Source organism: Equus przewalskii, unplaced genomic scaffold (genome assembly GCF_037783145.1).
Source record: "Equus przewalskii isolate Varuska unplaced genomic scaffold, EquPr2 contig_452, whole genome shotgun sequence".
In the NCBI taxonomy this organism is placed as follows: Eukaryota; Metazoa; Chordata; class Mammalia; order Perissodactyla; family Equidae; genus Equus; species Equus przewalskii.
The window spans coordinates 422,449-494,537 of record NW_027227607.1 but is presented as its reverse complement, the minus strand read 5'-3'; the positions used below and the strand labels follow the sequence as shown (position 1 = coordinate 494,537).

Here is a 72,089-nt window from a genome sequence, read left to right as displayed (position 1 = left end):
GCTGTGTCCATCAATTGCTGTGCTGACAGAGCAGTCTTGCGACTATTGTAAAAGGGACATTTCAATCCTATGTGAAACATCCTGTTTGGGGGTATATAACCACTCTGTTCACCCCTCTTCTTTGGTGCCCTTTCTTCCTTCTGGAAGAAAGGCCTTGTGCCATGGTCCTCACATTTTAGCTCAGAATAAACTCACCCAAATTTTCATTTGTAGATTGTATGGATTATTTTCATTGACACCCAAATACAGTCAGAGTGCACAGATGTCCTAGAAGAAGAAGTATTCTTAATTGTCTGATGCTACCTGCAGGAAACTGTTCAAATTCATTACCTACTGATTTCTTACTTGTCTTATTTTATTTTCCATGGTTCCTCTGAAGAAAACTTTTCAGCAAATCATGCATGGTTAACATCACCTAGACATGTTCTACTTATTTTCTCATCTTTAAGCAGTACTGGTTTGCTTTGTAGAAGAAGTAGACATTTGTGGGTGTGGGGTAAATTTTATGAAGACAAAGGCCCTTCTGTATTACAAAAACTAAGGTTACTTTCTTCAAATTATGATTTTTCTCTCAGACACTGTGGAAGCCCCTGAACAGACAAACCAGGCTCGTTAATGAACTCTATAAACAAAGATTGAGAATAAATATTATCTGGGCCAGCCCAGTGGCACAGCAGTTGAGTTCCTGTGTTCCGCATTGGTAGCCCGGGGTTTACCAGTTCAGATCCCAGGTGTGGACCTATGCACCACTTGTCAGGACATGCTGTGGCAGGCACCCCACATATAAGGTAGAGGAAGATGGGAGTGGGCGTTAGCTCAAGGCCAGTCTTCTTCAGCAAAATGAGGAGGATTGGCGGCAGATGTTAGCTCAGGGCTAATCTTCCTCAAAAAAAAAGTATTTAAAAAAAGAACAAATATTATCGGTACAAATTTTTTAAAAATTAGAAGTCCCTCTTTCTTATTGTAACATTTAATAATTTAACCTTTCTCAATTTCAAGGCTCCTCCATACACTTCATGGGGAGCACCACTTCAAGCATGAACCTAATGTTTCCAGCCCCAATTTCCTGCTTTACTGTTGACTAAGACTTGTTTCCATATCAATTTGGTATTGTTTCTGCAACAAAGTTGTTAACAGGTGAGAGACTTTGCTCATCACTCTATCAGGAGAATATTTCTTCCCACTTTGGGCCTCAACATTTTTCCTTACTCAGGAGGTTATAGTCGCTCTCTATTCTTTCACTACATGTGTTTTTGGAGAAGATAGACACTTCCAGATCTCTGACCTCTACTGGCTCTGACAAAGCACCCCAAAAACCCACTGCCAGGGAGGCAAAATTAGACACTAATAGTCAGAACAAGATATTTGTGTTTTCTGACTCTAGATAATGTGCTCCTGCCATCCTCACTGGTTTCAATGCCAGCACTGAACAGATAGCAGGTGACAATGGGAAACTTATGACTAACTGATTGTGTAAAACACTGAGTTTTGGCCAGGAGACTCAAGTCACATGTTTTTCAGAGGAAAAGAATACCGAAAAGCCCACCCTACACATAGTGAGAATTTCTGGACTTGACACAAGCCTCCCATGGCCAGAAAAGAGAAGACACATTTTCTTTTTTTTTTATTTTCCATGGAAAACACTCCATCAGGGGGAGAAATTCTGACAAAAGTCTCATTGCTGAATTTGAGAAATACTCTTATTACCAACTGAAGCAATATGTGCATATGAATGAAGTAGTGAAACAAGATACAGTCAGCCCTCTGCATCCTTGTTTCCGAATTCCAGGATTCAACTGCCAATGGAAAGGGTTACCATAGTTGCATCTGCACTGAACAGGTACATACTTTTTTCTTGTCATTATCCCCAACAACACACTATAACAACTATTTACATAGCATTTACACTGTATTAGGTAGTAGAAGTAATTTACTGATGATTTAAATCATATGGGAAAGTATGCATATATTCTATCCAAATACTACTTTAAATAAGGGCCTTGAGCATCTGCAGATTTTAGTATCCACAGAGGTCCTGGAACCAATTCCCAGTGATACCGATGGGGTTCAGGGCAGGCAACCCCAAGATGCGCCACACTGTTGTGTGTATTATTTTAAGCTGAAGAAAATAAAGGCTCAGAAGACTCAGGAAGAACATTTGACCTTTCCCCACTAACTGCCTAAAAGAAATTTAAAATAAAGACCTGTCCCCAGGACAGGCCATCACTATAGATAATTCTGGGTATCTGCTAGACTGGGAGGATCCTCGCTAAGCCCACTCTTATCAAAGTTCTATTTACCAAACATTGGCTTTTTCATTTCCATGTGAGTTGCCTTCCTGCCATTTGAAGCCCCAAATCACTACCCTCAAAATCCTCCTTGTCTTTAGCTAAAGATACTTAAACAGGCATCCTTGGCTGGTTGGATGAGCTATTCACTTTCTGCTGAGTTTCTCCTATGAATATATGCTATTAATCTTTGATTTTCTCCAGGTAACCTGCCTTTTTAATTGTTTGACCAGCCATAAGAACCTTAAGGAAAAGGTGGGGTGGAATTCTTCCACTTCCCCAATAATACCCAGGACTATATACTATATGTAGTGCATGCAACTGCCTGATGCTTTTTATGCCATTTCACTGCTATTTATACACCAGTTTCTGCTTTCAACAGTTTCCTGTGACAGTCATCTGTGCTTCTGATTTTATTTCTGATGGATATCTACTTTATGCTCTACACATAAACAGCTCCATGATCATTTCCTGATAATCTACTGTATGTTTATTTTTTCTTATTCCTCCTTCTTTCATTTTTTTCTTTTCTTCATCTTTGCACATTCAAAAATATTTAAGGATTTGTTATGTGTAGAATATGTAACTTTTTCATTTCTTTTACTTTCTACCTCATTTATGTCTATTTATTTAAACTGCAGCTAATTTTGACAGCATATATCTGTGTTCTGCTTTTGTGTGTTGTTTTTTATTAATGTTATGATAGATTACAACCTTGTGAGATTTAAGTTGTACATTTTTGTTAGTCATGTTGTGGGTACACCACTTCCCCGTCTGTGCCTTCCCCCCACCTCCCCTTTTCCCTGGTGACCACCAATCAGATCTCCTTCTCAATATGCTAATTTCCACCTATGAGTGGAGTCATATAGAGTTCGTCTTTCTCTGACTGACTTATTTCGCTTAACATAATGTCCTCGAGGTCCATCCACGTTGTTGTGAATGGGCCGATTTTGTCTTTTTTATGGCTGAGTAGTATTCCATTGTGTATATATACCACATCTTCTTTATCCAATCATCAGTTTCTGCACATGTAGGCTGGTTCCACGTCTTGGCTATTGTAAATAATGCTGCGATGAACATAGGGGTGCAACGGACTCTTGAGATTTCTGATATCAGGTTCTTAGGATAGATACCCAGTAATGGGATGGCTGGGTCATAGGGTATTTCTATTTTTAACTTTTTGAGAAATCTCCATACTGTTTTCCATAGTGGCTGTACCAGTTTGCATTCCCACCAACAGTGTATGAGGGTTCCTTTTTCTCCACAACCTCTCCAACATTTGTTGCTCTTGGTTTTGGATGTTTTTGCCAATCTAACGGGTGTAAGGTGATATCTTAGTGTAGTTTTGATTTGCATTTTCCTGATGATTAGCAATGATGAACATCCTTTCATGTGTCTATTGGCCATATTCATATCTTCTTTTGAGAAATGTCTGTTCATGTCCTCTGCCCATGTTTTGATCGGGTTGTTTTTTTGTTGTTAAGCAGTGTGAGTTCTTTGTATATTATGGAGATTAACCCTTTGTCGGATAAGTGGCTGTAAATAATTTTTCCCAATTAGTGAGCTGTTTTTTTGTTTCAATCCTGTTTTCCCTTGCCTTGAAGAATCTCTTTAGTCTGATGAAGTCTCATTTGTTTATTCTTTCTATTGTTTCCCTCAACTGAGGAGTTACAGTGTCCGAAAAGATTCTTTTGAAACTGATGTCAAAGAGTGTACTGCCTATATTCTCTTCCAAAAGACTTATTGTCTCAGGCCTAATCTTTAGGTCTTTGATCCATTTTGAGTTTATTTTGTTGTGTGGTGAAAAAGAATGGTCAATTTTCAATCTTTTGCATGTGGCTGTCCTGTTTTCCCAGCACCATTTGTTGAAGAGACTTTCTTTTCTCCATTGTAGGCCCTCTGCTCCTTTGTCGAAGATTAGCTGTCCATAGATGTGTGGTTTTATCTCTGGGCTTTCAATTCTGTTCCATTGATCTGTGGACCTGTTTTTGTACCAGTACCATGCTGTTTTGATCACTGTAGCTTTGTAGTATGTTTTGAAATCGGGGAATGTGATTCCGCTGGCTTTGTTTTTCTTGCTCAGGATTGCTTTAGCAATTCGCGGTCTTTTGTTGCCCCATATGAATTTTAGGATTGTTTGTTCAATTTCTGTGAAGAATGTTCTTGGGATTCTGATTGGGATAGCATTGAATCTGTATATTGCTTTAGGTAGTATGGACATTTTAACTATGTTTATTCTTCCAATCCATGTGCAAGGAATGTCTTTCCATCTCTTTATGTCATCGTCAATTTCTTTCAAGAAAGTCTTGTAGTTTTCACTGTATAGATCCCTCACTTCCTTGGTTAAGTTTATCCCAAGGTATTTTATTCTTTTCGTTGTGATTGTGAATGGGATTGAGTTTTTGAGTTGTTTTTCTGTTAGTTCATTGTTAGTGTATAGAAATGCTACTGATTTATGCACGTTAATTTTATACCCTGCTACTTTGCTGTAGTTGTTGATTATTTCTAATAGCTTTTCTGTGGATTCTTTGGGGTTTTCTATATATAAGATCATGTCGTCTGCAAACAACAAGAGTTTTACTTCTTCTTTACCTATTTGGATTCCTTTTATTTCTTTTTCCTGCCGAATTGCTCTGGCCAGTACCTCCAGTACTATGTTGAATAGGAGTGGTGAAAGTGGGCACCCTTGTCTTGTTCCTCTCCTCAGAGGGATGGCTTTCTGTTTTTGTCCATTGAGTATGATGTTGGCTGTGGGTCTATCATATATGGCCTTTATTATGTTGAGGTACTTTCCTTCTATACCCATTTTGCTGAGGGTTTTTATCATAAATGGGTGTTGGATCTTGTCGAATGCTTTCTCTGCATCTATTGAGATGATCATGTGGTTTTTGTTTTTCATTTTGTTGATGTAGTGTATCACGTTGATTGACTTGTGGATGTTGAACCAACCCTGTGTCCCTGGTATAAATCCCACTTGATCATGGTGTATAATCTTTTTGATGTATTGCTGTATTCGGTTTGCCAAAATTTTGTTGAGGATTTTTGCATCTATGTTCATCAGTGATATCGGCCTGTAGTTCTCCTTCTTTGTGTTGTCCTTGTCAGGTTTGGGGATCAGAGTGATGTTGGCTTCATAGAATGTGTTAGGGAGTTCTCCATCTTTCTCAATTTTCTGGAACAGTTTGAGGAGAATAGGTATTAAGTCTTCTTTGAATGTTTGGTAGAATTCTCCAGAGAAGCCGTCTGGTCCTGGACTCTTATTTTTGGGGAGGTTTTTGATTACCGTTTCTATTTCCTTACTTGTGATTGGCCTATTCAGATTCTCCATTTCTTCTTGATTCAGTTTGGGGAGATTGTAGGAGTCTAGGAATTTGTCCATTTCTTCCAGGTTGTTCAATTTGTTGGCATATAGTTTTTCATAGTATTCTCTTATGATCTCTTGTATTTCTTTGGTATCTGTTGTGATTTCTCCTCTGTCATTCCTGATTTTATTAATTTGCGATTTCTCTCTTCTTTTCTTGGTGAGTCTGGCTAGGGGTTTGTCAATTTTGTTAATTCTTTCGAAGAACCAACTCTTTGTTTCATTGATCCTTTCTATTGTCTTTTTTGTTTCAATATCGTTTATTTCTGCTCTTATTTTTATTATTTCCCTCCTTCTACTGACTCTGGGCTTTGTTTGTTCTTCTTTTTCTAGTTCTGTTAGGTGTTGTTTGAGGTTGCTTATGTGAGCTTTTTCTTGTTTAGTGAGGTGAGCCTGTATTGCGATGAATTTCCCTCTTAGGACTGCTTTTGCTGCATCCCAAATGGTTTGGTATGTCGTGTTCTCATTTTCATTAGTCTCCAGATAAAATTTGATTTCTTCTTTAATTTCTTCAATGATCCATTGTTTGTTGAGAAGAGTGTTGTTTAGTCTCCACATTTTTGCACCTTTCTCTGCTTTTTTCTTGTAGTTGATTTCTAGTTTAATAGCATTGTGATCAGAAAAGATGCTTGATATTATTTCAACTCTCTTGTATTTATTGATGTTTGCTTTGGTTCCCAAAATATGGTCAATCCTTGAGAATGTTCCATGTGCACTTGAGAAGAATGTGTAACCTTCTGTTTTTGGATGAAGTGTTCTATATATATTAAGTCCATCTGGTCTAATTTTCCTTGTTGATTTTCTGTCTGTATGTTCTGTCCATTGGTGTTAATGGTGTGTTGAGGTCCCCTACTATTATTGTATTGTTGTTGATGTCTTCTTTTAGTTCTATTAAGTGTTGCTTTACAAATTTTGGTGCTTCTGTGTTGGGTGCATATATATTTATAAGTGTTATGTCTTCTTGGTGGAGAGTCCCTTTTATCATTATATACTGTCCCTCTTTATCTTTATTTATCTGTTTTGCTTTGAAATCTACCTTGTCTGATATTAGTATAGCGACACCTGCTTTCTTTTGTTCATTATTAGCTTGGAGTATTGTTCTCCATCCCTTCACTCTGAGTCTGTGATTGTCTTTGGGGCTGAGGTGTGTTTCCTGGAGGCAGCATATTGTTGGATTTTGTTCTTTGATCCATCCTGCCACTCTGTGTCTTTTGATTGGGGAGTTCAATCCATTTACATTTAGAGTGACTATTGAGATGTGGGGGCCTACCACTATCATTTTGTGTCTTGTTTTCCGGTTTTCTTCAGTTTCCTTTGTTTCTCGTCCCATGGTTTAATCTGTTCTGATGTAGAGCTGCTACTCTCTGTTGTTGTCCTTCTACTTATCTCCTCTGCTCTTGGTTTTGTAGCCCCTTTCCTTTTTTGGATTTTTCAGGAATGAGGGTTTTCCTGAGGATTTCCTGAAGAGGAGGTTTTGTGGCAATGAACTCCCTTAATTTTTGTTTATCTGGGAAAGTTTTTATTTCTCCATCGTATTTGAAGGATATTTTCGCTGGGTAGAGAATTCTCGGCTGTAGTTTTTTGTCCTTCAGATTTTTGAATATATCATTCCACTCTCTTCTAGCCTGTAAAGTTTCTGCTGAGAAATATGCTGATAGCCTGATGGGGGTTCCTTTGTAGGTTAGTTTCTTTTGCCTGGCTGTCCTTAGTATTTTCTCCTTGTCGTTGACTTTTGCTAGCTTCACTACTATATGCCGTGGAGTTGGTCTTCTTGCATTGATAAAGTTTGGAGATCTATTGGCTTCTGTCACCTGAAGATCCATCTCTCTCACCAGATTTGGGAAGTTCTCAGCCATTATTTCTTTGAATAGGCTTTCTGCCCCTTTCTCCTTCTCTTCTCCCTCTGGTATACCTATAATCCTTACGTTGCATCTCCTAATTGTGTCTGATAATTCTCGGAGAGTTTCTTCATTTCTTTTTAGTCTTGCTTCTCTCTCCTCCTCTGCCTGCAGCAATTCTATATTGCCATCTTCCAAATTGCTAATTCTTTCCTCCATATTATCGGCCCTACTGTTCAGAGCATCTAGATTTTTCTTAATCTCCTCTATTTTGTTCTTCATTTCCAATATTTCTGTTTGGTTCTTCTTTATCGTATCAAACTCTTTTGTGACATAGCTCCTGAACTTGTTGAGTTGTCGGTCAGAATTCTCTCTTAACTCATTGAGAATTTTAATGATGGCTGTTTTGAAGTCATCATCATTTAGGTTATATATCTCCTTTTCTTTGGGATTGTTTTCTGTGTATTTGTTACTTTCTTTCTGTTCTGGAGATTTAATGTATTTTTTCATATTGCTTGATGTTGTTGATTTGTGCCTCCGCATGGAGATAGAGTTTAGTTTCTCCTTTCACTTATTTCAGCTGCTGTGGTGGGGTAGCAGCTGTTTATACTGCACCAACCAGGAACCCTGTCCGCAGTTGCTAACTGGGCCTGGGCCCCTCCTCGTAGCCACAGTGGCCCTTTGGATTCCCTCCTCTGCCGTGGGGGCCATCACAGGGGGGCTTCAGGCTGCTGGTGCCTACTGTTGCAGCCCACCTAGATGTGCCCTCTCCTTAGGGTCTGCAACGGTGTTATGGGCTTTTCCAGCGGCCAGGGGTGGGATCACTTATATTTGTCGCTCCGTTGCTGTCGGCACCACAAAATCTCACTTGTCCTCTATGGGTTGCAGGAGAGCTATTGGCATCTTCTACAGTCTGTGATTAGTTCACCTAGCTATGCTGCTTTTGCCCTGGGGTCTTCCAGCCTTGCGGCTGGCGGCTGTGTGCCTTCTACTGGTGCTGTGCAGAGGCTTTCCCTAAGGCTGCTGTGAGCCTGTAGGGTTTCCCCCTAGGCTACGAAGCTGGGACTCTGGACTCACCCCAGCCCCAGTCCTCTCCAAGATCTCTGGCAATCCCTAGTCCCACGGGGCGGGCCACGGCAGCTGGGGGTCGCCCCACCCTCTGGGATTCTATCTGGGCCTCTCCCGGAGCCGTGAATGCTGGGCGTTGCCCCTCTGCTAATGGCAGACAGAGAGTTTTGTCTGCTGCCCAGGCGGAACTCCGGCACTTCCCCTCCGGGTCACAGAGCCGGCCTTTGAAACTTCCCACAGCCCCGGTCCTCTCCGAGATCTCCGGCAATCCCTAGTCCCACGGGGTGGGCAATGGCAGCTGGGGGTCGCCCCGCCCTCTGGGATTCTCTCTGGGCCTCTCCCAGAGCCGTGAATGCTGGGCATGGCCCCTCTGCTAATGGCAGACAGAGAGTTTTGTCTCCTGCCCGGGCAGAACGCCAAGGCTTCCCCTCCGGGTCGCAGAGCTGGCCTTTGAAAGTTCCCCCAGCCCCGGTCCTCTCCGAGATCTCCGGCAATCCCTACTCCCACAGGGTGGGCAACGGCAGCTGGGAGACCTCCATACCCTCAGTGACTCTCTCTGGGACCCTCTGGGCGCCGCTAACACCAGGTGGGGTCTCCCCTCCAATGGCGGGGAGAGACTCTCCCCACGGGCTCAGGTGTGCAACTCCAAAGTTTCCCTCTGCATTTAGGAGTAATTGCGGGGGCTTTAGGTAGGGTTCTGGTCACCTGTTTCCACCGTCGCTCCTCTGTTGTGTGCTTGCTCCTGCCCTAGATGTGTGTAGATCCTCTGGGGGCGTCCGTTGGAAGAAAGCCACTTGCGGGTACTAGGCTGCTCGGTCGGGGTCGGAGAGTTTTCACCTATTTCCACATCCTCCTGGAGGAAAGTCCATCCGCCTTCTGATGTTTAGTCGCGTGGGTATCTCAGACGTCCTGAGATGCTGTCTGGATATCCTTTGTCAAGCGATGTGTCCAAATAATTGTAGACTCGAAGGGGGAGAGACAAAGAGGACTACTCACGGCGCCATCTTGGATCTTCCTCCTTGTGTTTTAATATCTACCTTTTAATTGGACTACTTAGTCCATAAGTATTTATAATGTCATTATGATGTCCTGTTATTTTCTATTTCTTTCCATTTTTTTCTTTTATTTTGCTGCTGCTTTTTTCTGCCAATTTTGGGCTTAAATTATTTTCTTTTTTTACATTTTATTTCTCCCCCTGCCTTTTTATACGTGCCACTTTTTATCATTTCAGTGATTGTTTCAGGGCTAACAATTAAAAATATGCATCTTTAACTTGCCAAAGTTGACCTAGGGTGAAAAGTGTCCCATTTTAATCTTTCTCCTTTAGAAATGATTCTTCTACTTTTCACATTCCACCTCATCCTTCCTGTTTCACACTACCCGCTTCCCTTCCACTCAGACTCCACAAATGTGATAATCTTATAACAGTATAATTCCCTTTCATCAATTTTCATTCTTTGTATTCCTGATATGATCTATTTTACTTGTATGTATATGATAAATTGCAACTAACTCTATCATTATTTTAGTTTTAAATAGTTGTGTCAATATGATGTATAAAGATTGATTTTCTTTTGATTCATTCTAATAGAGTCATCTTGCAGTTACATATATTTTAGACAATCTGATATTATTCCACCTGTCCTTGAGGCTTGACAAATAAAAATGGCAAGCAATAGGATATATTGGAGTATATAAGGAAGCCATTTGGTATAAACCTAATTTGGCCTTACTTTGTTTTTCCAAAAGGGCCTCACTGTGGCCATTGAGCATGCATTGTATATCTGCTTAGACATTTTGAGACAAAGGTGCAAATTCCCTCCCCTCCCAATGTTGGCATCTCCTTAAAGATTAAGCATCTTCCTTTAGGCTGGGAACTGATTGCAGCGCTCATCTGTGACCACCCAACTCGAGGCAACAGACCTGCCACCCTGTGGGGTTCACTGAGACAGCAGGCCTATCTGCTGTTTCCATCAATTTCTGTGCTGACAGAGCAGCCTCATGACTATTGTAAAAAGGACATTTCAATCATATGTGAAACATACTCTTTGAGGGTATATAACCACCCTGTATACCCCCACTTCTTTGGAGTGCTCTGTTCCTTTGTGGAAAGACTCTACCGGGTTATAATCCTCAGATTTAAGCTCAGAATAAACTCACCCAAATTTTCATTTATAGATTTGTTATGGATTATTTTCATCAACATGCTCTAATCTTTTTTTTCCTTTGGTGAAGAAGATTGTCCCTGAGCTAACATCTTTTGCCAATCCTCCTCTTTTTGCTTGAGGAAGATTCTCCCTGAGCTAACATCAGTGCTAATCTTCCTCTATTTTTTATGTAGGTGCTGCAACAGCTTGGCTTGATGAGTGGTGTGTAAGTCTATTCCAGGGATCCAAACCCACAAACCCAGGGCTGCTGAAGAAGAGCACACAAACTTAACCTCTATGCAATCAGGCTGGCTCCTCCAATCAGTTTTTAAAATATTTTGAGGGGGTTGTATAATTTCCATTAATTTGAAATAAATTTCACTGATATTTTTTGAACATCTCCAAATTGCTATAAATCTAATCACAGCAATTTTCATTTCACTTACTTTTCACTTACATTTCATTTCCTCTCATTTGCTGTTTCATTCTAAAATTTTAATTTGGTTCTTTTTTAGAGTTTTTATTTCTCTGATGAAATTCTCTGTTTACTCAATTTTCTGTTTAGTCATATTTTTTAAGTCCTTGGCTATGCTTATAAGAGATGTTTAAAGTCAGCTAACTCCATCATCTGAGATACCTTGCAGTCATTTTCAGCTGATTCTTTTTTTCTTGTTTATGCTTTAGTTATCCTGAGTTTTTCTTATCCCTGTAATTTTTGCTGTATATTTTAAATTGTCAGTAATTCACTGTACAGACTGGATTCTGGTATCTTCCAATGAAGATCATTAATTTTTATAAAAAGCTATTGTTACTGGATGATCATTTTGACTTCTAAAGTCTGAGTTTAATGTTTTGTTACCATAAAGTTGTCAAAAGCCCATGGTGTTTCCCAGATCCAATTAACTTGGGGAAGTTGACATCCAAATTCTGTCTTCCCTACAGATGTTGTTGAGGCTTAGGTTTCTTTTTTTCTACAGTGGGTCTTGAGAAAGCTAAAGATCTTTCTTTAGGGAAAAGGTCTTATTCCACAACCCTAACACATCTGATGACTCAGATGGCTGCTGCAGAAGCTATTGGTGTTAATAGTTCTGGTTAGAATATACTTACAGTGTTTCTGAGCTATGTTATCTCTAGTATCTCCATTCCTTCCCCAACCACATAGCAGTCACTTTCTTAAAAGCCTTCTGTAACCTTCCCCAGCATATGTGTATCCCATCATTCTTCCAAAGATGTTCTCTCTCACCTTTTATGCCCTATAGGCAGATCATAGCCTTTTTAGTTGCCTTGAATGCTGATCTCTGCCTCCTCAGCTCAGTGGCACATATATGCTCTTCTTTGGTTCCAGTTTATCTGTACTTTGATCAGAAAATTGTCCCGAGGCATATAGCCAGAATGATCATAGCATTAACATTGCAGATTTCCTTTCTGTGGTGGAGAGACTCTTAAGGCAGCCCCCATGGTCACTTCCTCCTGATAGCTGTACCTTTGGGGAATGCCATGCAATTGGATATAGGTAGTTCTGTGATTTGCTAATAATCTAAGCATATAGCAAGGATAAGAGGATGTGTGCAATTATGTGCACTTGAGTTCATTATATGAGATCATAATGCTCATCTTGCTAGGAGACTCTATTGTCCATGCTGGTTTTAAGAAGCAAACTTTCATATTGACGGCTGCCTATATTGAGAGGCATATGAGCTGAGGATCAGAAAGGAAACTCTAGGAGCTGAGGCTTCCCTCTAGACAATTGCTAGCAAGAAATAAAATACTAAGTCTTACAACTGCAAGGACTTGAAATCTGCCAGTAAAACTAAATCCTTCCCCAGTCAAGACTCAGATAAGATTGCATCCCTGGCTAACACATTGACTGAAATCTTGTGTGACTCTATGAATAGGATCAGGCTAATTAATGCCTAGACTACCATTGACCCACAGAAACTGTGAGATAATAAATGTTTGTAAGTGTGTGTGTGTGTTTAAGCTGTAAGTTTTTGGTACTTTGTTATACAACAATAGAAAATAATATCTCTTTCTCAGGCATCACAATCTTTTTGTCTTATGTACAATGCCTGAGTAGAGTTTTCTCATAAAATTTGTCCTCTTTTATCTTTGTTTATGGTGAGAGGCTTATTCTGGTATTAGTGCCTCAGCATTACTGGAAATATTATTTACTTGGCCCACATTGCTGTTTTCATATTTTTAATTTTAGAGAGTGAGTTTATATTATCTTTCCATAAAGATATTTCACCAAATATATTCCTTACTCTTTACACTATTTTAATTCAAAACATACTGTAGTGATCTTTTTTCAATACAATAAATTCTCTATTCCGTTTTTCAGTTTCTAGTTCTAGGTTTCTTGATTTATTATGTAGATATTGAGTAGATTATATTTTTATTATAACTTTGCTAGAAATGACACAAATGCAAAAACATTTTCCAGATTACAAGACATTTTAAGTTCCACTCCTTTTTAAAATGATTTTCTTGTTTTAGTAATCCCCACTTAAAAGTACCATAAAAAGTAACTTATTCAAATGCGTGATTATAAATCCCCTATCAGGCATGTCTGAAGACATATAGGAAGCCAAAGCAGAGAGTAGCCCTGAGATTCTAGGGAACATTATGAAGTCTTTAGCTAAGAGGGAAAAGTATAGGAAATCTGACATTACTAAATATATATATTTTCTTCTAAATATTACAGAACTGCTTTCTCAGACATTATCTCATTTTTATCATTTATCTCTATTATCTCACATACCTGGATCATTTCTCTTTTTGAGAATACAAAATATAGACTGTTTTTTATTAATGTCATAAAAGTTTATATCATTGTGAAATTTCAGTTCTACATTATTATCTGTCAGTCATCATATATATGCGTCCCTTTACTCCTTATGCTAACTTTCCAACACTCTTCCCCCCTGGTAGCGCCTAATCTGTTCTCATTGTCCATGAGTTTGTTTATCTTTCACATATGAATGAAATTATATGGTGTTTGTTTTTCTCTGTCTTAATTCACCTAACATAATACCCTCAACGTCCATCCATGTTGTTGGAAATGGGATGATTTTATCTTTTTTATGGCTGAGTAGTATTCCATTTTATATATATACTCCATCTTCTTTATCCATTCATCAGTTGATGGACACTTGGGTTGTTTCATTGTCTTGGCAATTGTAAATAACACTGCAATGAGCATAAAGGTATGTAAGCCTCTCTGGGTTGTTAATTTCCTGTTCTTTGGATAAATACCCAGTAGTGGGATAGCTTGGTCATATGATATTTCTATTTTTAATTTTTTGCAAGATCTCCATAGTGTTTTCCATAGTGGCTGCACCAGTTTGCATTCCTACCAGCAGTTTGGGAGGGTTCCCTTTGCTCCACATCCTCTCCAATGTTTGTTGTTTTTTGTCTTGGTAATTATAGCCATTCTAACAGGTTTAAAGTGATATCCCATTCTAGTTTTTTGTTTTTAAAGATTGGCACCTGAGCTAACAACTGTTGCCAATCTTTCCACACCCCTTCTTCTTATCCTCAAAGCCCCCCAGGACACAGCTGTATATTCTCATTGTAGGTCCTTCTGCTTGTGCTATGTGGGATGCACCCTCAGCATGGCCTGATGAGTGGTGCCATGTCTGTGCCCAGGATCTGAACCAGTGAAACCCCTTGCTGCCACAGCAGAGCATGCAAACTTAATCACTCAGCCATGGAGCTGGTCTCCATCCTATTGTAGTTTTTATTTGCATTTTCCTGATGATTAATAATTAACACCTTGTCAGATATATGATTTGCAAATATTTTCTCCTGGTTGATGGCTGTCTTTTCATTTTGTTCATGGTTTCCTTTGCCTTGCAGAAGATCTTTAGTTTGATAAGGTCCCATTTTTTTTGTTTTTTCTTTTGTTTCTCTTGCCTGAGTACATATGATATTCAAAAAGATATTTCAAAGACCAGTGTCAAAGGGTGTACCGCCTATATTTTCTTCTAGGAGTTTTATGGTTTCACATATTACCTTCAAGTCTTTAATCCATTTTAAGTTAATTTTTGTGTATAGCAAAAGGTAATAGTCTACCTTCATTCTTTTTCATATGGCTGTCCAGTATTCCCAACACCATTTATTGAAGAGACTTTCCTTTCTGTATCGTATGGTCTTAGCTCCTCTGTTAATGATTAGCTATCCATAGATGTGTGGTTTTATTTCTGGGCTTTAAATTCTGTTCCAGAGATCTGGGTGTCCACTTTTTTGCCAGTACCATGCTGTTTTGACTACTATAGCTTTGTAGTATGTTTTGAAGTCAGGGATTGTGATGCCTCCAGCTTTGTGTTTTTTTTTTTTTTTTCTCTCAGCATTGCTTTTGCTATTAGAGTTTTTTGGTTGTTCCATATAAACTTTTGGATTCTTTGCTCTATTCCTGTGAAGAATGTCATTGGGATTCTGAGTGGGGTTGCACTGAATCTGTAGTTAAGTCATGTTTCCTAAGAATGAACTTGTATAAGCAATATCAATAATATTATAATGAAATATTTTTATAAAATAAAGACAGGATGTTCTACACAGACTAAGAATTGAAGCAGGGGTCCAGAGCCTTCAATTAGTGGATGAATTATAAGGTAGAGTGTTTAGAGGCAAAGTGAGCAATTCAGAGTTTAGTTCATTATCATAGATTAAAAACAATGAGAATCTAATAAAGGCTAATGGCATTGGGAATGGAGAGGGAAAATGGGAATACCTATAATCCTTATGTTGCATTTGAGCTGAGCTTCTGTTCTTATAGAGTTTATGGACTAGTGGTGAAGTCAGACAGTTAAGTCAGGTGTTATCCTACAAGCAGAGTGTAGAAAGAATTGCAAGATGTTATGGGAACATCAGACAATTTCTTAAGGAGGTGATATGTTCTGCTGAGACTTTGTCAGATCTCAAGGTATTACAGAATTACTTTTAAGAAAAGAGAATAAAACTTATTCCAGGAAAAAAATGCTTTCATGTCCTTATTCAGTTTTGTATTCCAATAGATAGTCCAGTACTTATATGAAAGATTTATAAATATATCCAGATGGGTAATTGCATGAATGATTTGCCACTAGATTCAGCAATCATGCTTAATTTAACTAGACTTAAGTACTCACTGAAAAACAACTTGACACTAAGTGATTTAAATGGAAATTAGATTTATTTGGGTAATATAACCTTATTTAAATTATCAGAGTTTAATTTTACTCATTTGAAAATATACACAGCAATAACAATATGTAGCTCAGAGAGTTGTTTTGAGGAGTAAATTGTATCATCTATATTAACAATTTGACTTGAAGTAAGCAGTTGAAGTTCCATTAAGCATTGTTATTATGATCATTATCATTTATTTTATTAGTCATTATTTTAATTTATATATTTTTTCTTTCTTCTTGATCCTTGCTCATCTTTTATCCTGCACTGAAGTAGTCTTTTCGCAATCTAGAAGAAAGAGGAGACAATGTACATGGTAGTGTTTTGGTAGAAATACTGAGTTAAATATTAGTGAACTATTCTATGCTGGGTGGAAACAAACCAGCACAGTACCTAACGAAAAACCACTGTAATTTAGTGGGATTTTATTTTTAGTTTTTTTCTCTGATTTGTGCAGTATCTTATATTTTGAGCACATAGAAGTAGACTTTATTATAGAAATATAAGCAAAATTAAATTTAAAAGTTTAACTCAAATCCCATTTAAGATATGAAAGCACCCCCAGAGATAACTTTGTTTGATTATTCTCTTTTCATAACTTGATCTACTCTTTCCATTAACAATTAATGGTACTTTGGCAGTTCTTACATAGAACATCAGTTCTTCCTCTTCAATTTTTTCCTGTTAGCAGAAAGTACCCTAGCTGTGAAGAGTAGAGATGTCTGATTATTTGAAACTATTTTGTTATTGCTGATATTTTTGAAACTTACTATGTACTAACCACCCTGTTAATGACTTTATCTGTATTATCTCATTTGTTGCATTCTGAATGAAGTAAGAACTGTTGATATTCACATTTTGCATAAAAAGCCAAGGCCTAGGGAGGTTAAGGAATGTGCCAAATGTCAAGAAGCTAGTGTGTAATCTTGCTAACTACAAACTCAGCTGTGGAATGCCAGAGTCCATATTCTTAATCAAAACGCAATGGGCTTCATAGAACCTTCAATAGGAAATATTATATTGATTTTAATATTTGGACTAATATCAATAAAACTAAAAATATAAAACTTCACAACAGCAAGGTGATTTCATGTCCATTTTATATCTTATTTACTGTTATAAAAATGAAGGACTGATTACTTATATTTACAGTCTGCATATTTCAAGCTGAGAAGATTTATCTCATAAAGGAATCTGATAAGAAGAAAGTGTTTTCTTTGATTTCTTTCAATTTTTGAGTTTTAAAAATACACTACAGTAAAATAAGCAGAGAAAATATTAATGCTTACATTTTTATGTTATGGAGAAACCAATGTGTTGCTTTATTCTAAAGAATATAGTTTTATATAAATTTCTGGCTTGATTTATTTTAGTAACAAATTGAGCCATTCTTATTTTTCCTTTAAGCTCATACTTAAATCAGTCAGTGCAACTTAGTAGGAAATAGACCCTTCTACATTCTGGGGGCATCTTCTCTCCATGAAATGTTGCATTTTTAAACTCAATAATCTGTTGATCAGGTGGTAATTTAGAAAATAACCAAGGCTGTCTCTGGTTGGATTAGTGCTGCACTGAAGCTTCTCTCTCTATGGAACATGAAAAACTAGCCTCCTGGTCACTCCTCCCTACATCTCTCCCCATCCTGTCCATCTTTGGAAAGCAGAGCAATTCTCCTACTGACAAAAGCGGTATATGACATTGGCAGTCTTAAAGTTGGCTATATATATGTATGAAATCTGAGGTTGCTAAATTTGAAATTATTAAAACATCACTTCTTAACCTCAAAGAATGTAACTTGGAAATTATCTAGATTTCATACATCATCTAGAAGTTTTATGTATTAAGGCCATCTGCTCATGCCACAGATGGAATTTCTTTTCAGCTAAAATTTGGACAAGAGGATATAGCACACTGAGTCTCAAAGTTTTCTATATCGAGAAGGTGAAGATGGGAAAATAAGATTATAAGGGCTTAAAACTAATAGGAGAGAGAAGATAGAGTGAATTTTTATTATTGCTATGAATCTTTGGTAAGCTATGTAAAATAATTCATGCATTCAGTTTTTCTCTGTTTATTGAAGTATCCAATAAGTATCTAACTATACGAGTTGATATCTAATACACTTCAGGAGGTACAGAAAAGTTTGTACCTTGTAGATTCATCACAATATCTGACTGTGAAACTCCTGTTCATCTTTTAGACTGAGGTTGTATACCACATCCTGGCAAAAGTGGCCCATTATTCCTGCAGTTGAAATTAAATATTTCTAATTTAATGCTCCAATATAACTCTTATCCCTCTGATATAACTTCTGTTTTGACCCATATTATAGTATGTTTTAAGTTTTATTCCATAATTTGACTTTCCTTTGATAAACTCGTTGATTCCAGGGTATTTCCAAGTATGGAGCCATCTACACAGAATATTCTGAAGCTTTTTAGGGACTGAATAATTTACACCTATATGATTTAGTCTTCTGACATCACTAATCATATATTGTGATCTCTTCGATTGTTAGCAGTGAGTAAAATGTCAGAAAGGTGGTAAGAAATAAGAAAACAATATACTTAAGTGCGAAGAAGAGTTTCACAGGGAAAACGGTTAGGAAGTGATTGCAGTCATCTATGTGGGAGATGATAGTGACCAGGATCAGGATTGAAGTAATATATATATTGTGAGAAGTGGTCACAGGATTTACATAGAGGTTATGCCCAAACACTTTCTTCTGTTTTGATTTTCAATTTTACCACACATAAAATCAGCTGTATTAGAAAATATGACATAACTATCATTCTTCATCTCTTTTATCCACATTTGCTAGTCAGTCATCAAATTATACTGATTCTATCTTCTAAATATCAATTAATTCCACTCATTTCTCTCTATTTTCATGGGGACTTCCTTACTTCTTATCCTTGTAATCTTTTCAAACTGAAATATCTTTTAAAAGCTATTCATTATTTGAGGATTATTTCACTTTCATCAATCTTCTGTTTCTTAATTTAAGGATAATATTTGTCTACAAAGTAAATTTAATCATGCCATTTTCCCCCGTAATTCTCTCTGCTGGCTCTATTTGGTCCTCATGATTGTACTGTGTCCAAAGCTACACACTGATATGCATCTACCAAGTTCAATTCTCCTTCATTTCTCTTTATTTTCCCTATAGTAGCTGGGATGTGTTTCCAGTCTCTCTTGCAGCTTGCATGACCATGTAACTTAGTTCTTTGAAATGAAATAGTAAAGGAAAAAATGTGCGCAGACTTACTTGCTCAAGAGGACATCTTATGGAATTCCATTTCACTCTTCTTTGGCTGGCTGGCCAGGGAATGACCACAGCAACCATGGAAGTCGCCAGAGTAAAATGTGAGTCACTCCTTCCTGAATAATTGTGTAGAGTTGAGCCTCACACTAAACCTGGCACCTGTCCTAGATTATCCTTCTTTGAGGCCCAAGGTCTAAGAATCATAGAAGTTTCCTATTTTTCATCTTAGTTTAACCTAATTAGTACAGATACATAGTTTTCTAACCCCCCTATGAATTGTCTAAGAACTTTCTTCGCTCTTATCCCTTACATTTCACATGGTCATTACATACTACATGAGTGCATATACCTGGCCACAGTTAATTGGTTCAGCAATGAATGTTCTACCAAATGGTTAAACTAGAACCATTTCCCCCAAATGTTTGAATAAGAACCAAATGAAAATCATTCTTCTGTTTGTAATTACAATTTTTTAAACTTGAGAATTGTCGGGAATATCTCCCTTCATATTGATTGAAGGAAAGGTAGAACTCATCAGGGACATAGAGGAGAATTAAGCAGATGTTCATACGGTAGCAGAAATGATATAAGGAATATGAGTTCTCATTTCAACTGTTTCCCTGGACACAGATACTGAATTCAGGATCTAGCAGCTTCGGTGTGTGTGAGGCAACCTATTACTTATGCAATCTACCCCACTATCTTAATTAGGTGCATTTGTTTTCTATTTTTGCAGTTTGAGGTTAGAAATCTAGCTATCACATGTCTCTCCCATCCCTAGCCTCAGTAAAAATGGGCATACAATTAGATGCTGACATTAACTGTATTTATGAAATAATTTGTGAAACTCATCCTCTGAACCCTGAAGTGTCAGGGTCATCCTACTCTCTTCTGCACAGTGAGGTGGCACCAATGAACAATGACATTTTCATTGAGAACATAACCACAGAGTAGTAACATGGAAGTGGTATGAGGAGGCTGGAGCAGAAAATGTGAGCTGGATAAGACTTGAGCATATACGATTTAGTCTGCTTGCCTAATCCCTTTTTGTACTGTTTATCTGGTGCATCAACTCTTCTTGAAACATTTAAAAGTCTCCAACAGAATCAATGTCCATCAACAAACTTTAAGTGTATGGAGTAATTAAAAGTCTATAATCTTAAAAAATCCCATCCATTTCTGTTTTTTTCTTTATAATTCATTTATGCTGCTTTTCACATGGTTTTGTGTTCATACTGTTTAAATATTTAGGCAAAATTATATGTAGTTTAACTATTTGTTGGTAAAAATTAACAGCACATAAACTTCTTTAATGACTTTTGCAGCAACTACATCACTTTCAGTTTGTTGTGTTCTTTTTTATGTTACATTATCCTGTGTACTCAATTTATACTTTCCTTTGGGGCATGCTATTCTGATAAATTTGTAATATCCAAGCAGGTGGGATTGTTCATTGCTATTAATGTATTTTTGTTGGATTGTGACCTAATATAAAAGCCTATAATTGTCTTATGTTTTATAGAATGTATTAATAGTTGCTGTGAGGATGGGACATCCTTAGGAGCTCCAAACCCAGGCCACACAATCCAGTGTCTCCAGGCTGCTGGTTTTCAGTTACCATTGTTGTCAAGCTGCTGGTTTTTAATTTGAGTTGATTTTTGGTAATGATGTAAGATAGGGGTCCAATTTCATTCTTTTGCATGTGCATATATAGTTTTTCGAACACCATTTATTGAAGAGATTTTCCTCATCATGTATTCTTGGTGCCTTTGTTGAAAACAGGCTAACCATATATGAGTGGGTTTAATTCCGGGCTCTTTATTCTGTTCCTTGTATACCTGTCATTTTGCATACTAATACTAAACCATTTTGCTTACTATAGGATTGCAATGTAGTTTGAAATCAGGAAGTATGATGTCTCCAACTTTGCTCTTCTTAATAGAGATTACTTAGCTATAATGGTGTTTATTTTGTTTAGTGTATAATTGAGCTCAATGTAGTTGGATGCTAATTAATGCACAGTTTCTTTTAAAATATTTTAGCAAATCAGGGCTCTCAAACTATGTAGCATTGTGCAAATGTATTGTTGCTGGTACTGGTATTTTTTCATTACTTTGTTTACAAATCAATCAATGCAACAACAGAAATCAATTTGAATCCAGGCAAGGAGTGAACTGAGTCATGATAGAAAGATCCTTGAAATGGACAATGCTGTCATTGACGAAGAAGATGAAGACAGCGGAATCACAGCCTATACTCTCAAAAAGAGAAAGTGAAACTGAGGATGAGACAGATCAGAAGATGTTAGTGAGACGCATACTGGAAACAACCTCTTGGACAGAATCTTCTCTCAGTGACTCAAACTTTAGTATTAAGGGTGTCAGTAGAATGTCAGTGTCTTTAAAATCCCATTTTTTTTTCACATCAAATGTGTATGTTCACATGAACAGATAATAGTAAATAGCTACTTCATATAAGTCTCATATGAAGTTACACAGCCTTGTTCTCAGCGAAAAATATAATATGTCTGCATTTTTAAAGGTAAAAACCAAAATTAAATAAAAGGAATATAGTGCGTTTTACAATTTTGTTTACATTTTGAAAAAGAAAATTACTGGCAATGGCTTATTTAAAAATAGAACCTGTTACTTCTCACTTTGCTTCTGATCTCTGTTTACATTATTTTATGAGCCCGTGTTAATTGTCTCTATTGGGCATTACCATTGGAGGATAAAGCTATGTCATTATAACTGTATATATATAATCTTTATTATTTTCTCTTTATGTGTATTGTTTGTTTCTTTTCACTAGCTCTCACCAAACCGAGCACTTGAGATGATTCTGATGCAGTCTTCTTGTGTAACACAAGATTTAGGCATGATAATTTTATGATTTGTAAAACGAAACCTCAACTTTTATTTCACCTTTGCATGCTGCTTATTCGGTCTTTCAGTTAAATAAACCTATTTACATTTCCGGTACAAGTCTGTAACTTTTCTTTATCTTTCTGCTTCTCTTACTAGTATATTAATGAATCTGATATACCCTCAAAACAAACTGAGCTAATAAATTATATTTTCTTAATTTTATTTGTTATACAACACAAGGGTAAAATGATCATACAATTTCAGGAGGTTGAGGGTTTGGAGTCCAATTCAGAAACTCAGATTTTTTGACATAGATCTTCATCTAGCTGATCTCCTGTTTGCAAAACCTTGAAATTCACTGGTCAATGTTCATCATCTCCTTCTTTAGTAACAAATCTGGGGGTAATTTTTTTTGTTAAGTGGCTGAAATACCATAAAGACTCTTCTGACATGTAGGAATGGTACATGGATATATACAACATTTTCACAGTGGGATTATAATCACAAAATTTAAAGAGAGTCTTAAAAATAGAACATCACTTTCTGAATCAAAGCAGTAAATTATATCTAAGTTTAGCAACAAATGACCATATTTCTACATTCTGATGCCACGCATTCTATTTGACATGCATTTTATATATTCTTAATAAAGTTATTTGTTTCAAAATTTTTTCAATAAATCTACGTTTTACTAAAGCTATATATTTTCAATAAACTTCTTCATACATTCCTCTTAGACAGATTACATATTTTCACAGCAATTTAACTACTTTTTATTTGATTTTTTTCCCCCATACACCCAACCATTTGGGTATTACCTTCTTGGCATAATATTGCTTATCTCTGTCCTTTGAAATGTGCTGACCCTGAAATAACACACTATATTTATTTTACTTACATTTTATTTGACCAGTTAATGGGTTAAATGAGTTTAATGAGGTTATCACTTAATTTCAGCACTAGCCTTTATCTAACTATTGTTTACAAAATGTATGAATTCCTGTTTTTAATAGATTCATGAAAATTGCATTGTCGATATTAGTTTAAACTAACAAATTAAACCCAAAATTATTTTTATATATTAATATCAAATTATCTGTATGCATTTTTTATGCCTAAATACAGGACTCCATCCATTAATAACATCATCTTTTTCTTTTTTGTTGTTTATATAAATCCCTGTGATCCTTGAAAATTGATTCTTTCACTCCTTCCAACTTGTTTGCTTATTTTCCAATTTTGTGATGCTCACAGGTTTTTTGAGCTATTCTCTATTTGGCCTTATGGAATCACTAATGAAAACATTGACCAAAGAACAGCCTAAAGGCATACATTTCACACTTCCTTCGTTAATTTTAAGAAATAAATTATCAAAAACCATTGAATAAGGCAAAATATCCCTTGATATGTTTACATTTGGGGAATATGGTGACAGTAAACATTCAAGTGAAATAAAGGCCTGGGAAATTTAGGAAAACAGAAAGCAATATAGACAGTATAGCAGAGGCAAAAAGAATGTTACATTCATAGAGGAGAGTTTAATAATTATTGTCAGATTCTGAAGAAAGAAGCAAATGATAAAAATCACACTTAATATAATAATTAGAAGTCTCAATACTTTTGCAATTTGAATTGCATTCCAGTTAAAGAAAATAAAAAATATTTGGAACATTTTTCACATAAATTCATTAGACAATAAAAGCAAGAAAATATGATAAAAATACTTTTACATTAATGATGGGTTCAAGAAATAATCAAAATGTACATAAGAAGCATATGTTTAATACGTTAAAAATTAAGCAACATAATTTGTGATAATAGCTCCAAAATTTAGAAATATTTGTAGACTTTGTAAATAAAACAAAATTAAATGTTAGGCAAGCTGAATTAGAGAGCAGAGAATATGGCTCAAAATATGATATATCTAAAAGCCCAAATCTCAGAATAAATGGAATTCATCTCTTAAATATTGCTTGTATTCCTAAGTTTTACTGGAAATTAAAGCAGTTAATTGAAAGAATATAATATTAGTATTTACCTGTGAAAGGTCCTGGTCCTATATATGATTTCGTTAAATACATAGGACACTGAAAGCAGAAAGAAACCTGCTGAGTAGTAGCCAGCTGGTGCAGAAGAACGTATGTGAGCCACTCAGTGAAAGAGCAAACCATCTCTGAGAACAGCCTCATCATTTTGATGCAGAGCCTCCAGGGCCAGGTAACTGCTGTGGATCTGTGCGGTGAGAATATGGCCCACAGGTGCACATACAACACCAATGTTTTCAGGAACATTCATCTGACAAAGGTCACCTACATGGACTGTTAAGAACATTGGATGATGAATCTGCATGACCTCTTTGTGACAGGCAATAAGGTCAGCTATACCACATCTCAGGTGATTTGAACATCACAGCTCTATCAGGTGCAACTTCAGCAGCAAGGATAAGGGAAGGGACATGTGGAATTACCCTTCAAAAACTCTAAGTGTGGCTGTCTCCTTGTCAAGCCCTGGCCCACTCAGTTTCCTCCAGAGCTCTACTAAGCCACCTCCCTGTCTACCTCCATATTAATGATGCTTAGCCTTAATGTTAAGATTAATTTTAATTGATTTTATTGTCAATTGATAGAAGATTTCTATGGTCAGGAAATCCATGAGCCTATTGTAAATAATATGTTTTGTATTAATCCATTGAACATTAATCTACATCTTTTGAAACGATGTACTGGTTGAACTCATTGCAGCAACTGAATGTGTGTGCATGCTGCTTTGGGTGCATGTGTCAGTCTGGAAGAGTGAAAGTGAGAGAAGAATTAGAAATTTTTGAGGAGAAGTGAAGGGAATAGAAGGAGAGCTGCTGTAACTGATGCATGCTAATCTGATAGCAGTTTTCTTGAATTCACACTTTTGCACAAACTTGCACTTACTAAGGAATATATATGCATGTGAGGGATAAGGGAAATAAAAGATAGGGAGTTTAAGTTGCAATTAAATCTATAGTCCTCAAATTTGCTTTAAGTATCTCCCTAGGAGATAATTAAATAAGTTAAAATGGAAGTCTATTTTAAATTTAAAGCATTTTTGACATATATGACATATAATGTCTTAAAATCATAAATACTGGAAAAGAATGCATGAGAAAAAATAAATGGACAATGGCAAATATTCTACACGCCTAATTTCATGTGATATTGTGACATTTGTGTCTAAACAACGAACCCCATTTGTTCCCTAAGATTTCATTACAATTTTTTGAGAACTCACTAAAGATACAGAAGAATTATATGAAAGTTCCATGGTATTATTTAAGTTTGGTAATCTACCTTATACCTAATTGGATACATGCTTCAGTATTACAGGACATGATTACTGAGAAAAGAAAAAATGTTCTAATGAAAAACTGGAGGCTTGAACCAGCCTTTGACAGTTCATCAAATACTCTATTTATTTTGGAAAATTAACCAAGCTATCACAGAAATGAGGGGATCCTTTTCTTGGTAATTATATTCTGTATAGCCTTCTTTACTTCCTTATTCCTGAGGCTATAGATCATAGGATTCAACATGGGGATCACTACTGTGTAGAACACTGAAACCACTTTGTCCTGATTCAGGAGGTAGCTGGAACTGGGTCTCAGATAAGTGTAGATGGAGGTGGAATAGAACAGTATTATAACTGTCAGATGAGATGCACACGTGGAGAATGCTTTGTGTCTCCCTTCCCCTGAATGCATACGAAAGATGGAGAAGAGAATGTAGGAGTAGGAGGATAGAATGACTAGCAGAGCTCCAATCATATTCACACCAGCAAAAGTGGAAAAGATACTTTCATTCAGCTGTGTGTCAGAACATGAGAGCTTAAAAAGTGGAGGGCTGTCACAGAAGAAGTGGTGAATGACATTGGAACTGCAGAATGGCAAGCTGCTTACATAACTCGTGTTAACCATGGAGTTCAACAATCCTGCTGTAAAAGCCCCTGCTGCCATTTTAAGGCAGACTGTCCTGGACATGATTGAGGAGTAAAGTAGAGGGTTGCATATGGCCATGTAACGGTCATAGGCCATTAACCCAAAGAGGATGCATTCAGTTGTGGCCAAGGCGATGAAGAAGTACATCTGCAGGAAGCAGCCAGTGAAGGAAATGGTTTTCTTCTCTGATAATAAATCTACCAGCATCTTTGGGGTGATGGTGGATGAATAACAAACATCCACAAAAGACAGACTAGTGAGGAAGAAATACATGGGTGTGTGAAGTCGGGAGTCAATCCCGATTAAGAGGATCATCCCAACATTCCCCAAAACTGTAAGCGTGTAAATCACAAAAAAGAGCAAAAAGAGGCTGATCTGTAGCTCCAGCGTGTCTGCTAATCCCAAAAGGATGAACTCAGTCAGTGAAGTATAGTTTTTTCTCATCATTTATTACAGATTTAGTCTGCTTAATCTTGCACTGTGTGTAAATATTTCCCTCTCCAAAGTTTACAGGAAATAGTAGAGATGTTAATGAGGCTATTTACACATCGAAAACAAAACAGCCTAGGATAATACACCATACTAAATAGAATGACTAAAGTAAGAGGAAGATTAGGTGACAAATGGATAAGCATTTGAATTTAGAAAGCAATTGTCTGTATTGAATCTAGGTAGCAGATCTCTCAAATCACTGCTCTAAGTCCAAATATTTCACCTCAGGTCCTGCAAATGCAACATATGTTGTTGTATTCTTTCTCTACCATCCCGCATGCAAAATGCAAAGGATAGAAATATCTTTGCCGAAGTCTCTCCCATTCTCTTAACAAGTATGTGAGTTTAACTCAATTGTATTTTTTTTCTTCTCAAGACCACTCTGTATATTCTTCAACTCCAAAATTCATGTATTGCTTCCCTGAAACCACTCCTGTGTACCCCACGCAGCAAAACTAGTGACCGTTTCAAATAACCAATATTTTGACATCCATCATATTCTTAAGAGTGATTTATTTTTTTAAGAGTGGCACCTGAGCTAACAACTTTTGCCAATCTTCTTCTTTTTCCTTTTTTTCTCTTCTTATTCTCCCCAAGGCCCCACAATACATAGTTGTATATTCTGGTTGTGAGTCCCTCTGGTTGCGCTATATTGGGTGCAGCCTCAGCGTGGCCTGATGAGCAGTACCATGTCCATGTCCAGGATCCCAACCAGTGAAACCGTGGGCTGCTGAAGTGGAGCACACGAATTTAACCACTGGGCCATGGGGCTGGCCCTTTAAGAATGATTTTGTAGTGTTATAAAAATGAACCAAAAAATTGTTCTCATTACAAGGTATGCTATCAAGTTAATGTCATGTGGTAGCAGAGAAGTACCTGTCCACTGCAGTGAAAAAGGCACCAGATCCTTATGTCTTCCTTCCCAGCGTCTTATTTGTGTAGTCTATTTTCTTTTTTATTAGAGTTCTCAGTGAGAGCTTAAAAATAAAAATAAGAAAATAGTTATTTTTTAAATGAAAAGAAATTCAGTAAAAATTTGAATTACCTATTTGTAAAGATTTGAGACATCTTCTGAGTAAATACATGTTGCTGCACTTTTATTTTGTTTTCCTTGAAGAAGATTGACCAACCATGGGGAGTAGATTATAGCTTTTAATTGTGAAGTCAATTCTCTAAAGGTAGAAACTCCAGTCTCAAAAGAATAAAATATGATCACATGTGAACATATGAAATCAAACATTATGTGGGGCTTGCATCATAAAGTGCTTCCTGATCTCTATGTTACTTTAAAGTCTTTTGCCAACATAAAAACATAATAATAATTATTGGCCATTTTCATTGGCTCCCTTTCTATCTTTAGCTTATTCCAAAAGGGTACACAGCCCATTACCAAATTGTCATTCTTCTCTTTGCCTGTTTGTGTGTGTATGTGTATGTCAGGGTAAATTTAAGCTTCAACTCAACTCTGTTATTGAATGATCAATGAGAGCGAGAAATTAACTAAATCATTGCACAATGTTTAAATAAATATTTTCCTGTGAGAAATGTGGCAATGGTTAAGAAAACCTAAGATCCTTTGTTCCTTTTTATGATTTAAGAATTTTATTGGCTCTTTGCAATTATTGTCTATGATTCTGAGCCTAGAAGAGAATGAAACTATAGATTTTCCAGATCAATTATGCAAGCAAAACGAGGTGAAATAAACTACATTGGGTGTCCATATGCACGGGGTGTTTTTGCATAGAAAACTCATAATGCATTGAGTACTATATTACCATTTTCCATTTAAGTTCTTAATTAATCCTTACATCAGTCTTTGAGGTTGACATTATTTTACATAGTTTGCAGATGAGGAAAGAAAGACTTCAAGCTATTGTGGGGGCCTGGAATTGGCCACCCCAAGATATGTCTGTTTGGCGTGATGATAATTTGGGGCTGGTTACTTTGCAGACAGGAAAGCAATTGAAAAGTAGAATTTACTTACCCTTTGTAAGAGACATTTATATTTAAAGGAAATCTCTATCTGTAAAGATGTCTCCCTCTATGTACCAGGAAGAAGGGGAGATGACCTTATCTCTAGAAACTCTTAATCAATGGGGAAGGCAAGGGCTTAAATCTGCATTTGTATATTGCACTTGTCTGGTAACCTCCTGTAACTGAGTCCCCCACCCCCAACATCCTCCTTTGTCTTTAGCTGGATATGATATTTAAGCTGGTGGTTACAGCCATTTTGGTGAGTTTCTCAGCTTGCCTGAGCCTCTCCCATGTATACATTGACAAATAGAAATGGCAAGAAATAGGATATACTGGAGTACATGAGGAAGCCATTTGGTGTAAACCTAATTCAGCCTGACTTTTTTTTCCCAAAAAAACCTGACTGTGGCCATTGAGCATGCATTGTGTATCTGCTTTAAAACATTTACTATGTCAAGAACAAATGATCTTAAGATAAAGGTGCAACTTCCCCCCAACATTGGCATTTCCTTAAAGATAAGCATTTTTCCTTAAGCTAGAAACTGATGGCTGCACTTACCTTTGACCACCCAGCTCAAGACAACAGACCTGCTGCCCTGCTGTGTTCACCGAGACAGCAGAACTATCTGCTGTCCCCTTCAATTGCTGTGCAGACAGAGCAGTCTCATGACTATTGTAAAAGGGACATTTCAATCCTATGTGAAACATCCTGTTTGGGGGTATATAACCACTCTGTGCACCCCACTTCTTTGGTGCCATTTCTTCCTTTGGGAAGAAAGGCCCCGGGCTATGGTCCTCAGATTTTAGATAAAGCTTTGTTTAATTTTCTCTTGCTATTCTGTCTCATGTGAATTTGATTTGTTCTCTGGCCAGAAGAACCCAGAGAGGGTAGAGGAAATATCTTCCTCCCCTGCACTATTAAATGACTTTCCCATGGATAAATAGTTAGGAAGTAGAAGAATTGACTTAAGAACAATCTTCAGCAGAAAGAATACTTAAGTTACCTAATTGTTCTGTCCAGTTCCATTTTATTTTAGTCACTTAGAAGATTATAAGTATATACAAACATATGCATGTGCATAAATACACATATGCACACATATATATGTGTCTTATATACGTGTGTGTGTATATCTTCTAGTAAATCCAATCTTCCAATCATCAGAACAGGTAGAGTAGTTCTGCATCTAAGGAAAGATCTGTAACATCATACAGGATACCATTAAAATTTTGGTTTGTAAAGATTGCATCATGCCATTAAAAACTACCCCTGATTTACATCTATCAAATATATAATATGTATTTGCTAATGTGTGAAAGTTAATCAACAATTTGAGAAGTGGAAGTACTTAAAAAGAGTTTGTAATTGAGCAAACAGAAATGTGAATGAAGAGAGACAGGAGGAGAATCAGTATGGTGAGTTATCACGGAATGAAGGGAAGGAGAGAATTTATGAAGATAGAAGATCCTTAAACCCTAAAGAAAACATGTATCAAAAAGGAGATTGAATTTATTGAACAAAAGATTAAAATTGAAAATCTTGAAAGAAGTTTCATTCAGGAATAAGCAGAAAGAAAAATAAATAAAAAAATTCAATTTAAAAAATGGTTAAAAATGATAAAACAATATGTTAGAAATTGTCAGTTTTTTAAAGTCAGGTTTACTGTGCCATAGTTTTCCTGAAGTAAATTATCATCATTTTTAGGTGTGTGGTTTGGTGGATTTTGACAAGCAGAATCTTGTAACTAAAACTAAAATCAAGGCAGAATATTTTGTCCAGCCTAATAAATTCCATTATAACCCTTTATAGATAATTCTATCCTTCCCCTAGCCTCTGATAGCCACTGGGAAACCATTGATATGATTCTTTTTGGCGTTTCCAGAATGTGATCTAAGTGGAATCACATAATTGTTGGAGGAGGTCATCAGAGGACGTGACTTCCAATTGACCCATGTAATGGGCCCCAGGAATCGAACACTCCTCACCCCCACCCTTGTCATTGAGATGTAGATTCCACCTAGTAGTTCTGTGCTAGTAGCCCTTTCAAGGATGCAACATTGAAAGAGTAAGTGTTGTTGAGAATATCTGGACTGAATACAAGACTGAACCCCATTAAGTCCTCTATTTGTACTTTTAAGATTTGGCAAGCAGGTGGGGAGATCTACTCATCTTGCAGTCACTCAAGACAAGACTCTTATATAAGATCCCTTGCTTAATAAGGCTGCCACTTACCCATCTGGAGTGCTCTGGCTCTTTCTTCAGTCTCTTCTTGCACTACTTGTGGGACCAGTTTGTGAACTAACAACAGTGTGTAGCCTTTTGAGTCTGGCGTCTTTCCCTCATTGTACATTTGAGAATAAGCCATTTTGCTGCTTTTACAGTATCAGATTTTTTTCCCTCCTATAACTAAGTACAAGTATATTCTATAGATATATCATCAGCTGATGGCCATTGGGTATGTTTCCAATTCAGAACAATTATGTCTAAATCTCCTCTTTGCATGGACTTATGCTTTATTAATCTTAGTTACAAAGGAGTAAAATTGTTGGAACCCATGATAAGTATAAGCTATTTAAGAGACTGACAAACTTTACCAAAATTGTGTTGTTTTGTATTGACATCAGCAATGTTTGAGAGTTCCAGTTGCTTTAAATCATCACCAGCAGTTGACATTTTCTCTTTTGTCTTTTCTTTTTTAAAGTTTTAGCTATTCTAACAGTTAGGAATGTATTTCTCACTTTGATTTTAATTTGAATTTCCATAATGGCTAATCATTTTGAATATTTTTCCATTTGCTTATTTGCTATTTTTATTTCTTCTTTGCTGAAATATCTGTGAAAACCTCTTTCTTATTTTATTTTGTTATTTGTTTTATTATTATTGAGTTATAAAAATTTCTTATATATTCTGGCTGTAGGTCCTTTAATGGATGTGCACTTTGACAATATTTTTTCTAATCTGTGGATTGGCTCTTCTATTTTAAGGTATATTTTTAAAAACAGATTATAATTTTGATTAAATCCAGTTGATTAACTTTTACTTATGCATTTCTGCTTTTTGTGTAATATCTGAGAAAAATATTTCTAGCCCAAGGTCAAAAGATTTTCTCCTATGTCTTATTCAAGAATTTTTATTAAGTTTTATATTCAGGCTTATCCCTTTTCCCTTGATTTTGGAATATGATTTTATATGAGTAATGGTTCTTTGCTTGCTTCCTTCCTTTCTGTCTCTTCCCTTCCTTCCTTCCATTCTTTCTTTCTCCATCCCTCACTGTCTCTCACCTTTCTTTTTCCTGTTTTTTTTTCTTTTTTAGCAAATTGATGTCCAATTGATCCACTACCAATTTCTTTTTCAAAAGACGATCCTTTTTTCTGTAAATTTACTTTGATATTTTGAAAGATTAATTGGCCCTATATGTGTGGATCAATTTCTGAACACTATGCTGCTCTTGATTACCATAGCTTTTTTGTACATGTTGAAATCAGGTACTGCGTCATGCAAAATATCTTCCAAGATTTTGGCTATTTTTTGCCTTTTATTTTAACTATTTCATTTCAGACTGTAAATTTCTACAAAGGGGCTACAGGGAGTTGATTGGTATAGCTTTGTATCCATAGATCATTTTGGAGACAACTGATGTCTTAACAGTAATGGGTCTTCCAGGCCATGGCCACTGTACATCTCTCCATTTATATGGTTCTTCAGTTTCTCACATCAATATTTTGTTGAAAGCATACAGTTCTTATACATATTCCATTAGATTTACCCCTAGATATTTCATGTTTTGATGCTATTGCAAATGGTAATTTTTACATTTAAAATTTTGAATGAAGGTACTATTTTTTCTCATGTCCAAACTTTATTCTGTTTTTCTCTTGCTGTTTTACTTTTTTTTTTTCTTTTTGCCTTGTTGCACTGCTAGAACCACCGGTACCATGCAGAATGTAAGTGGTGAGGCCACGGATTATTCCCTTGCTTCCTACAATGGAGGAAAGTATTCATTCTTTTATCATTAAGTATTATGTTAACTGTAGGGTTTTTGTTATATGCTATTTATCAAGTTCAGGAAGTTCTATTCCTAATTTGCTGAGATATTTTGTTATAAATAAATGTTGGATTGTGTCCAATAATTTTTTTCTGTATCCATTGAGATTCTTTTTTTCTTTTCGAGAATGATAATATAGTGAATTGCATTGATTTATTTTTAATGTTAAAGCAAATTTTTATTCATGGGCAAATCTTACTTGTTAAACATTTTCCATTTGCTCTAAGTTATCAAATTTATTGGCCTAAAATTGTAAGTAGAATTCCATTATTGTCCTTAAGTTGTATTGATATAAAATATTAATTTCATAAATGTCTCTAGTGATGTTCTCTATTTTCTTTCCTAACAATGTGTGACTTCTTGTTTTCTCTTGAATGGTGTGCCTATCAGCCTAACGGTTTTCTAATCTTTTCAAAGAAACTTCTTTTGGTTTAACTGGTTTACTCTATCAATTCCAATGTCAGCACTTATCTTTAGTACCTCCTTGCTTTTGCTGGCCTTGGAGTTAATATCATCTTCTTTGCCCACTTCTTAAAATGAAAGCTTTCGATATTGATTAAAAACCCTTTGTGATTTATAATATAAATATTTAATTCTATAAATTTTCTTCTAAATACTGCTTTAACTATGTTCTATGATTTTTCATATGTTGTGTTTCTAATTTTTTAAATAAAAATTATATTTTATCAAATTAAGAAATTTTAATATCCAATCTGAAAGTTATAATTTAAGTATGCTTTCATTAATATCCATGTCTAATGAACTTCTCTTAAGAAAATTTAGCAACTTGTTTTTCCCCTAAAGACATCATTAGGTGCACCTTAACTGATGTGACTTTTTTTTCTCTCCAGACCTACACTTCCACAATTTATGCTCTGAATGGAGAGTTTTCTTCTTCCACATGAAAGAGGGTAGTTGTGTTGAGCCATTTTCATCTATCAAATATGAGAATCTACTTTATACTAATTATAAGATTACATTCTTGAAGTGAACCCTAGACTCAGGCTCTCCATTGAGCAGGATGATGTGGGGTCATATTTGGAAGTAGGTGAACCCATTGTTAAAATTCATTGCCCTATGTATTTGATGTACTTGCACTTTTGCCTGCATGAGTATACTCATTTACTGCTTCTCTTTTTCATTTAGCTTCTCTGGCTAAAATTGAGTAAGAAAGTCAGATCAAGCCAGCTCCAAACAATAGCTCTACAAGGAGGTATGCCTTAGGTCCATGCAAGAAAATGGTTCAGCTTTGGAATGGGCCATTCTATTGGGCTTCTTTTCAGGGTACACTTTCCATCATGGTTTTCTTGAAGCACTTACTCAGGAACTATTAAAATTTATAAATCGAATTCCCATTGGCTAATAAATTGTGTTTTTATTTCTTCTATATTTTAGAATCTAAATGACAGGAAGTGTGAGTATAAAAAAAACCTTTATTAAATATGTTTGGGGGTGAATGAAGTCTTCAACAAAAAAGCCTCTGCAAGGCAAAGTAAACCATGGCAAAATGCAAAGACAACACATCAACTAGGATAAAATATTTGCAAATCAATTATCAGAAAAAGGGTTGATCTCCAAAATATAAAGAACTCATACAACTGAAGAACAACAGCAAAAAACAAACAACTCAATAAAAAATTCGGGAGGATATGAACAGACACTTTTCAAAGGAAGATATACAGATGGCCAACAGACACATAAAATAATTCTCAACATCACTAATTATTAGGGAAATGCAAATTAAAACTTTAATGAGATACCACGTCACATGAGTCAGAATGGCTATAATTACCAAGATGAAAAATAACAAATGTTGGAGAGGCTATGGAGCAAAGGAACACTCACACACCGCTGGTGGGAATGCAAACTGGTGCAGACACTATGGAGAACAGTATGCAGATTTCTCAAAAAGTTAAAAATAGAAATACCATACAATCCAGCTCTCCCACTACTGGATATCTATCCCAATAGCTTGAAATTAATGATCCAAAGAGATTTATGCATCCCAATGTTCATTTCAGCATTATTCACGATAGCCAAGATGTGGAAGCAACTCAAATGCCTATCTACAGATGAATGGATAAAGAAGATGTGGTATATATATATACAATGGAATACTACACAGCCACAAAAAAGACAAAATCGTCCTATTAGCCACAACATGGATGGACCTTGAGGGTATGATGTTCAGCGAAATAAGCCAGACAGAGAAAGACAAATACTGCATGATTTCACTCATATATGGAAGATAACAAATGACAAATACATGGATAAAGACAACAGATTAATGCTTACCAGAGGGGAAGGGGGTTGGGGGGTGGGCTAAAGGGACAAAGGGGCATATATATATGGTGATGGATAAAAATTAGACTACTAGGGGTCAGCAAGATGAAGTGCATTCAGGAATTGATAAACATAATGTACACCCAAAATTACATGTTCTTATTAACCATTATAATCCCAATAAAATTAATTGGAAAAAATCAATAAAAATACTTAATGCATTTTTTTTAGCCAAACATGTATATGGTCATTTCTTGGAATTTGGTTCTGTTAATTTCTTATGACAGTCTTTCACTGCAGTAATACTTAAAGGATGCACAAACATGAAAATTTAGTCTCCCTTTCTCCCTGATTTATGAAGATATCCAAGAAAATTCAAATTAGGCATCATTAGCTTCATTTTTTAAAAAAATTTTAGTTATTTTTATGAGATATTTTCCTCATATGGCATTCTCTTTATAGAGAAATGCTATTTTTTAATGTTTCTCCTCTATACTCACCCAAAAAGGCATATAGTGTCTTTTACATGCTAATTAAGATCTTCCAGTGTCCAGAAAAACAAGGATCAGTTATAAGACTATAAGACAGGTGATGTTTGGTTGAGGTAAGACTAACATTGTGTATTTATTGAAGAATAAATTTATTCTTAGATGACTGTCTAATACGTATCTTTGAATATTTAACTTTTTCATATGTGTGATATAGTCCAAAATTAGGAAATCTCAATTATTTCTTTTAAGCCATATCTTTAGCTTCATGTCCTTATCTACAACTTCTATAAAGGCTTACCTATGAGAAATCCAGATGCTTCCCCTAACTCTGAAACTATAGGTTGTACAGTCTGTAATGAAATTTGCTGTCATTTCAACTCCTGCTAAAAATGTCAAGTGCAGTCCTAGTGTCTGCAAAAGTTACCAATAGTGAATGCACATTTCAAAAGGCAATTTTTGGCGCCCGCCCGGTGGCGCAGCGGTTAAGTTTGCACGTTCCACTTCTTGGCGGCCCGGGTTCACTGGTTCGGATCCAGGGTGCAGACATGGCACCGCTTGGCACGCCATGCTGTGGTAGGCATCCCACATATAAAGTAGAGGAAGATGGGCATGGATGTTAGCTCAGGGCCAGGCTTCCTCAGCAAAAAGAGGAGGACTGGCAGTAGTTAGCTGAGGGCTAATCTTCCTCGTAAAAAAAAAAAAAGAAACGGCAATTTTTTGTTCATAAGGGACTATAAGTCAAGATGCATCGTATTTTCTTGGGAATCAGAAAGTTGAGAATAATTATAAATATTAGAAATTTTTTGCCCTTGAAGGTGATTTTTTTGCAGAAAATTCTACTCAATGTCCACCCAATTATTGGCTATAAATTCTATAGCCTTAATTATAAACTTATTTTCTCTCTCTATAACATATCTAATAGATTTTAGCAATCACTTTTGAGGGGCCTTTGCATAATAATTGCTCTAATTTACAAAATTAGTTAAGTAAACATCTTCAAGTATTTTAAATGGGAGGTGTAAATTTTATATTTGATGGTAATTTAAATTGTAAACTCTTGGAATTAACAAGGAGTAATAGGAAAACAAAATATTTATATAAATTTGATAAATTAAACAGAGTTAGGAGCTCTTAAGTGTTACAATACTAACAAATTTCAACTTAACGCTTTCAAGACTAAATCATTTCATCATATATACTTGAAAGGATATCAAGGCTTTTACTATAATAAATCAAATTTTATTAAATAATACTAATATAAATAATACCAGATAAGAGCAGATTCCTTGGTAACACATATACAAACTTAGTAAAATTGTCATGATTTTCTTAAAATGTTTTTACACTTAATTTTACATCTTATCATAGTTGAATGAATGTACCCACATATATTGTCATCCCAATGAGGTAATATTATTTCTAATCATAAAACTTAAAAAAGGGTTTGACTCAATCTTCTTTGACCCAAATCTGGATTACAGTTATATACATAATCAATCATCTTTTATCTTCTAAGGAACTCTTGAATGAATTCCACATTTTGTTTATTTTTAACATTTGTAAATGTATAATATTTGAACCTGATGGAATAGTAGAGGATGTACGTATATTTCCCAACAAATGATAAATGCATGTAAGATTGATGGGAATCTTAAACTTATAAATGAATTTTCCACTAAACTTTAAAGGCTTTGAAATTAATAGAAGTCTATATTATTTTGTATTATCTAGATCATTAAACTCTTAGAAATATCTACAATAACAATAAGCAAGCAGGATTTTGTGACTATTACCCTGAGTCATTTCAGTATCACCCAGAAAACCAGTGGCTTTTTAAAGCCATCTACAACTTCTCCACCAGAGGCTTGAATATTTCCCTGGGTTCCAATGTCTTCAGGTTCTGTGCAACCAGCATTTCTCAGCACTTCCCTGATCAGCTGACCCAAATCCAGAGTTCGGCACCTGAGTTCATAATATTTGTCATTTGATGATAAGGCTACACATACACACTGAGTCCATGAATACAGAAAGAGGTGGGGATAGGGCTGTCTTCTGGAACACAAACTCACTATATATCTGGTAGTTTTCTCATGACTCCACAGAATAATGAGGAGGTGAGGGGGTATATCTTCTCTTTTGAAGACCTCTGACTTATAAACTTTCCCCAAATCCTGACCCTTAACCCAAACTAATTGTGTGGTGTTTGCCTTCACCTTCCTCACACAATAACTAATTGAAGTAGCCGTGACTTCTATGACTTTGTCAGACTTGAGGAACATCTCATGGTATTATTTTCTTAACGGGGATATAATGTTCATGGGTGCAAACATTACTGTTCTGCCACTGATGTGTTCTCTTGTGATAACAGGAAGAACAGAAAACAGTAGAGGCTACTACAGCAGTAGCAAATTAAAAAATGCTCAGGCAGATTTAGAATCCAACTGGGAAAATTGCCTTGACAGTAACTGAAGTTCTTGGTATTTATTCTATAATAAATCCAATTGCCTTCTATGAAAATAAATATTTTAAGGACTAAAACATTGAATTAATTATTTTCCACAGAGGAAAGGACTGGGAAATCTATCTTTGGGTGGAGGCATTGTAAAGTTTGATACCCCCACATTCTGCATTGTGTCTTTGCTACCAATAGTTTTGTCTTCAATACCATCAGTGACTTGCTTTTTTCTAAGTCCAGTGGATTTAATTCTTTAACTTAATAATGTCTCTGAAGAATTTTACACATCTGTGAAAACTTCCATATATTTACTTTTTTTATTATTATTTTTTCCTTCTGATTATCTTATGAGGTAATATAGACATTGACTTTCATGGGAGGTACATAACAGATATAGCATTCAGAATATTATAGTCAACTGACTGGGTATAAATCGGGTAGTCATCAAAGGGACACTACAGTTTAGGAGATATAGGGTAAATTCTATATTTTCACATGCCACTTACTCAACTATTACCAAAAAACTATATAAAAGAGAGTTTGAAAGGATAATTTTAAATGATATAAGTGATCATTGTTATCTGATAAAGATGATATTCACTTTTCTTGATTCAGATTTCCACATATCTTGATTTTATTACATAAGATTGTTGTATACTCTTACTCGTTGTATAATTAAACTTTTTTAAAGAGTTCAACATCAAAGGTAGAATGAACCTTTATTTACAAAAACTTATTCAATTGTATTCATTGAACATGTTAATAACACAATTTATCATTTTCAGCTATTTGTTTATATTTTTCTAATAAAAATTTTTAGAGCACAAATCTTTGCAATTATTGACCAGGTTAATAAAACAGTGTCTGTCACATGGAATAACTTCAATAAATATTTATGGATAAATGAAAAAATAGACTTTATTTTATTTTAAAATATAAATTTAAAAATCTTTGTCAGTTTTATAAATGATTACATTTATAATTCATCACTTCGCAGATTGTGAACATTTTTTTTTCTTTTTGATGAAGATTAGCCCTGAGCTAACATTTGCCCCCAATCCTCCTCTTTTTGCTGAGGAAGACTGGCCCTGAGCTAACATCCGTGCCCATCTTACTCTACTTTATATGTGGGACACCTACCGAAGCATGGCTTGCCAAGGGGTGCCACGTCCACACCCAGGATCTGAACCAGCAAACCCTGGGCCACCAAACTGGAACCTGTGAACTTGAACTTAACTGCTGTGCCACTGGGCAGGCCCCGAGATGGTGGACATTTTAATGTATGCAATTTATGTAAAGATGAACCTCAGGATGCTCATATTTTACACTAATAAGTTTATTCAAATTACTAAGGCAAATGTATATAAAAGTTTTAAATTAAGGATGTAAGATATTTAGGTCCTTTATTTCACCATTTTTGTTGTTGAAAGCATGTGTGTTTTTTTATATATAGAAGAATGAAATATATGTTGATTCACTGAATAACTGTAACATCTATTGATTTCTCTTGAGATTAAATAAGAAATAACATAATTAGGAAATATGCTGATGCTGAGTCCCATCTTTTCCCCAGTGCAAAAGGTAGTAATTCACAATTTTCACAGGGATTCATTACACTAAAGTTAAAAATTGTTGTGGAGGAGTCCTCATATCTTTACCATGTATTCATTAATTTTATCTCAGCATAGTCATTGCTTATGGTACTTACCCATTCATTAATAATTGCTCTGCATACTCTTTGAATTTAAGCTAAAAAATGCAGCAAAGATATTTGTTAATGAGGTTCATTGAGCATTCACTTTGAGTGGCTAGTCTGTCTCAACAGGTGGCAGCATTAGAACTGCAAATTTGTGAATTACAAAGGTAAAATAAGGATGCTTTAAAAAATAGTGGGTAGTCACCTTTAATGAAATGTCTTCTTTTGCAATAATTCCAAACATTTATGATTTAGTTGTTTGAATTTTTGCCCAAAAATTTATCATCGCAAATGGGGTTTTTTAATCTTCCTTTATGTCAATAAAGGTGCAAGGTAAACCAGACAAATTACATTTGGAGATTCAAACATAATTTCAATTCGTAATTAATATTGAATTGACATCCTATAATCAAAGCTAATAAACAGATGTTTAGTGATACTCAATTTAAAATTATGGAAAAGAGGAGCTGGCCCGGTGGCACAGTGGTTTACTGTGCATGTTCCACTTCCGCGCCCCAGGGTTTGCTGGTTCGGATCCCGGGTGTGGACACGGTACTGCTTGGCAAGCCATGCTGTGGTAGGCATCCCACATGCAAAGTAGAGGAAGATGAGCACTGATATTAGCTCAGGGCCAGTCTTCCTCAGCAAAAAGAGGAGTATTGGTAGAAGATGTTAACTCAGGGCTAATCTTCCTCAAAATAAATAAATAAATAAAAAATAATAAAACATGAAAATTATGTAAAGGACAATGATGTCCAGTGTTGACAACTGTAGGTAATAATTAATTGTTGGAGGTAGTAGCAGAGAAAAAACAAAACTAAATTTTAAAATATATAAGGAATAAACTCATATAAATGGGTAAAATGACAAATTATAAGAATTAATAAAAGAGTTTGGGTTACTGAATATATGATCAATATTTAATCTGAATGTTATTTGCATTACTTCATCGCTGTAGAAAATATTTAGAATGTAATTATTTAAAGGAAATAATGTATAATACATAAGGTCCTTAGGAAAATATCCATAATAAATACTGGGTACTTTTTTTTTTTGCTGAAGAAGTTTCACCCTGAGCTAACATATGTGCCAATCTTCTATTTTGTACGTGGGTTGCCACCACAGCATGGCTGCTGACAAGTGGTATAGGTCCACGTCCAGGAACTGAACTCAGGCCACCAAAGCAGTGCTTGCTGAATTTAATCACTATGCCACAAGGTTGACCCCTAGATACTCATAACTTTTATGGAGAAAATGATAAAATGCCATTAAAAATTTTAAATATGAGCCAGCTCCATGGCTGAGTGGTTAAGTTTGTGCACTTTACTTTGGTGGCCCAGGGTTTCCCCAGTTCTGATCCCTGGTGTGGGCCTAGCACCACTCATCAGGCCATGCTGAGGTTGCATCCCACATAGCAGAGCCAGAAGGACATACAACTAGAATACACATCTATATACTGGGGGGCTTCTGAGAGAAGACAAAAATTTTGAATAAACAATATAAATAAACAACGACACCATGTTTACCAGGATGACTAAATATTTTAAAGATATAAGTTTTACAAAATTGGTCTGTCTTGGTGACATTCATTCTTATACACCCTTTCCCCTTTTTACACTTAGCCTACCATTTCACCCTGCATTTACTTCCATTTACATTTCCATTCTATCCTCCAAGTATCAGGCTACCTGGTATTCTTAAAGATTACTTTATGTTCAGGCAATATAGCAACAACAATGTTGAACCTGGTATTATCTTAATGTTTTAATTGGTTAAATTACCCCTAATATTCAAAGGCAATCCAGATTATGAAAACGCACACACACATACATGCACACACACACACACACACATCTGAATTCTATTTACTAATTGCTTCCACTTCTTTTGAGTTCTCACATTTAAATATGTGTATGTTTTTCATAATTACTACCAATAATAATGTAGAAGCACATGGTCATCAACAAGTGGAACTTCACACTCTTTAAAATGAAAACAATATGTATAACATGCATGTATTTAAATTATGTAAGTCATAATAGTAAACCCCAGTGGAGTTCATTTTTAATAATTCAGTTTTTCCTTGTAGAGCCTCATGTAAGAGAGACAAGAACATATGCAACAATTTTCTCTAAAACTTTGAAAAGGCCAAATCTATAAATGCTACAATTTGGAAAGATAGTGCGGCGCCTTGCTTTCCCCAGACCCCTCTTTAGCTGGTTTAATGAGTAGTAGCATTCCCAGAATCATTGGGGATTCTATCTTCCAAAGTCCCTGAGCCAAATATAAACACAGTCAGGTAACTAAGAGAAAGGGCCAAGCTTCCTCTCAAAGCCAGGTAGGTGTTATAGTTATATGTTCTAACAAAATAATTATAAATGCCTTCTTGGGTTTTCAAAAACAGCAACTCTCAACACATGCTGTGAAGGGACAGTGAAGAAAAACCATCTGCCTCAAATCCACTCCAATTATTAAGATAAGTGAAACAGAATTAGACCATTACCAATTTAACTGGCTGTCTTGAATTAATTAGTGGGTTTATTCCATATTTCCTCAGGTAGCTCTATCTAAAGCTTTATAAACAATGAAAATATAATTATGGAAATTGCAAGAGGGAGTTTATTTGAAAAAATTCTTTAAAATCTAAGATTGATTATTACAAACTGTTGACTTTTGTTAAATCTGAGGAAAAGAGCAGTGATTTATTTGGCCCCATTACCAGAGCCAACCTTTAAACTCCAAGATTAATTTATGCTACGTGATTGATTTTACAGCAAAAGAAAAATGGCATGGAAGGCAGTCCAGAGGAAAATTAGTATTTATTACATGAAAATCAAAGAAACAAATATGAGATCAGTGAAATAAGAATAAACTCATCTTCAAAGTAATAGATTGTTTTGTTTAAAAACAAAGTCCATCAAGGCAAAGCTATGCAAACAAACCTAAATAAGAAAAAAAACAAAGATGAAAAAAAAATCATCTTAGTCAAAAGCTGTTTGGCCAGTATGACAACATACAGTTCCGTCTCTATTTTCCTTACTTGTTTTACTTTGAATATACAGCAAACATTTAGAGGATATCTATGGTAGCCAATTTTCACATATTTTCTTATTCAATTTTCACAACTGCCTCTTTAGGAGGGTTTATAAATGAAACTAATAGTTAAGCTAGGAAAAAACTAAGAGTTAGACATGAAATCACAGCTTAATGTGGTAGAAAGTGACCAGCCATTCTTTTCAACCAGTGAAATTCTGTAAAATGGACATAATCAAAGCTATCTTTTAGCATGGTTTCCAGTTCTTGAATTGTTGTGGTATAATTTACCTCACACTGATAGTAAAGGGTAGATCTCTAAGCCCATGTCTTCCTTGTTCTTTATTCAATATTAAGGAAGTATTATTCCCAAAATATGAACTGTGGAACACCATATCCATTAATGTTCACTGAAAATAGATTCATTGTCAAATTAACATGAAAAGTACTGTATATTTATTTCTGTTATTGGAAACTTCCAAAGCATACTAGTGTATTTTATATTTCTGTGAGCTTTTCTTAAAAATTTTTAGCCAAGCATTTCCCAAATATATTAAGTATCGTAATCTTACTTTTCAGGTATTCTGGCTTATATGATAAAGTCTAAAATAGGATTAATTTAATGATCTAATTTTTCCTGGGTGAAAAACCAGATCCATGATGCGTATGTGATCTAATGTGCCCAAAGCATGTGCATTGTCCTTAAAATTACATTTGAGACTTTTTGACTGCAAGGATTAAAACATATTGAAAACATTTTCTGATTCAATCTTAATGAAAAAAATCTGATATGGACTAACCCAAGCCATGGCATAATAAATGTGAGGAAACCAGAGGATGAAATGATAACTATCTGTTGGAGTAGAAAAGAATGACTTCTTGGAACAAGTGAGTTTTAACAAATACATAATGTTGTTTGATGAGTGAAAGAACATGTTTGAATTTTTTTCATTCTCTACATTAGACCCTTTTATTTCTCATTTTCTACTTTTATGGATAATCTATAAATTGTATTAAATAATATTATGTATATACGTATATAAACATATATGTATTTCTTCTTTCTTGTTTTATTAATGTGTCATGTATTATTTGTCTCAGTTAAAAGATGTCATAGAGGATAATTTTGCTATATATCTCAAAAATTTACATATTAAATATTGAATTGTTTTGTTGTTCGTTAAGTATTGTACTTCCTTAAAATATAGGTACTTACCTTGTGTTCTGGAATCTGGAATATACTGTTATCCAGGATCCAGCTCCTGAACGCTCTCTGTTAAACAAACATTTCTCTTAGGAATCTTTAGCGGGATTTTAATTTTTCCAGGGTTCCTTGTTGGTGTGTAATGCCAGTTTATATCCCTGGTGAGCCTTTGATCCAATTAAAGTTTTATATCAGGCTAACTTTTCAAACTTGCAAGAAGTGACTTTACTGTGGATTGTTATAATTAAACAAAACTGTGCACTTTTCCATAGATGCTAGTAGATTGAATTCATATATTTCAGATAAACTCTTTGGTTGTTTTCTTTTTCCTCTCATTCCCTGCAGATCCCTCAAAGGGGAGGCAGATAAATGGCTAACAGAAATGTCCGTGTGATAACTGAATTCATCCTCCTGGGGCTGGCTGACAACCCTGAACTAAATACTGTCGTCTTTGTGCTGGTTCTCTTGATCCGTCTCATCACTATGGTGGGCAACATCACAATAATCTTGGCCAGCAACCAGCTCTACTCTCCCAAATACTTTTTCCTTAGCCAGTTGGGTTTCTTGGATTTCTGCTATGCCTTAGTCTTCATTCCTTAAATGTTGGTGACCTACATATCAGGACTGAAAGTCATCTCCTATCACGGTTGCCTCCTTCAGTATTCCTTTGCCAGCATGCTCCTGACCATCAAATGCTTCCTCCTGGCTGCAATGGCCTATGATTAGTATGTTGCCATTTGCCATCCACTTCACTACAAAGGCCTCATGACCCCCAGGTTCTGCACCCAGCTGGTGACAGCTTGCTATCTACTAGGTTGTGCCAACTCATTCACCCACCCGAGCAGCTTGCTCTGTCTGTCTTTCTGTGTGCCCAATGTCATTAACCATTAGTTTTGTGATATCCCTTTATTCTTTCAACTTTCCTGTTCTGACACCCAGTAGAGTGAGGTTTTATTTACTGCCCTCTCTGGAACCACATCAGTGACTACCTTTCTGATAGTGGTTTGTTCCTATCTAGGAATTCTTCTAACTATCCTGAAGATGAAATCTACCGGGAGCAGATAAAAAGCCATCTGCACATGTATCTCCCACCTAATGGTAGCGACTCTTGTCTATGGAACAGTGTGATATTTACTTACCTGGGAACTAGCTCCAGCTGTCCACAGGATACAGCCAAAATCCTGTCCGTGCTGTATACCCTTTTGCTGCCAATACTAAATCTTCTGATAAACAGTGTGAGAAACACAGAAGCCAAAGAAGCAATTAAAAGAATTATTAAGAGAAAAATATTTCCTCAGTGACCATGAATTTTCAAGTATAAATATTTAAGGAATATTTATTGATGCTACAGACAGGTACATTGTTAAATACCTTTGGAACTTGTTGGAGAAAAGAAGGATGGTGTTTTAAAAGCAGCTTATGTGCAAATATATATTCATTATTGACTTCTGGATAATTATATAATAATATGTGTGTGCATATACATATATATATATATGCAATACATTCTGTCAGAGAGGAGAACATTTTGCTCTACTTTCTTAAGATTACTAATTGCGGTCCTGTGAATGAAACTGACAAAAGACAGATTAACATGAGAAAAGACAAAGTCTATTCATGTGTATGTAAGAGTGCACCAAAAAAGTGCTTTACTCAATAATTAGTGATGGGGTTTATACACCTAATTTAAAAAGGAAAAGAGAGAGGGAATAATGGGTTCCATTGCAAAAACAAGTGGACTTTTAACGGAACAAATGGGAGATAAGAAATTTTGTGATACTGTTTACGCAGGTGCAAGTGGTCCTCTCTGTTTTCTTCCTGGCAGGGAAAATTCCCCAGGGAGAGAGGATTTATGGCAGTCTCACTTGCAGAAGTTTCTGCCTTTAGTTAGATAAAGGAATTTCTGAAAAAGCTTCTTTCTGCATCTATTGAATCCCAACTCTTTTCCGTTCAAAATAATTATACGCCACTGCGTAATTTGAATCCTTTCAATTCTAAAATTATTATTTTGAATTTCTACTAAATTCCTATATAATAAATTTACACTATCTTCTAAGGTTTGGTTAGTTATAAAAGAGGATCTTCAGTTTTTATAAAGGGTATAGTAGAACCAGTAGGTGACAATCACACAAACATACAAATAGAAATACATGCACATATCTTGAGAATCGATTCCAGAGAATAAACTTATTCTTCCTTCTCCTTTACAATGCTGGAAGAGCTGACCCATTTTACAGATGAAGAAACAAAGGATCAATGTAGTTAAAAGCTTACCCAAAAGAAGACAACATCAATATTTGAGAAATAGAATTCAAACACACATATATTCATATACTTACTCACAGGCCTCATCCCATTTTACATAAACAATAGAATTTCCTGTATGTATTTTGTATGCCATTTTTTATCAGAACTATTAAAATCTGAATATTTAACTTTACAAAATAATTCCACGGGCACAGAAGGGGTTCTTTTTATGGGAACTCCATTTCTGCCAGTTGTTTAACAGAAATACCAAAATGGCAATGCAAAGATCCTCTACTGTATCAGTACTTTGGAATTTGCTGAAAATTAGCCTTTAGAAAACTTCCATAAAACAGTAGTACCATTTAAAAGTGCTAATTTTGTTAAAGAAAATGACGATAGAACCCCATTTTCCTTATGTTCATCATTCCATATAGTGTTTATTGCTCCACTCACTCAGACATGCATCCAAAAACCTAGTCCAGTACCGTTGTTATCACAATTGTTAAGAAAGCAAACATAGCCTTCACTAAATGACACCTTTGCAATATGTAGGGAACAATGGTTTTCAGTTTGGGAAGAGTGTTTATATCTATCAAATGGAAAAATATTTAGCTCATAGCAATAAATCTCTGTTAAAATCTATAAATCTATGGAATCATTATTATTACTTAACAATTGAATATATGTAAATTTGTAACAAAGTGAGTTAAAGCAAGTTTTACTTCATTGTCTCTATACGGTCCATATTTTCTTCCAGAATGATCCCATTGTCAAATATTTTAACTGCATATAACCATAACAGCCATGCCTTTTCCAAAAAAAAATTAAGCACTGTAACTGTTATAACTAAGTTTTAAAAGCAAAACTAGTATTATGACTTAATAAAGGAATCCTTAGGACATGGCAAGCAGCTGTCTGAATGTTATCACACAATCACAGACTAAAATTTAAATCTACATTGGGGCCACGAAAGCATCCATCTCCTGGTGTTAATACTTCAGGTTTTAATGTCATATAAAATAATATATGATATAATGATAATTTCATTTTTCTAATTGTTTCCATCTCAATATTTTTTAATAATGAAATTCTTTGACAAAACACATGGAAATATTTTTATTTTGATACTTTGCTAATTTACTTTCCAAAAGACTTATATAAAACCTAATTCTTTCATCAATGCAATTATATTTATTTAAAAGTTTAGTTATTTTACCTAATAGACATAAATAAATAATGAATGGACCTCATAATAAAATCTCAAGAATGCAAGAAAAAGTCAAAACCAATACTGTGAAAATTAATGAAGATACAATGAGCAATCATGTTCGTCCTTCCTCAAATTATCACTTGATTTCATGAGAAAATATTTGAGAACATAGAGTTTTTCTATTCTTTTTACTCGAAAGTAGACTTGAGGACATAGTCATTGGACCAAAATCAAGAAAAGGAAGGCATATTGAATCAAATATAATGGGTAAAATCCAAGGAAATGGGCATTTTGAAATATTATAGAATGACAGACGTATTGTTTTAGTAATTCCATTAAAACTATGAGGAACCCAGAAGTCTTTAAATATTTCTTACTAAAGCTGTAAATTTGTAGAGCAAATTTTCCCAGTAGTTTTAGGTAGAAATATAAAAGGACAGCAACAATTAACTTGTCAGACCTAGCAAGATGGTTTATACACAAAGATAATTTCTCCAACAATCACTAAGGGACCCTAGTCAAGAAAAGATTTCCCTGAAGTTTGTTGCATCTACGTCTTCACTTTTTGGTGATCTTGTTTGTGAGAAAATTTTTATGCTTTTTATTTTTTTTATTTTTTTTCTTTTGAGGAAGATTAGCCCTGAGCTAACTACCGTCAATCTCCTCGTTTTGCTGAGGAAGACTGGCCCTGAGCTAACATCCATGCCCATCTTCCTCTACTTTATACATGGGATGCCTACCACAGCATGGCTTCTGCCAAGAGGTGTCATGTCTGCACCTGGGATCGCAACTGGCGAACCCCGGGCCACCGAGAAGTGAATGTGTGAACTTAACTGCTGAGCCACCAGGCTGACCTCTATGCTTTATAAAGTTAAACCAGTAATTTAATCTGATTTAATGGCACATGAGTATATGTAGTCTTTTTGTTTAGATCTATAACCAACCTGAAGATATACGTTTGATTTTGTTGCTGTTACAAGCCTCTGTTAGTAGTGCAATGCTAATAATAATATATTATCAATTTATATCTATGTATCTATATATAAATCTGTCTCTCTTGCTCTATAAATATATATACATATATATATATGTCTGCAGTTTGCATGATAAGATGAAGATATTAAGGTGTTGGGTTCTACTTTAATCTACAGAGGGCAGACAATCCTGAATTAATATATGCAGTTATGGATATTACATATTTAAATGTTCCAATTTGTTTAAGTCATTTTGTATGGGAAAGCAACAAGGATGACAAAAATATGTCATATGGAGAAATGTAGAATTGAAAGGGTCAGGGAACAGATTATAATTGTCTCTTATTACTGAAGAAATGTCATGGGAAGAAGGGATTAGATTTGTTTTGTAGGGTTGAAGGAATACACTGATAAGAATTTTAGAAATTGAAATAAATGCATATGAAAATCAAAAAATTTATCTTTAATGATATCTTGACTACTTGAAGCTGTAGAAACATATTTCGACTCAATGTAATGAGGTTTTGCAATATATAATATCCCAAGATGGTGTGAGATTCACAGAAGATAAAGATCGCTTGCAAGATTGAAGCCAAAGATGGACAACAATTTGGGAGTAGTAGGGAGCAGCCTGAGTATCAGATGGGTGGTTATGTGTGTTGGCCTCCCAGTGTCATTCCAACAATTAGGCAGTCTGCTGATGGCTATGAAATAGATTATAACTTACGAATTTCGAAGAGCTCACAATGGCCTATTGTTTGGCACTATGTTCTTTTGTCATATAAATCATAGAAATTTATAATTGAACGGGACCTTATAATCTGTTATTCTGATGAGAAAACCAAGTACTGAATAGAGGAAAAAATATATATATATTATATATATATATATATATAAAATGGGTTATATTTTATATACATATACACACACACACACATATATATACACAGTAGGCCTCATTACGCATTGGGTAATTAGTGGCATTCTAGCTTTCAGCCTAGTTCTCTTTTTATTGCACAGTACTACAAAGCAATTTGTTCAAAAGCTAATTATGATAACTAAGAAAGCTGAACATTCCACATAGCAGCAGGCTCCTGTATCGTTTGCTAGTTTCTGTCCTTGTTCCACACATATAGGTTTTTCTTTTATATCATTCAGTCTTGCTAAAGTTTGGGGTCATCTCAGAGATCAACCCAAGTACTTATTAAAAAAATAATACATTTGGTACCCACTCCTCTTTCACATTTTGAAATGAGGCTGGATTTGCCAGAGAAGCCTATAAGGAAGACATCGATTATTGGATAACATAAAGGCCTCAGGTGATCCTAGTCTTCCTATCTGGCCATGCCATTGAGTCCCAGGAGGTGTGGCTTGCCCCTCTAGTGTGAGGCTGACTACATAGTGGGCACTTACTCCTCCTGGAAGCAGCTGTTGGTACAGCTCAGGAGTAGGCATGTCTTAGCCACTGCTCCCTGGCCATCCACCATACACTTGATCATCAAGAAACCTGGAATGTGATGGCCTCTGAGCATGTTCCCAGCCTCCAGCCTCCACTCTGGTCCAAGACTCAGCTCCAGTCCACCTGAGAGGTCTGCTCTGCACAGCAGCCCTTCCCTCTCCCCTCCCCTTCCCATTCCCCCCCTCTTTCCCTTCTCTCCTTCCCCTCTCTTCCCCGTTACCTGTCCCTGCCTCTCCCCACCCCTTTACCCCCATCCCCCAGCTCCCCAGCCCAAGGAGGGGGAGTTGAGAACCTGGGGTGCTGCTGCTGCTGCTGCCTTGGTTTCTGCATGAATTTCAGCCTGGGCCTGGGTCCCAGGCTGCCTGCTGCCCCTGCTGCTTAGAGCCCACGCACTCTCTGGCCTTGGCCTCCCCTGGAGGATCCTCCAGATCATCAGATTGTAAATTTTGTTTTCACTTTTCCAACTCCTCTTCTGGACTGTTTATTCCTGTAAGGAAAAGACCATATCTCATTCAGCTTCACAATTCCAAGATTACTGGGAAATATAGTAGATGTGCAATACTTATTTGTTTAATAAATTGATGGGTTAATTATTTCATAGGAGTTTCTTACCTATCATGTACTAAAATATTTGACACTGAAAAGTAAATAAATAAAAGATAATAACAAAAATAAGAATTCTTCCACCTATCACAGTAAAAAAAGAAAAGCACCACCTACTGGAATCAGGTTTTCAATATTTATTTAAAGTGAAGGGCATATAAACTGTAAACCAAGATATGAGGCCGTTTTCTATGCACAGTAATGAAATAAATACTAGATAACCTTTGATTTATGGAGCTCTATTAATTATGGAGCTTGGTAAGATGTAAATAGTCCATGTAGGCAAGGTTACGATGAAACTGATGGTCAGGGGCAATGCTCATGGAAATTAAAACATGCCAGACCACTCTAGCATGCCTTAGGCTAATATGTAGCATGAAGTTGTAGTTTGGGCCCCAAAATACTAGTTCTGGTTATTGATCAAGAGGAAACAAACCAGTATATATTAGGCATTACTTTAAAAAAGAAAGCAAAGAAAAATCATGATTAGTGTAAATGTTCAGCAGTGAAGGACAGAGTTTAATAAATGTGTATTTATAGATATAAAATCATTTATATTAAGGACATGAGACAAATATTGATTGAATGCATATTATGTTCTCAATATCATGCAAGATGTTTTGTATGTATTATTTAATTTCATCTTCACAAACACAGGAGGCAGGTGCTACTATTGTCGCTTTGCAGACACAGACAATGAGAGGGTCAAAGAGACTATTCACATGGTTTTAAAGCATATTCAAAGAGCAAAGCACAGACAAGCTAATTTGATCATGGTTCCATTAGCAAAGCTAGAGCAATTTAAGTGAAGAACGAATGATGATAGTATTGGAAAATAACCCAAAACCAAAATACTTATCGATAAGAATATGTTGGTATAACTAACTAAATAAATACATACATAGGGAAGAAAGAACAACTCTTCCTTAGACAAGAATTTCTATTAAAAGATGTTGAAAGAATAAGGGAAATGAAAATTTGCTACCAAAACACCATAGTGATAATTGGTAGAGGCAATAGATTGATAGGATGTCAAAAAGTATAAATGAAATATTTACATAGTCTAAATTATCTTCCCCAAATGTATCTGTATATATACATGTATATATATATATTTATGCATATACAAATCACAAAGATAAGAATCATAATTTTGCTGTAAAAATGTATGGCAGACACTAACTAAGTGATCAAGTTTAACATCACTAGTAGTATCACTTATTGACCTCATGTATCCTCTGATTTGATGAACAGGGCAAACATATCAATTCACTCGTAGTCTTCCCCATAGGGAATAACCTCAATTTAATCATGAGAAACCATTAGGCAAACCTAAATTGAGGGACTTTCTACCAAAGACTTGACAGGTAATCTTGAAAAGTATCACGGTCAAGAAAGAAAAGCAAAGAAAATTGGACAGTCACAGATTTCAGGAGAATAAGGAGACATCATAAATCTAATTGCAAGATGATGTTCTGGATTGGATCATGGAACAGAAAAAAAGACTTTTTGGAAAAACTGGTGAAACAATCAAATCTGTAGTTTAGTTAATGTTATTGTATCAATGCAAATTTTTTAGTGTTGATTGTACTGTGATTATGTAAGATGTTAACATATGTGAAGCTGGGCAAAGCGTATACAGAAACGCTGTATTTCTAAAAATATCTAAATAAAAAGTTAAATATAACTGATTAACTGCTGGAACTCAAAGTGACTTTACAGGCAAATATGAATTCAAGAGACCAAGCATTTATTAAATGTCCATTGATCCTAGATCGTGGTCAAACATAGCCCTACACCATTTATATATGGATAGCCACTGAACCTACTAGCTCAACAAATATCAGAATATGAAAGAACTGAGACAAATATGGAATGTTTAATGAGGCAATTAACTCTAAGTAATGTGAAAGTAGAGACACTATCATTCTCATGTTTGTAGTCCCACACAAAGCATATCTGTCATTTAGTAGCTGCTCAATAAATATATGTTGAAAGAATAAAGAAAAAGGATGGAAACTTGAGGTTTCAGATACACAACCCAATTCTTTCAAAGTATTATTTTCTCAAGACACATACTAGAGTGGAAAAAAATGTAGTACAGTTTCTTTTGTCCTAACATCTGAATACATTGATCATCAGTAAGAGATTCCATGGAGAAGTGTATGAGAATATGTCAGCTTAGTTTTTCTATTGATTAGGTGGTATTTGCTCAAGCTTGTCAAATATAACTATAAGGTTACTTGTAATTGCAATTTGGGATCCTATCCAATTTGGCTCATATTGAGATGAAAGTTAATACTATACATTTTAAAGAAAAGATTATATGTATACGTGACTGTGTTTGTGTATATATAAGACACTAATACCAATACTATAAGATACTTTAAAGTATATCATTTCATTAGAAAAATTCTTAATGAATTGATTGGAAAACCTCCAATACATCTGTCTTATTTTTAAAATGCCATAGGGAGGGATGGCATGGATATTAACCAATGAGAGCTTCAGACAAGAATTTATATAGATAAGATAAAAATAAATATAAAAGAAATAAAAAAAAACTTTAATGGATATAGTGAAATCAATCTCTGTTTTAATGCAAGTAAGAGTCACAATAAAAAGTTCCAGCCCAATACACATCTTGTCATCAGTTCAATGATAACTTGGTACAAGGAGAATTACCTAGGATTTGGAATCTGAAAATCTGTGCTCCCCATTCAGCTCCATAATTAAAAGACACCTGTGAGATTAGACTTTCCCTCCAAACTTTACTCCTATTTCAAATGGCAATAAATTTAAATGACAAAGCAGATCCAATAAGACACAGCGAGGCAGATTAATTAAATATTGGAAACAATGAATTTTTAAATAATTTACTTTAAATATGTCAATTTTTGGTGTAAATTTAAGATGCCCATATAATTGAACTTTTGTCGTCACATGAATTTACTTTTAAAAATTAGCAAATATTGGGCCACAACACTAATTTTATAAGTAGATCATTGAAAAACATAGTTGACTAGAACCTTGAACTAGATATTTCATTCTTAAGCTATATGTAGCAACTATCTTTTAATTAGTAATATGCACTTTAGCACTTTTCTATCAGGTTAAATCTAATGAAGTATATTGTGATTATGATTTTTCTTTGAGGCACTTTTTATGGATTAGGGAATAAAGGAGTTTTGTGAATTGTATGATCTGCTAATACAAAAACAAAATAAAAAACAAAAAATGCACAGGGGTCTCCACAATTCCATTGGCCACACTCCAGTGGGATCAATTTTGCTCTGGATAAATAACATAGTGAAAAATCACAATGTTAAACACTTCAATTAAATTTCTATTAAAACTGTGTTTCTGTTAGATGGGCATGACAAGCAATATTGAAACACTAAGATTGCAAAAGAGGAGAGAAATAATAAAAGCCACTTAGGGAGCTGTACGAATGGAATTTTGCACACATTATTACAGCTTATAAGTACCAGAGCCAAGATTCCATCCTAGGCCTCATTCATGGTGCATGTACTTTTCACCATTTTTGACCACGTTTTATTATACCAAGGCTCCATTCTGAAACTGACATTTACCCTCACCATCCCCATTGAAATAAAACAAAACATGATCTTTGATGTATTTGGATTTATTTTAAGCCATTTAAACTAGAGAAACATTATGAAATAAGTAGTATTCTGAAGTGGCACCTACATTACATGGCTAGCAAAATAACCTTAAAAGAATTATTATTTTTCTCACTATATTAAAACATAAGTCCCCAGATATTTGAATTGGTCAAATGTTTTCTTGACCACTATGGATAAATTTCTTGATTGTTTTTACTTGGAGCTAGTCTGTTTTTTCCATCTAGAGAATGAAAGCATATACTCTATTTGCAGCATTCTCATTACTTCTACAAACATAGTTCAGTATTTTCTATTTTCTTTGCTTTAGTCCAGAAAGTATTATTTTTCAATTCTTAGATACTATATAAACCAGATTGTGATGAATACATTCTATTCATCTATGCACTAGACAACAACTAAGGAGTTAGTACTGAGGATTTCATAACATATTTTATCTTGATATTCTAGGCCCCACCTCTTGAAACATTCTGCAAATGATCTAAAATTTTCTCTTACCTGTAGAACAACAAAGGCATGTTTAGATAAACTATGAATATGATTTTTTAAATTGGTTATATCCACTTCCTCAACTGTTGATAAAACCTACGGGAGATTTCCCCAAGGGGAATATGCCTCGATTATCTTCTTTTTCAAAATAGCATCATGATGATTTACTCAATAATAAAAAAGTAAATGGTTCTTGAATACTGTACTACATGTTGATATTTATAAAATGAATAAAGTTATCTGGTCTTCGGTTTAAAATGGTACCTTAAAAAATATATGTTTTGACACTAGATAAGAATTCTTAAGATATAAGACATATTTTTAAGTCATACCTCTGACACTGGGTTGGCATTAACTTCTCTGAGAATCAATGTCTTCACCCTGGCAATATAAGGCATTTTATATTGCAACAAGTCAGTAAAAATGGTAAACTATTAATATATAGTATAAAACCACAATATATCTCTTGCAAACTCTAGCAGATGGATTTATTGTCAATCAAATTCATTACACTTTTGCTCTGTTAAAATTATAAAGTGTGGTTTAAAGGAAAAAGGATACATTTTGAGCTTATTGGAAGATTACGTTTCAAGGTAATGAGAAAAGTCCAAAAAAAGTCATAGACATGTGGAGGAGACATCAAAAATTTAAAGCTCTGCAGGACTTTATAAGTCATGTAATTCTGTGAATCCTGAATACAATCAGGAGTTTACTCAGATTAAATTTATAAAATGTATTGATCAATCGATTGATAGATATACACACACAGTAAGCACGCACGCATGCACATGCCTAGAACCAAAATAAAGAAATTTAACTTTGGTATAAGAGGGAGGCCCCGTAGAATTTTTCTTTTTCTTCAATTTTCCAGATGGTCCCCACCCCCACCCAGATTCAATCAAAAGTCACAAGGGACAATGAGAGACTGAAATGGTGCTATAGGTCACTGAGTATCTCAGAAATATGCAGCACATACTCCCTTTTAAAAGTAGTGCTTACCTAGGGAGAGAAAGTGCTGAGAAGAATGTCAAATGAGTAGGGGAGACATACTAGGAAGGAAAATTTGAACAGGGATTGACGTTCTGGAAGATGGAGGACTCAGAAAGTACTCTTTTAGCAACATAGTGTCTACAGTACAGCATGCTCCTTTGGAAGGCAAGATCTATTTACACATAAGAAGCAGCAGATAGTACTCAAGTCAAGCTTTGTTCTGAGAGTTAAAGTAGATAGACAGTCATATTTTAAGGCCATCATGAAAACACGAGAGTAATTCCCTGAGCATGAAACTGGAAAAGTGACCTTGATGTATCTCCAACTTCATATGTACCTACTCCTGATAGTCAAAATGCCCATCATATTTACACATTGAAGGAATGAAAAGATTACTATTGACCTCCATGTGATGATATTTAAATGGCAAAAAATACAAATAACCTAATAATGTTCCAAATATTACTAAATCAGGGCATAAAATGAGGCCATAAACCAATCAAATGAATATCGCATTAAAATATATCTGAAAATAATATAACACAAAAATTTTTTAAACGACTTAAGGTTCAAGAAATACAAATATGTCAGAAATGAGTTGACAAGATGTCAGGAAGATGCGAAATTATCATTAAAATTGGAAATAGGGGGCTAGCCTGGTGGTGCAGCTGTTAAATTCACATGTTCTGTTTCAGCAGCCCAGGGTTCCCCGGTTTGGATTCCAGGTGCAGACCTATGAGCTGCATGTCAAGCCATGCTGTGGCAGGTGTCCCACATATAGAGTGGAGGAAGATGGGCATGGATGTTAGCTCAGAGCCAGTCTTCCTCAGCAAAAAGAGGAGGATTGGCAGCAGATGTTAGCTCAGGGCTAATCTTCCCCCAAAAGAAAAACAAAAAACAAAAAACAAAAAAAAAAGAAAATTGGAAAGAGTAAGCCAAAACATAGAAACAAAATAAAAGTTCAGAAATCATGAGTGATTCAGAAAAATACGAGATTGAGTAGCCACTATAGGAAGCATGCTTAAGGAAAGAAGCTAGAGAGATACGAACAAACACCAATTTTAAGTAAAGAAAGGAAATTAAGATTTGATAGAAACTGATACACCTAAAGGTACTAAATTTTAATTTTAAAAATGATAAAATATGACATAAAATATAAAATTAACACAGAACAAAAGTTTATAACCATCTCATTAAAAATTCTATCAGTAAAATGACAGACTGATACATAGATCATTGAAATAATAGGGATATATTGAGTATATCAGAAAAGTTACAATAAAATAAGATTTTGCTGCCTTTTTAATTTTACTGAAGAAAATATAGAGAGAAGAAAGTTTATATTTCATAGTTGTACATCTTGATGAATTTTGAAACTGAACAGAATCTGTAAACAAGACCAAGACTAAGAAGGACAACCTTGGCAACATCCAGATCCTGTCTTATCCTATTTTCTCATCATTGCCTGCCCTATAAAGATCACACTATTCCGAAGCAACAATTCATTTAGGTAACAATTTTTTTGGGTAATTAGGTAATTGTCTAGGTTAATTTAGATAATAGTTTTTTAAATATTAATTTAGGTAACAGATTTTAAAGTCACCATTATTGAATTTTAATATAAATACAGAAATTCTACTATTTAAAGGTACCAGTTATATGGGTTTTAATAGACACACATAATTATGTAATCACAATCAAGTTATAGAACATTTCTATCACCCCCAAAAAAAGCCCCTCTTACCACTTTGAAGTCTGTCTCCTCCCTTTACCCTCAGTTCTGGCAACAAGAGACATGCCAGATGTATTCCCCATTGTTAAAATTTTGCCTTATCCAGAATGTGATACAGGTTGAATCACACTGTAGGTGAGCTTTTGAGTTTTTCTTCTTCCACTTAACAGAATGTATTTCAGATCCATCCTTCTACTCGAAAATACCAGCATTTGTTTCTGCTGACTGCCAAATAGTATTCCATTGTAATGATGTACCACAGTTTACATACTCAGTAGTTGAAGTACATTTGGATTGTTTCCAGTTTTAGAATATAGAGAATAGCGCTGTTATGAATATTGTCATACAGTTCTTTGTGTAGACATATCCTGTCTTTTATCTGGGTCAATGGCACAGAGTGATAGGTACATGAGATCACATTGTGGTCTTAAATTGTATTTCCCCAATTAGAAATGATGTTGAACATTTTTTATGTACATAGTTGCAATCTATGTATCTTCTCTGTTGAAGTGTCTGTTCAAGTTTGTTCCCATTTTTTATTCCTTATATTTCCTTTTGTTTTCATATCGTTGAGTTTTTGGAGTTCTTTATATATTCTGGATTCATGATCTTTATTGAATAGCTGTTCAGCAAAAATTTTGTACAAGTCTGTGGTTTGTTTGTTCATTCCCTCAACAGTATTTTTAATAAAGGAAATTTGAAACATGATGAAATACAATTTATTACTATTTACTCCAAACATTCAGGCATTTTGTGTTTTGTACAAAAATTGATGACTAACCCATATTAACACATGTCCATTTTTTCTCTAGAAATGTTAGAGTATTAGGTTTTATAATAAGGTCTAAGATTCATTTTGAGACAACTCTTATATGATGCAAAGAATGAGTCAATGTCTTTTTTCAGTGGCATGAGGCTACTCGACATATTCAGGGTCATTAAAAACAAAGACTGTCCGTCCTTCATGGATTTTTCTTGGAAACTTTGTCAAAAATCAATTGACTATATTGTGTGAATCTATTGCTGAAGACTCTATTCTGTTTCATTGATCTAGATGTCTATCTTTTCAGCAACTCTGTCTTTATTATTTTAGTTTTGTGGTAAATCTTGAAATCAAATTATATGAGTCCTACTTTGTTATTTTTCAAAACTGCTTTGACTTAGTTCCTTTCCCTTTTTTGTAACTTGTAGAATTACCTTGTCAACTTTTGCAGAATAATTCTAGTTTAATTTTAATTAGGGTTGCATTGAATATATACATAATTTGAGTTTGCATTTAATTAATGGAAGCTTTGTTCACAATTGTGCTGCTTATCAATATCATCCTTCCTTTCTTTTTTCTTTTAAAATTCAGCTTTCATGACCAACATTCCCTATCAACTAATTGAGAATCTCTGGGTATAGAGCTTATGCATCTATGTATTTTTCATAACTTTTTGAAGAATTTCTTTAAATATGTACCCTACTACTAGTCTGCAGATTACAATATAGGGTCACCAAGACAGGAAAAGACGCTGCACAACTCAGATTTTGAATTTTAACTCTGCTAGATCCCTAATATTCTAATGTGCCATTATGTAGAATATTATAGTTATCTCTATACTGCCCCATCTCTGCTGTCAATGCTTCCTATCCATGTATTTTATCTTATCTCCTCTATCAAATGTTCAATGAACTTAACCCACTGAGAAGTGTAGCCCACTAAAAGTTAAATAAGTATGGTGATATTTATTAAATTGTGAATCCTGTCATAGCTTATACTTTCATATTATTTCAATATGTACGTGTTTACAGAATTTTGAGAGAAGTGAACAGGTTATATTCCCAGTAAGAGGAAATTGGATTTCAAAGAATTTAAATCATCAACCCAATAGCACATAGCTATTTAGTATCACAGCTAGGTCTATGTTCTATATCATTAGGTTTTTTTTTTTTTCCCAGTCTGATGCATATTCTTTCTCCACTGAAGAAACATTTTATACTAGAGACTAAAGTGCATTGATGTAATCATTTTTTTCACATAGTTCACTGCTCCAGAACCATTCTCTTGTTTACTACAGAAAAAAACAAAATGATCTTGCTACTTTTCTGTCCCAGAAGAAAATTATTGTGTTTTCTCCCTGGAACATCCCTGTGGAATTTAAGAAGTGTTTGAGAACCTACTATAAGAGTCCAAATGCTTAGTATTCATCACACACCTTAACTGAGTGAGCAGTTCATTTCCACAGGTAAGAAGAAAGGTTTCTCCTCACTTACAAAATATTTCAGAAGTCATAACCTTGAATCTCAAACTAGATTATGTTTTAACATTTCAATGTGAGATATAACTATCTAGTTAATTCAGAGTTGAATTAAAAATTGAGTGAGAGTATTCCAGGGACCATAGCAGATATAATAGGAAAGACTCTTTATAAATTTAGGTCAGTAGATTTGTAAGTTAGAAACTTGATTTAATTGGCTTGATGGAAGCTAAAAGACAGAATAAAAGTAGTAGAAATAAGGGGCTGTATTTCAAGTTAGGAAAATTATTAAATGGAGAATACACCATTTTGGGATCATAATTTCATCTTTCTCATGGATAGATATATACAAATTTTAAATATGTTTTACTAGTTAGCTAATTGACCGAGAAGCCACGTCAATTTTGTTGTTGTTGTAGTTGTTAATATAACGGTCTTCTTAAGCTTGTGGCTTTACAAAAGAATTCAAACTCATGAGGATGTTAGTCTGTGTTGTCTCTAGGAGGTGCCATTTCCAGAATTATGGCATATCACAATGGGTCTGCAATATGATCAAGTGGAAATAGCTTAATTTTGGAGACAGAAAAACCTGGACTTGAGTCCTGGTTCTGATAGTAAATAACTGTGACCTTGATCAAGTTATAGGTCAGGTTGGTTCTCAGTTTTCTCATCTATAAAAGGACACTGAATTAGTTAGTTTGCAGGTTGCTAGATAGATTACATAAGGAAATATTCACAAAACTTCTACCCTCTAGTAGCCGGTTAACATGTGGTAGCTGCTGTCTTAGCTTTCCTTCTTCTCAAGCTTAGTGCTTGAGGTAGTGTCCTCTTGGGTGTCTTGTACTCTATGTTTTCTTAATGTATGAGAGTTGAGGAACTGATTTAATTTTAGTTTTGCAAAATTGTCACTTTTTGATAAAATTTCAATATCTTTATTTTTGTCTTTCTAGCCTGTGTCTTTTAAAGTGAAATCAGTATGACATAAACACAATCAGTTCTAATTTACTTAAATATTAGTTGACAGAAACACCTGTTTGAAAACATCTTGAATGAAGTAAATAAATCCCATACTTTTTGTCTATCCTTCAATTCCCTACAGTGAAGGGAATAATTGCTCTAATGGAACAGTATAGGGAATAAAATGTGTCTTCACTCAGGTATGACTTTCTTATAATACACATAAAATAAGAGAAATCAGGAGTTATGAGAAATTTACATACAAAATTATCGGAGGAGTTTAAACAAATGTGCTCTTATTCTCCTGCCATGCCCAAAGTCAGAATTCATTGACAGAGATGTATTTTTAAGGTGCCCGATACGATAGAATATCGAGATTCACTGGGTTTAATCTCATGAGAAAGGGATTTTAATATATCTTAAATATCGTGCTATGTGAAAAACACATATAACTAAAACTAGAAATACTTAGCTTCTGGTTTGGTTCCCATTTATTGCTCAATGTTTTGATGAAAAACTGATTTTATAACTCGCTATAAATATTTTGTAATTAAATACAATTCGGGAGTTGTATTTCATATATATTCATGCTTTACATATAATTAAAACCCCTTAATTTTATAAAACATATTTTAATACATCTCATATATTAGCACTCTGCAATCACACCATGTTCATAAAATTGAACAAGATAAACTTGAAGATCCGGTCAACCTTAGTTATTCTTTGATTTGGAAGGATAAAGTTAATTTTCCAAGGTTGCATTGCCGCTAGGTGCTATATCAGAGATTTTAATACAGGATTTTAGAGTCCAAATATAATGTTATTAATCTTCCACAGTAGTATTATCTCAGACACCTCAGTCAGGTAAATGTTAGAATAATAACGTCACTGAGATTTCAACTGTATACAGTCCAAATGTGTTTTGTAATGGAGTCCTTTAGTAGACCCTCTAATGGTACACTTTGCAAAATTTGATTGTATATTTGTTTCATTTTGTTTTCATTGTGTTTCTTCCTATCTGCCAAATTTCCATTTTGTTCCTGACTCTCCTTCATTAATATTTATATATACATATATATGCCATAGATTCTAGAGATATAGAGGGGGGTGGCGCAAAGAGAATGAGGAATTTTTTAAACAGATATGAATTTTTTATCATGCTCAAATAATACATTAATACATATTTATATAAATAATCGATAATTTTGTTATTTGATTGATGTAACCATTCAAACCAAACTAGAAATTATTAGAAGACATTTGTGTTTGTGCATTCTCAAGAGAAATGTGTGAGTTATCTGCATTTACACAGAAGTCAAAATTTAGCTTAACTATATTTTTTTAGTCTAGAATTCTGTAAGGATTAAATGGGTAAAATTTGGGGGGTGGTTAGTTTCCCCACACTTAAAAAACTATTTGTTCTCTGTATTAAAAAAAAATCCTCCACATAGATCTGGGAAGGTCTTCCTGGGAAAATTAAAATGTGTAGCTTTCTTCTTCCACGAATAGATTTAAGCTAATTGTCTCACTCATTCTTGATGTATGGACAGCTCAATATGACAAAAATATGATGTATTTCATGTCGTGAATATAAGTCATTTGTATATCCCTGGCTGTGTGCACTGCAGATATTTTTGTCATTTAAACAGAATTTGGTCCATGCCACACTGAAGGAAAAACCAGAATCCCAGTGCTGAATTCTTGCTCCTAAACATGGTATATGCAATATTTCATTTTGTTTCAATGATGAAGACTTCAGTCCAGATACAGGTGACTCTTCAACTATTTGTTTTTTTCTTTTATGCACTTTTCTTGTTTCATATTCTGCTGAATAAGAAACCATCCAATGGCATAGGAAAATATACCAGGAATAAAACACTACTTTGTGACTTATGTAGTGAATTTATTCTTTTAGCAATAGCTTCTATAAATTTTATGATCTAAGATCGGGTGGTTTTTCTTTTATAACAGTTTTAAAGACTCCCAAAGAAACTATAATAGATTAAAGGAATGACAATTATTTATATTTGACAGAAATATATCTCAAAAATACACTCAAGGTCTTTACAAGGATAATGAGTATATGAATAGAGAGAAATCTTACATTGATATTGTTAAATTTGGCAACACATTAAGAGTATAGCAAACTATGGAGGCCTAAATGGACAACTTAGTGATATGTGTATCAATAAAGAAAACTAAAAAACGAAACAAAACCAGTGCTCTGTTACTGTTTACATGCAGGTGAATCTGCATCCAGAATAAGATCTGCTGTCTGTTCTCCAGTGTTCCAGAAGTCCTAGTGGAATGAGATAATAGCCAAAAAAGAGAATATACAATGGTTTGGTCAGAAAATGGTACCCTGCATAACAAGTTAAAATGTACATCTAACATCTCATTTTCTATTTTCTGGGCACATTTTAAAATTAAATAATTTTACATTGTTTTTCTCATGTAAATACAACTCAATTTTGTGACATAATTATGTTTACTCCCTTTTTAATAATTTTGCACATTAAGGAAAGGCATTTCATGCACACGGTAGAAAATCTAGGATTTGTACTGAGATGTGCACTTTCTACTAAAATATTTTTGCATTTAAAAATTCCTATATTCATTCATCTCTGTGAATTTTAACAGAATGCAATATGAAACTAAATGGTAGTAAATTTAACAGAAAATAAACTGGAAATTAAGCCACATAAATTGGCATGTCTTTAGCATGGCAAATTTAGTCAACCCTTAATAAAATAATTCTTCAACTTAACAGGGTAATGCATTCACTTGGATCAAACTTCATCAAGGCCTATTCCTTCATTGCCAAGGATTTCGATGTGCCCTTCTAAGAAACAAACAAGAGAATATAATAGGGTGGGTTCTATTTTCAAAAACATTGTTTTAAAACCTATAAATAAAACTGAAATGTCACAGTTGACATCAGATTTATATTTATACAGGATTCAGGTGAAAAATGTGACTGAAGTTACCATGTTTATATTGATGGGATTCACAGATGATTCTGATACACAAGTTTTCCTATTTTTGCTATTTCTAGCAATCTATCTTTTTACTCTGATAGGAATTTGGGACTGGTTGTATTGGTGATTAAGGATTCCCAGCTTCACAACCCTATGTATTGCTTTCTGAGTGTGTTATCATTCTTGGATGCCTGCCTTTCTTAAGTTGTGGGCCCAAAATTGTTGGTCAATTTCCTATATGAGAGGAAAGCCATTTCATTCCTTGGATGTGCAGCACAGATGTTTCTCGCTGTTACTTTGGGGACCACAGAATGTTTTCTCTTGGCCTCAATGGCATATGATCGCTATGTAGCAATCTACAACCCTCTGCTGTATTCAGTTAGCATGTCTTCCAGGGTCTATGTGCCACTCATCATTGCTTCCTATATTGGTGGCATTTTGAATGCTTCAGTGCATACAGGGGCCACATTTAGCCTATCCTTTTGTGCATCCAATGAAATTAAACATTTCTTTTGTGACATCCCTCCTCTCCTTGCTATTTCTTGTTCTGACACTCACACAAATCAGCTTTTACTCTTCTACTTTGTGGGCTCTATCGAGACAGTCTCTATACTGATTGTCCTGATCTCCTATGGTTTCATTCTGGTGGAAATTCTGAAGATTCATTCTGCTGAAGGGAGACAAAAAGTATTTTCTACATGTGGTTCTCATCTAACTGGGATGTCAATTTATCATGGAACAATCCTCTTCATGTATGTGAGACCAAGTTCCAGTTACTCTTTGAACCATGACATGAGAGTGTCAACATTTTACACCCTTGTGATTCCCATGCTGAATCCCATCATCTACAGTTTAAGGAACAAAGATGTAAAAAGGGCAATGAAAAGAGTGTTTGGTAAAAATGAATGCATCAATAAAGTAGATTTTTCAAACTAACTATTGAATGCAAACTAATTAAGAATGATGTTTGTTATCTCCATATCAAGAAGTTGTGATAAAATATTTTGCTTTAGTTTAATATCTTTCTGTACTTCAACATTTTTAGATAAAAATCATAGTTATACCTGCACCTGTGCAGTTTCCACGCATGGAGAAAAACTGTCATCTATTTGCTTCTTACTTAATTCACTCTCAGATACACACACACAATAAAAATTTATTTTTATTGAAAAAATGCTTATGTTAGTTATTTGCTACCAAAATCTTTCTTGGGGTGTATGCAATGAATGTATTATTTTTTCTTATAGCATTCTTCAGTGGTGGGAACCACCTGGCTGTTGCCAAAGCTCTTTCTCCTCTCTATCCTGTGGGTAAATGTAACCATCTGATCAAACCACTGTCAGAATTTTAGAAGAGAGTAGAAGAGTTTTGCTGTAAAATACATAAATTCCCTGCTAGGAAATTTTGGGGAAATGGAGATACTTCATAAGCCTGGGAAGAATGTCCCAAGTGATGACAATTATTTCTTTGTTCCTGCTTCAAACGTTGTCATTGCTTACTGCTCTCTTAATTTTCAACTTCACCTTAATTTGACTCTTCTAGTGTAAACCCTTTGTGCCAACCTCAGTGAGTCCATGCTGCAGGCATTTCTATTCTTCCTCTTAGTCTTCTGTGCACCCATTACTAGGATCCTAAGTGTCCTAGAGATTCAGAGACTGGAGATTATTGCACTCCTTATAATGTATGATCGAGAATCCTCTTTACTGTTCTGCCATTATCCAATGTCATTTGCCTTGATTTTTTTGCAACAACAATAATAAAAAGATTGTGATAAAAGCAATGCTCAAACACAATCCAGTAGGATTTCACTTCCTTTGTCCCTACTCTCTACCAACCTGCCCTTGCAATGAATCATTAATAACTATGAACCATCCTGTAGTTGTTACTGATGTACTCGCAGGAGAGCTGACTGTAGTTTTCAAAGTTTATTGATTGATGTACCAGAAAAGAAGTTGTAAAGCCTAACTTCTTAATGTCAACCTAACTTTCTCCCCTTGAAAAAAAAAGTCTTATTTTATCCCTAAAACAACCCAATTGGAAAAGACATTTCATATGGTCCTAGATACTATGGTCCTAAGAATCAGCGACAATCTTTGTTGACACTTAAGGGGCTCAACAATCTGTTGAATTTAATACAATTTTTAATCTTACAATAATTTATTCTCAGACTACTTAGAATCTGAGACAATAATTTATTACTTCATTTATTCATTTGCTCAGCATGTTTTCATTATTTTTTCAGGTCTGTCTCTAGTCTGTGTTCTGACACTATACATGTTCCAGGGTAGACATGTGCATGGAACCTCATGATTTGTAGATAAAATGCTTTCTGCATACTATATTTAGCTGTGGCATAAAAAAAGGAGTTATGCATATAAGTTATGACAAAGGAAGATCTTGAGGAAAAAACTCTGTCTATGTAAAATGAAAGAATAAGTAAAATACATTTCCAAAGATGGTTGTATTGATTTGAGATAATATAAATAAGGATCTTAGCCTGTGTCTGGCACATGTTAGTGTCAGTAAATATTATCTCAGTGAAATAAGATTATGAGCAACTGTAAAGTCTTATATATGTATAAGTTTTTGTCATTATTTTTGATCTCTGTAACTATCATCCATTCATTTAATCAAGAAATGTTGAGTACCTACAATGTACCAGGCAATGTTCTAGGCACTTGATGCATTAGAGAACAAAACAATGAACCCTGCCTTACGGAGTTCATATTCTAGTCAGGGAGCAGACTATAAAATACAAATGTAATAAATAAATTATGTAATATTTTTGAAAGCAATATGTGCTGTGGAAAGAAGAAAAAGCAGCAAAGAGTACAGAGACTGGGAGTGCTGAGAGGTTGCAATTTTAAAAGGGGATCAAATAACCTCCTCGAGAAAGTGTTATTTGCACAAAGTCTTCAGAGAAGTGAGGCAGTTACCCAATATATATCAAGGAGAAGAATGTTCTGGGTATAAAGAACAACCAGTTGCCAACATCTCAAGGTGGCAGCATGTCTGATATATTTACTAGATATTTAGGATCCTAGTGTGCTTGGAAAGGAGGAAAGATTGGGAGAACTGGAGAAGAGGAGGTTAGAGAGTCAATGGGGACCAGATCATGTAGGGCCTTGTGCATCATGGCAAAAGTGCGGGTTTTAATTTGAACGGAATGGATACCCACTGCAGGGCTTCTAGGGAGCACTCTGGCTGTTGTGAGAGCACTCTAGTGTTGTGGGAGCATTCTGTCTATGGTAGGAGCATTCTGGCTGTTGAGATGGGATTAGACTGGAGGTAAGGTGTGTGGTAGGAGGAGAATTAGGGGCACCAGTTACGAAGCAAAAGAGAGATGATTGTGGCTCAGAACAAGGTGGAAGCTGTGGAGCTGGTGAGAGTAGATCCTCCTTACATTGTGAAGGTAAAGACAAAAGGATTTCTTAACTGATTAGATTTGAGATATGAGAAAAGAGCATCAACCTACAAAAACAAAAACCAGTTTAAGATTCAAAGCATTTATCTAGGACCAAAGAATTGCCATTTGGGGGCATAGATTCAGATAGAAACACAAATAATGTCCCACTCGGGAGTAAAAGTCAGGGCCTTTTAAAGGCGAAGAGGGGAGGTTAAATTACCAAGAATTTTCATTGGAATTGGAGGCAGAAGCTAGTCTTGGCTAAACATTGATTGACCATTGATTCATTCTTCGGAAAGTCCACAATCCTTTCTTTGTGATCATGATGTCCGTTCTCCACCTGACTTCTCAAAAATTTTTTTATAAAATCATTACTCTTTTTATCCAGTCCAAAGTTTTGGCCTAGTTCAAGGTTCAAGACAGCAAGACAGTTCCTTTTGGAAAGGCAGATCTGACTCCATTTTAAAATGCCTCCCCTACAGTCAAAATGACAAGAGGAATCAAGGATGACTCCAAGATGTTTAGGTTTAGCATTCAGGAAGTTGTATTTACCCTTAACTGGGATAGATGCCTGTCAGAAGAATACATTTTAGAGGAAATATCAGGAATTTATTTCGGACATGTTGCAATAGACTGGGCAGCTATTTATTTATTCCTTTATTCCACAAACATTTACTGAATGCATACTATGTGCTAGATATTTAAAATTATGTAGACACAAGTGGACAGAAGCCTTGCTATCAGGCAACTCATGGCCTAGTGGAGAGACTAGATATATAAATAAACAGTTACAAAACAATGTCATAAACATCATGATGATGGTGTGTACCAGGAACAATGGAACATAGAGGAATTGACAAATATATTTATGTTTTGAAACTTCAAAACTGAGGTCATGAGAAGTTAATTGATTTGTCAAAGTGCATAGTTAGTATATAACACAGCTGGGAACTTATGTTATTGTGAATTATAATAAGAAATATATATTTGGTCTTTGTCCCATATACAGCACAGAGCTTCTAAAAGCCTTGGAATTTAATGATGGAGGGAGAGATCAAGATGTCTTTTGTTATATTAATGAGGCGACCTTTTGGTTGTTTAAAAATTATTTTAATATTTTATTTAGGTCACATTGATTTATAACTGTTTAAATTTCAGATGTACATCATTATATTTTGACTTCTTTACAGATTGCATTGTGTTCTCCAAATGTCTAGTTTCCCTTCATCACCATACATATGTACCCCTCTATCCCTTTTGCCCTCCCCTCATCACCTCTCTTTTGGGTAACCATTAATCCGTTCTCCTTATTTATGCGTTTCTTTGTTTATCTCCCACATATGAGTGCAATCACGTAGTATTTGTCTTTCTCTGTCTAACATTTTTCTTAGCATAATATCCGCTAGGTTCATACATGTTGCCACAAGTTGCATGATTTTGTCTTTTTTATGGAAGATTTGTACTCCACTGTGTGTAGTGTCTATCTCTCTCTCTATATATATATATACCACATCTTCTTTATCCATTCATCCACTGATGGGCTCTTGGGTCACTTCCAAGTCTTGGTTTTTGTAAATAATGCTGCAATAAACCTCGGGGTACATACATCTTTTTGCATTAGTGTTCTCGTATTCTTTGGATAAATGCCAAGAAGTGGAATAGTTGGGTCATATGGTATTTCTATTTTTACATTTTTGAGAATAAAATAATTAGGAATAAATTTAACCAAGGAGGTGAAAAACCTATATACTGAAAAGTAGAAGACATCATTGAAACAATTTGAAGAAATCATAAAGTAGTGCAGTTGACTTTTCAAATGCCCCTAAGTCACTGAAGGGGTAAGGAGCTAGTTACCAGGGGAACAGATCCCGTGATTTCAAGCTTAGTACTTTCAGTCCAACCCTTCAAACCCACTTGAGGGAAAGGGGTTGGAGCTTGCATCAGTGGTCAACAGCCATGATTTAATCAATATGTCTATGTAATGAAGCCTCCACAAAAACCCAAAAGGATGGTATTCAAACAGCATCTGGGTTGGTGAACTGGTGAAGATTTCGGGAAAGAGATGCACTCAGAGAGCATGGAAGCTGTGTGCCTTTACCACATACCTTGCCCTATGCATCTCTTCCATCTGGCTGTTCTTGAGTTATATCCTTTTTTAATAAACTAGAATCTAGTAAGTAAAATCTTTATCTGAGTTCTGGGAATTGTTCTAGAAAATCAATGAACCCAAGGAGGGAGTTGTTGGAACCTCCAAACATTAGCCATTAGGTCAGAAGCACAGCTGATAAAACCTGGGCTTGCAACTGATGTGAGAAGTGGGAATGCAATCTTGCAGGACTGAACACTTAACCTGTGGTATCTGATGCTATCTCCACGTAGACAGCATGAACCATATGAAATTCAACTTGTTTCTGAGAATTGCTTATAGATGTTGGGAACCTCTCTCCCCCAATTAAAACTGAGTATTAGAATCATTACTAGACCTGAATAGAGTTTTCTGACTCCCTAGTTTTGGGAAACTTTCTTATATCATGCGATTTGTGTCTTTGTAGAATTAACATCTTTGTTGGTGCTTGGGGCAGAGAATCCATGGACACCAAAAACAACGTGACTGATTTTGTGTTATTCGGCCTTTTTCAGAGCGGGGAGATGCAGCATGTGTGCTTTGTGGTCTTCTCCCTATTCCACGTCCTCACTGTCCTGGGGAACCTTCTGGTCATCATCACCATCAACGCTAGTAAGACACTGAAAGCTCCTATGTATTTCTTCCTCAGTCACCTGTCTTTTGTTGATTTGTGCTATCCTTCCACTACCACACCCAAGATGATTGCTGACACTTTCGTGGAGCACCAGACAATCTCCTTCAATGGCTACATGACCCAGCTATTTTCTGCCCACTTCTTCAGTTGCACTGAAATTTTCCTCCTCACAGCCATGGCCTATAACCAGTACGTGGCCATCTGTAGTACCCTGCACTACACAACCATAGTGAATCAGCAGAAGCGTGGCCTGCTGGTGGGGGCCTCCTGGGTGGCTGGCTTTCTGCATTCCATCCTGCAGATTCTCCTTACAGTCCAGCTGCCCTTTTGTGGGCCCAATGAGATTGACAACTTCTTCTGCGATGTTCATCCCCTTCTGAAGCTGGCCTGTGCTGACACTTCTGTGGTGGGGCTCATTGTGGTGGCCAACAGTGGCATGATCTTTAGTGTCCTTCATCATCCTTGTCATCTCCTACATGATCATCTTACTGAAGCTGAGAAGCCAGTCATCTGAGGGTTGGTGCAAGGCTCTGTCCACATGCTGCTCACACATTGTCTCTGTCCTATTGGTCCTTGTGCCCCTCATGTTCATGTACTTTCGTCCCTCTACCACCCTGTTGCTGACAAACTTGTCATCCTCTTTAACATTGTCATGCCACCTTTGCTGAACCCTCTGATCTACACTCTGAGGAATAGTGAGGTGAAAAATGCCATGAGGATACTGTTGGGGTCAATGGGGCCTTGGGGAAGAAGTGACACTATAGGGAACAGCATCTATCCTGGAACTTGGGAGACTCTCATAACATCTAACATAGTCTTTGGAGCTCCAGTTTGAAGCTTGTAATGACAACTGTCCTCATAGCTATTTTCATAATAATAATCCCACACGTTCCTTTAATGCTTCATTCATTGAATACTTATTGATTGTCTGCAAAGTGTGAGGCATTGGGAATACAAACAAAAGTAAGATGTAATCTCTACCCTCAAGGTGGTCACAGTCCAGGAGGCTCTTACTGTGATATTTAAGAGCTCATTCAGGAAACCCGTGAGAGCCTGTGAATGCGGGAGCCTCTTGGAAGTTCAGGTATGTCATCAATACCATGGAGAATATCACTGGATAATTCCTTTATGGTGGCATACACTGTGCTTGGTGAAATTCATTCTCTTCTCTGTTATGATATTCAAGTCATTTTACTTATCTTGCTTCATTTCATGCTCTCAGCAGACAGATGAATGAATAAATATGGGGAGGTTAAAGGATTTACTCAAAGTTACACAATAAGTTCAGATCATGGTGAGAGCTAGAATCCAGGTTCCCTAAGTCTGCTTTCAGGGCTATTCCCATCTCAAGATTCCTTGATTAAGTTTGAGTGAATAGATCAAGCAGTACAGATGAGGAGATTTTGAAGGACGGAGGATTGATGGTGTCCTAGGATGATGGGGAGCAAAGCCAGAGAGAACAATTTCTCAGTTTTTGTCCAGCAGTGATGATTCCTTTCCAACTAAGCAGGGACTTCTGCCCCCATTAAACCCCTTTTCTTTGCTCTATTTTGCTGCTAAAGGGAGACACTTTGTGCAAGATGAAGTTAGAAGAGCCAGATTTGTCATCCTGCTTAATTAACCATTTATTGGTCATTTAATCTATTTGGGTCTCAGTTTTCCACATTTACAAATAGAGATAGTAACAATACCAGCTTCAGCAGGTTGTTAGAGGACAGAAGGGACTTTGGAAAGTCCTGCATCAAAGTCTGTTGTGCAGTGGTTGCTTCTGCCTCTGTTTCTTTATAAAGTCTTCTGTTCCCTTTTCTCATCTTGTTTCCTACTTTGTCCCTGCCCTTTCTCTGGAAGTCCTTGTAATTACCAGATTGATTATTCACTTCTCAAATATGTATTGATCACTCAGAATAAGGTTAAGTCTGTTCTTTTTATTTCCATCTGTGTTTGTGTTTATTCAATACAGGTCTATGGCTGAGCCCTTTCCCAGCAGTGGGCTGGGGGAACAAAACAAAGGTGTGAATATGGGTTGAGGTGGAGCCTGGTGAAATGTGAAGTTGTACATGAGACATTAGCCCCAATCTCAGCTGTCAAACACTGGCCCCCAACTCCCTGCAGTCTCTAGGTGGGGCCAGTGAAGGTGTCCATGAAGAACAGGTCTTAGACCTTCTGCCATCTCCAACCCATCTTCCATTCTGCCCTCTCTCCTTCCTAAGACAGGTCAAAAGACCAAACTCTCAATCTGGCTGGGAAATTGGGGGAAGGAGTGATGGGCAAATCCAGCGTCCAGGTCTCAGGCCATGCCATGATGCTTTTCCTGAGTAGGAACTGGAGGTACAACAGAAAAGAAGCACACAAAAATTCTTGTACTCATGGAGCTTATATTTAAGTGTATAATAAATAATGACTCATTGAAATCTTCCCATATGCCAGATACTGTAATAGGTGTTTTTAGTGAGCCTAAATCTCTTGAATGAACTTTAGAAGAGTTTCTCCATTTTGTCTTTTCCACCCTTAGGTAGGACAGCATGGCTACAGCTAATAGCAGTTGGGTCTTTTCCTCCCCCAGGTCAGTTAAGCTCCGATGATACCCCAGCAGGTTAGGTTCTGGTTAACTAGTTTCTCCTCAGAGCAGGCCTTGTTAAGAAGAACAGCTGCAGGGCCAGCCAGGTTGTGTAGTGATTAAGCTCCAAGAGGCAGAAGAGGAGAAAGGGGAGAGGGTAGTGATCATTTTCCCTTTTAGGAGCATTTTTAATAGTGCCA

At 35.5% G+C, this 72,089-nt stretch overlaps 1 protein-coding gene and 3 pseudogenes across 1 annotated transcript; 3 read left to right on the top strand and 1 right to left on the bottom strand.

Moving 5' to 3' along the window:
* Positions 1 to 25,469: 25,469 nt before the first annotated feature.
* LOC103565634 (olfactory receptor 5F1) lies at positions 25,470 to 26,414 on the bottom strand. Its single transcript, XM_008541743.2, has one exon. The coding sequence runs from the start codon at positions 26,412 to 26,414 to the stop codon at positions 25,470 to 25,472; it is 945 nt and encodes a 314-aa protein (XP_008539965.2).
* A 17,596-nt stretch (positions 26,415 to 44,010) lies between these two features.
* LOC139081315 (olfactory receptor 5J3-like) lies at positions 44,011 to 44,942 on the top strand (annotated as a pseudogene).
* Positions 44,943 to 63,111: 18,169 nt separating this feature from the next.
* LOC103565640 (olfactory receptor 5T1-like) lies at positions 63,112 to 64,103 on the top strand (annotated as a pseudogene).
* Positions 64,104 to 69,162: 5,059 nt separating this feature from the next.
* LOC103565639 (olfactory receptor 4S1-like) lies at positions 69,163 to 70,167 on the top strand (annotated as a pseudogene).
* Positions 70,168 to 72,089: the final 1,922 nt, after the last annotated feature.

Bases quoted from the DNA above. Each gene is read 5' to 3' on its own strand.
- LOC103565634 (XM_008541743.2), bottom strand. From the start codon at position 26,414: ATGATGAGAAAAAACTATACTTCACTGACTGAGTTCATCCTTTTGGGA.